Source organism: Lynx rufus, unplaced genomic scaffold (assembly GCF_022079265.1).
Source record: "Lynx rufus isolate CCGP_SWC_20201006 ecotype Redwood Valley unplaced genomic scaffold, mLynRuf1.p SCAF_7, whole genome shotgun sequence".
NCBI classification, from domain to species: domain Eukaryota; kingdom Metazoa; phylum Chordata; class Mammalia; order Carnivora; family Felidae; genus Lynx; species Lynx rufus.
In genome coordinates, this window is record NW_025814889.1 from 81,434,689 (window position 1) to 81,506,777 (window position 72,089).

A 72,089-nucleotide genomic window follows, 5' to 3' on the forward strand; every position below is an offset into this window, starting at 1 on the left:
CCTCCAAGTTTTCAAAGATAAACTGTGTATTTTTCTATAAGTTTAATAGTTTTGGTTTCATGTTTAGGTCTGTGAATCCACTTTAAGTCAATTAGGGTACATGACACAAGGTGGGATCCAGGAGCATTTTATTTGTTTTTTTTTTTTTATGGCTAGTTATTTCTGCACTATTTGTTGAAAAGAATTCTCTTTTTCCAGTGAATTTCTCTTTGCTAAAAATCAAAAAATCATACACATGCAGTCTTTCTGCATTCTCTTTTCTGCCTCACTGATATATTCTTATGCCAATACAACAGTTTTCTGATTGCTATATCTTAATATTAAATCTAAATCTAAAACCAGCTTAAGTCCTCTGATTTTCTTTTTTTTTTAATGTTACTGCTATTCTATATTCTTTGCGTTTTCATAAAAATAATAGAATCAGCTTTTCAACTTTTTACAAAATATGACTGGAATTTTAATTCCAATGGTATTAACTTTATAGCTCAATTTGGGGGAACTCAATAAGTTAATAATACATCTTAACAATTCATGAGTATAGTATATCTCTCTATTTAAGCTTTCTGGAATTTCAGCAGTGCAGATTTCAGTACAGAGGGCTTGTGGATGTTTTGGTAAGTTTATCCTAGGTTTTTAAATTTTTTAATGCTCTCCTAGATGGTGTTTTTAATGCTGTTATTCAATTGTCCATTGCTTATAGTGGAAATGCATGTTCTTATTAAGTTAAATTAGTATCTTGCAATCTTTGTGAACTTAGAAATTTCCTTTTTTTGTAGATGCCTTGAAATTTTAAAACATTTGTTTTTGAGATAAAATATATATAAAATAAAATTTACCAATTTTAACTGTATAATTTAATGGGTTATGGTAAAAGTATACATTCATGGGGCGCCTGGGTGGCTTGGTCGGTTAAGCGTCCAACTTCGCTCAGGTCATGATCTCACGGTCCGTGAGTTCGAGCCCTGCATCGGGCTCTGTGCTGACAGCTCAGAGCCTGGAGCCTGTTTCAGATTCTGTGTCTCCCTTTCTCTCTGCTCCTCCCCTGTTCATGCTCTGTCTCTCTCTGTCTCAAAAATAAATAAACGTTAAAAAAAATTAAAAAAAATATACATTCATGAAATCATCATTAAAATCATGATTTAGGGGTGCCTGGATGGCTCAGTCAGTAGAACATGTGACTCTTGATCTCAGAGTTGTGAGTTCAACTCCCATGTTGGGCCTAGGGTTTAATTAAAGAACTAAAATAAAGTTGTGATATAGACTATTTCCATAGTCCAAAAAATTTTTTCATACACCTTCACGTTCAACCCCTTACTCCATTATTAGCCTCTAAGAATCACTGATCAGCTCTGTCACTATATTTAATTTTCTAGAACTGCATACAAATGGAATTTACAGTATTTATCTTTTTGTGATAACATCTTTCTCTTGGCATAATGCTTTAGAGATTGATTTATGTGTTTATATCAACAGCTTGCTCTTTTCATTGCTAAGTAGTATTTTTATTACATAGATGTATTGCAATTTATCCATTACCTATTGAACCTGAATTTGGTTTACTTCCTTTTTTTAATGTTTATTTAGTTTTTGAGAAGGAGAGAGAGACAAAATGAGCAGGGGAGGGACAGAGAGAGAGGAAGACACAGAATCTGAGGTAGGCTTCAGGTTCTGAGCTGTCAGCACCAGCCTGACACGGGGCTCAAACTCACTAACTGTGAGATCACGACATGAGCCAAAGTCAGACATTCAACCGACTGAGCCTCCCAGGAGCCCCTATTTCCTTTTTTAAACTCTTATGGTAAGGCTGCTATTAACAATCATATACATAACTTTGTGATGATACATATTTTCATTTCCTTTAATAAAATAATTGGGGTGATTATTGATTTAGAAAGTGTATATTTGATTTTAATGATACTCCATACTGGTTACAAAGGAGCCGCACATTTTGCATTACTTACCAGCAATGTGTGAAAGTTCAACTTGCTCCAAATCCTGTCAACACTTGGTATTCTCAGTGTTTTTAACTTCAGTCATTCTCATGGGTATGTGTTGACTTAACTAGCATTACCCTGATAACTAGTCATATTAAGGCTCTTTTCATTTGATTAACATTCATAGAGCTTGTCTGGTAATGTTTCTGTTAAAGTTTTTGCCTATTTTTTTTTTGCCTTTAATTTTTGAGTTATAAGAGGTTTTTATATGTTGTAGATAACTTCTAATAGATAAATGTTTTTCAAATATTTTTTTTCCAATCCATAGCCTTCTCCTCCTATCTCCCAGGTTTTGGCAAACACCATTCTGTTACTTTCTATCTCTATGATTTTGACTACTTTAACTACTTCATATAAGTGGAATCATACAGATTTTGTCTTTTTGTTTGGTTCCTGGCTTATGTCACTTAAAAAATGCCTTCAAAGCAAATGTGTCTTGTAGCATATGTCAGAATTTCCTTCCTTTTTAAGGCTGAACAATATTCTGTTGTTTGTATATGTCATATTTTGCTTATCCATTCATAAATTGATGGGCACCTGGATTGCTTCCATGTTTTAGCTACTGTGAATTATGCTGCTACAAACGTGGGTGTACAAATATCACCTTGAGATCCTGCTTTTAATTATTTTGAGTATGTACCTAGAAGTGGAAGTGGTCGATCTGATGACAGTTCTATTTTTAATATTTTGAAGAATCCACTATGCAGATCTTCCTCAACTTATGATGGGGTTATATTATGATAAACCTATCATAAGTCAAAAATAACATAAGTCAGAAGTGCATTTAATGTATCTAATCTACTGAACATCATAGCTTAGCCCAGCCTACCTTAAATGTGCTCAGAACACTTACATTAGCCTACCGTTAGACAAAATCAGTGAACACAAAGCCTATTTCATAATAGTGTTGAATATATCATGTAGTTTATTGTATATTGTACCAAAAGTGAAAACAGGTGTTTTGGTTGTAGAGGTACAGAATTGATGTAATGGTATTGATTGGTATCCCTTTCATGTTACTATGGCTGACTGAGAGCTACAGCTCACTGCTGCTGCCCAGCATCTTGAGCGAATATCATACCACATCCCTCTAGCCCGGGAAAAGATCAAAATTCAAAGTACCGTTTCTACTGAATGCACATTGCTTTTGCACAGTTGTAAAGTAAAAAAATAGCAAGTTGAACCGTCATAAATTGGGGGCCATCTGTAGTGTTTTCTCCAGCTATACAGCCTTACATTCCCCCCAAAAGTGTACAAGGTTCCAATTTCTCCACATGCTCACCCATGCTTGCTTGCTTTCTTTCTTTCTTTTTATTTATTTATTTATTTATTTTTATAATTTTTAAATATTTATTTATCTTTGAGATAGAGAAAAAGAGTGTGAGTCAGGGAGGGGCAGAGAGAGAGGGAGACACAGAATCTGAGGCAGGCTCCAGGCTCCGAGCCGACAGCACAGAGCCCAACACGGGGCTCGAACCCACAAACCATTAGATCATGACCTGAGCCCGAGTTGAATGCTTAACTGACTGAGCCACCCAGGTGCCCCTCTTTTCTTTTTAAATAGTAGCCATCCTAATTGGTGTGAAGTGATATCTCATTGTAGATTTGATATGCATTTCCCTAATGATTAGTGATGGTGAGCATCTTTTCATGTGATTTTTTTTTTAATGTTTATTCATTTTTGAGAGACAGAGAGACACAGTGTGAGCAGGGGAGGAGCAGAGACAGGGGAGACACAGAATCCGAAGCAGGTTCCAGGCTCTGAGCTGTTAGCACAGAGCCTCATGTGGGGCTCAAACTCACAAACCAAGAGATCATGACCCAAGCCGAAGTCGGTCGCCCAACCAACTGAGCCACCCAGGCGCCCCACATGTGATTGTTATTTGTATATCATCTTTGCAGAAATGTCTATTAATTTCCTTGCCCAATTTTGAGTCTTATCTTTTTGCTTTTTGTTGTTGAATTTTAGGAATTCTCTATATATTCTGAGTACTAGTCACTTATCAAATATATGACTTGAAAGTATTTTCATCCATTCTGGGAATTGCATTTTTATTCTGTTGTCTTTTGAAGCAAAATTTTTTTTAATTTTCATTAAGCCTTTTTTGCCTGTATTTTCTTTTGTTCTCTATGCCATTGGTGTCCTATCAAACAAATATCAATAAATAATTGACAAATTCAATATAGCTTTAGCTTCATTTCAGTTATTTTTTCCCTAGTATCATTTAGTGTAAAATCATTCAGCTCAGATTTTTTTCGTTTTTTAATTTCACTTTGATTCATGTATTTTTTAAATGTTTATTTATTTATTTATTTATTTATTTATTTTGAGAGACAGAGGGAGAGAGAGCGTGAACAGGGAGGGGCAGAGAGGGAAAGAGAGAATCTCAAGCAGGCTCCATGCTGTCAGCACAGAGCCTGATGTGGGGCTCAAACTCTTGAACCATGATATCCTGAGCTGAATTTAAGAGTTGGATGTTTAACTAACTGAACCACCCAAGCACCCTGATTCATGTATTTTTTTAAGTTTCTTTTATTTATTTTGAAAGAGAAAGAGCACTCCAGAGAGTGAGTATGTACATGGGCAGGGGAGGGGGAAAAAGAGGGAGGACCAGAGGGAGAGGGAGAGAGAGAATCCCAAGCAGGTTCTGCACTGCCAGCACAGAGCCCCTTGCAGGGCTCCAAGTCGGGAATAGTGAGATCATGACCTGAGCCAAAATCAAGAGTCAGGTGCTCAACCAACTGAGTCACTTAGGTGCCTCTTTGATTCATATATTTTTAGATGTTATTTAGCTCTAGCTATTTGGAGATTTTTCTAGATGTATTATTATAATTATTATGGATTTCTAATTAAATTACTATTTTCCTATTGTGGATTAACTAAGAAATAAAAGCATGAAAATTTTTGAAGACTCAATAATGATAAATTGTGTTTGGCAAGTAGGATTGTGAAATTAAAATGAATAATTTAAAAAATCCACAAATCTCCTGTTTAGATGTTTGTTTTATTTTCTCTAAAATATGGTAGGCATCTGGTGTTTTGAATTGAATATATTTCAGCCTAGGGAATAGAACAGGAAATTGTGTATGCAGTAGTTTTCATGGAGTTTTTAATTCAGTCTTTAAAAAAGTCTGTGATATAAGGCTGAAATTCTTAAGGATTTTAAATGAGAAATACCTGAAAAGTAAAATGGTTAGCCAGCCCATGTGCACACTTCTTTTTGGTACCAATCACTACTAGAATCCAATTCTCCTAATTCCAAATTCTTATTTTTCCCACAATAATTTACCTATATTTAGATTAGAGATTAGATAAAAATAATTCATGATAACTAGAGTTTTTTCCTTTTAATTCTGAGATTTTTGTATAATTGATGGGGAAATTTTCTGATTAACTTTTTTTGATTCTTCTTTCTTTCTTTCTTTCTTTCCTCTTTTTTAAGGACTGTCTCATCTTAATTATGTGAGGGGACAAAAATCCCTTTAAGATACCCTTTTCACCTAGAGTGTTTAATGCACCTTCTGGGGTTTATAGTCAAAAGAAATTTACATTTTTTAGTTCATCAAACCCTGGAGACCAATCATAAGCTCATATAGCACTTCTTTATTGTTGCCATTAATCATATTTATCCTTGGAGAATATTTATATAAATTATTTTAAATTTAAGATGAAGTTATCCTCAGGGTAACATTTTGGAATCAGTTTACTCTGATGGTTTCCAAATACTGTGATTCCCACTGGATGCCTAAAATAATACTCCATTTTCACAGTTAAAGGTACCAGTTAGAGACATACCTATGAGAGAAAGAATCATACCTTTAAAAAGGTTAATAAGAAGATGGGACCCCACTGGTCTCAAGATACAATTGCCTCAAGATACAACTGGGGCGTGAGGTAGATAATTCCTCAAACTTCCTCAGACAAATTGATCTTGTTTTGGCATAATTAGCTATGGGTTACACCAGGGCAACCAGATGATTCCCACTGGTGGAGTGAAACTTTTGTATCCTGCTATGAATCATCTTAAATAAAGCTCATGTAAAACAACTCTTGATTTTAATCAGTCTCATTGGACCTTATTTAAAAGTGAATTTAGTCAAAGAACTAAATTAGAAAGAACCTTAGGAAATCCCTGAATAGATGATTACTAGGCAACTCAAGCTTGAAATAGTTTTAAGTGATACATTAAATGTTAAAAAATATAGAGTCAGAGACAACTGTTTCCCTTAAATTTTCATACTTGTCATACACACACAGACCCAGCACACACAATGCACTCACAACAATCTTTTAGGTAGATGCCCATATTAGTAGAGTAGTTCCTAAAGAGTCCACATGTTAAAAAAAAAAAAATATATATATATATATGCAAATACTATTTTCTGACTCTTTCCATGAGAAATTATATTTACCCTTGACCATATATTAAAAACAACAACAACAGTCTATTTGAAGTTACAATTTATAGCTTCCAGTTTAAACTCATTTTATGTTCCTAATATCTGGAAGTTAGTTTAGAATTTATTTATGTTTATTATTCCTTCAGTGGAAATAGTAATCTTATGTTATTCATCAGGTTTAAAAAACATAACCTAAAATAAGTGTGAAAAAAATAAAGCTCTTTTTCTAAAATGGTTTCCCTTATGTATAGACAAATTTGAACCACAGTTTCTCTTACTTCTAGTACACACATATAAAATGACATTTTACCCAATTTCTTGAAAGCTTAAGTATATTTTTTTCTTTTGAAATAACTATGGATCTGGGGCACCTGGGTGGCTCAGTTGATTAAGCGTCCGACTTCGCTCAGGTCATGATCTCACAGTTCGTGAGTTCGAGCCCCTTATTGGGCTCTGTGCTGACAGCTTGGAGCCTGGAGCCTGCTTCAGATTCTGTGTCTCCCTCTCTCTCTGCCCCTCCCCCACTCATACTGTCTCTCTCTGTCTCTCAAACATAAATAAACATTAAAAAATAATTTTTTAAATAACTCTGGATGGCAAGATATAATTAAACAATTTCTTTTGAGACGATGCAAAATTTTTACAGAAAGTTCAAAAAAGATATTTCCATTAGTCAAACATGTTACAATCTTTACCTCCCTCAATTAATATACTATTATTATTTGTAATCACTTCAAGCTTTTATATACATATATTATATATATATATATATAACCTTTATATAATATGTATATATTTTTCATATATATATTTTATACATATATATATATATAAACTCAGGGTTATTGTTTGATTGGTTAGACTGAGTAGTTGTTTTGAACTACATTAGAAACTATGTTGAGTATGATGCACTATTTTCACCTAGTCCTTTTAACCAGAGCAGTCACAAAACAGAATAATGAATCATCTCAACATTAATGCTCCTAATACTTGATATCAATTAAATATCAAAATCACATCACAAGTTGTAATAACAATTAAGTATATGCACAGGATTTGAGAAATGGCTACCAAAAATATTTTTATTCAAGTCTTCTCAAAGACATCTATTATACTCAGTCACCTTAAAAGAGTTTTTCTCCTGTACCCCATCAAGAGTTAGGGATAACACTGGAAGATAATTACAGGTAGAAATTCCCTGACTGTGATGACTAAAATGATAAATATGAAAGAAGAGAGTAAAATGGTGAGAATAATGAGTCTATAATTTACCCAAAACAATGCAAAGTGGACTGCCTTCAAAAATACAAAGTTCTCTGGGGTGCCTGGGTGGCTCAGTTGGTTGAGCGCCCGACTTCAGCTCAGGTCATGATCTCGTGGTCCGTGAGTTCGAGCCCCGCGTCGGGCTCTGTGCTGACAGCTCAGAGCCTGGAGCCTGCTTCAGATTCTGTGTCTCCCTCTCTCTCTGACCCTCCCCTGTTCATGCTCTATCTCTCTCTGTCTCAAAAATAAATAAAAAAACATTAAAAAATTTTTTTTAAAAATACAAAGTTCTCATTTAACAAAACTAGTTAAGTATATCCTAACTGGCTACTGACTTAGGAAGTAACAACATACTAACTATGTTAAATTTGGGCCAAAAATAAAACATTTTATACCTTCTGTTTGAGGCTAATCCCAGACACTAAATAATTAAGCTATAATTCAAATGTTTCTTTCATGCTTCCCAGACCTTTTGTTACTTAGAGATAGGGGTTTCTTATTCTAAGTAAGAGATGTAGTGTTCTAAAGCTTTCAAAATTTTAAAGCTTTCCTTAAAGTGGATAGGTATTCTTCTTATTATTTTTAGTTAAATAAGAATTTGATGATAGGTTCTCAGAAGATTATGGAATAGAAATTTTTCTTAAAGAAATGTTTGGTTTTACTTGCAACCATGCAATGTCTATTTTACAGCATTCATGCATACAAATAACCCTCCAAAAGATTGGAAACCATATTCTACCTAAAGATAGAGGATGGGGGTCAGGAAGAAGGAAGACAATGGAGATTTAAATTTTAGGCACCTGCTTTTAGTGTTTTTAATACTTTCAAATGGGGCGCCTGGGTGGCGCAGTCGGTTAAGCGTCCGACTTCAGCCAGGTCACCATCTCACGGTCCGTGAGTTCGAGCCCCGCGTCGGGCTCCGGGCTGATGGCTCAGAGCCTGGAGCCTGTTACCGATTCTGTGTCTCCCTCTCTCTCTGCCCCTCCCCCGTTCATGCTCTGTCTCTCTCTGTCCCAAAAATAAATAAACGTTGAAAAAAAAATAAAAAAAAAATACTTTCAAATGAGGAATGTGTTGTGCTTTCTTATGTCATAGATGTGCGTTAAGTAATTTAACCTAACAATATTCAAAGTCCTTTCTATATGCTTCCTAAATCAATTATCAATTAGAACACACTTGAATATTTTTGACAACTGAGAATTTCATATTTTTTTCAAGCAGTCCATTTCATTTTCAAAAAGCTATGCTTCTTAGAAAGATTTCCTTTATACTGAGCAGAAAGGTGCTTTCCTGTGACTACCTCTCATTGGTTTTAACTTTATGCTTTCCATATTTGAGAATAAATTAAGCCTCTTGTAAGAGTTCTTTAAACAGGTAATGATAATGACTTTATCTTGTATATATTCAGCTTCTCTAATGACTTCAGTTGAACCTTGTTGTGGCCAAACAGCAATTCTGTCCACCCCTATGAATTTGCTCTTTTACTTCATCTGGGTCTTTCAAATCTGGTAACATTTAAAATTGAATGATATTATCAATAATGTATTTATTTAAACTATTTAATGCTTTCTAGGTCCTCCCTGAAGGGTGGAGATATCATCTTTGGACTTCTTTATTGGAAATCATTGATGGCCATGACAGTAGTCATCTCTGCTCTCAAGCAGCTTGTAAGTTTTTGTGGAGAGAGATGCCAGGGAGTTATAAGTGCTTTACAGAATAATAGAGTTAAGTGACAAAAAATGAGTCGTATGTGACATGTTCTTCATTTGATGTATACATAAAACAGAGTGAAGGAGCAAGGGAAAGGAATGATCATATTTCTTTGGGCAGATTTTAAATAATTATAATAAATATAGTAGTTTTAATAAAATTGCATATGTCTTAAGAGCTAAAGTGTCACAAAGTGTCAGGTTTTTTTTAAGTGTAAAAATGTCCAGACATGACATACATTCAGACACAATCTGCCAAACAAATGGATGACTCCAAATTATTTGTTCCATAAGATTTGAATGATATTTATTGAACACATTTGCATCATTCCGGAATTACTCTTAAAGGCTATGTGCATGCTAGATTTGTTTGACTAATAGAATTATTAAAATATATTTTAATTCATGAAATTTGTGGGGGTGCCTGAGTGGCTCAGTCGGTTGAGCGTCCAACTTCGGTTCAGGTCATGATCTCAAGGTTCATGAGTTAGAGCCCCACGGCAGGCTCTGTGCTGACAGCTCAGAGCCTGGAGCCTGCTTTGGATTCTGTGTCTCCCTCTCTCTCTGCCCTCCCCCGCTCATGCTCTCTCTCTGTCTCTCAAAACTGAATAAACGTTAAAAAAATTTTAATTCATGAAATTTGTAGGGAAGACCATTGAACATTTTCACCATATAAAGTTATGTCAAGCTAGAATGTACAGCAATAGCTTATCTTTCCTAGAAAAGTAAAAAGAGTAAAAACGTAGCTAAGTCTAAGTCTCTAGAACATGAGTTAAAATGTTAAAATGGCTTTTGAATCATTGAGGATTTTTGAGTTACTGGCAGGGAATACCTCATCTTGAAATAATGTAAAAAATGATAAAAGAGAGAGAGGGCATTACTGTCTCATGCAATAGAAAATTGTAGCACATTATGAAAACTGGATTCACTAGCCTATGTTGTTCTGACTCAAGATTTATGCAGCTCTGAACAGTGTTTTCCTCTCATTGACATTACAACCAAATTATTCTCTTTCCTTGTGCTACAGTCCTCAGGAGCTCCAGAGTTATATATTCCCAAGTTCAAGTCCAATGGAAAAGATATCACTTTCTTGTTTGCTTAAGTAAAACCTTAAAAGTTAGTTTGGTTGGACCTCACTGGGTCATCAAACTTTGAACCACTCTCTTCTATGAGTGAGGCCTTGGCCACATGCCCACCTGTGTTATGTGGTGCTAACGTGTGGTTTGAGAATTGGTAAGATGTGTTTCTGAAACGACACAAGGCAAAGTGTCATTGGTTGCTAAGGAGATTAAAAATTCAAAAAATGTCTCTTACATGTTAGCACTAATAAAGGATGAAAGAACAGAAACATAATGAAATGTGTTTAGAATAGATTTCTTTCCTCCAACCACAGTTTTACAGTTTCAGGTATGCCCAACACCTGTTTTTTGTCTATCCATTTCCCATTGCTTTAAAATGGTGGATTCTTCTAATAGAGATGTTTCTTAATCTGTGCTCTCAGAATGACAAATGTCTCCATCTTCTAAAAAGTAAAGTTTGGGTTTAATATTTCTAGTATGCATCAGAGACTTTCTTACTAAAAGAGTTGGAAATTTTAAAAAGAGTATTGAAAAAGGAAGACTCTAAAAATAAAGTGAATAAGTTCTGTGTACATTTTATCTCATGAATTTACAGATCGGCACATTAATTATAAAGGAAATTATCAATTTAACATTAATAAGGTGTTCATTGTTTTTGATAAGTTCTCCTACTTGGGAAATAATGTGTGGATAGATCATTTTAGTCATTCCAATCCACTTAAGCCAGAATACAACATACATACTATGTGTAACTGACTTTCACATAAAGAAATAAGACATTTGTACTAGAATGCTCAAGTCTTTAGGAACACAGCTATGAAATGGTTGTACCTTTTTTCCAATCACTGTTTAACCTTGCTGTTTTGATTTCCCCCTTTGTATTCCTGAACTATTTCAGTCAGTTTCTATAACGTCCAGTTATCTTTTAGCGATTAACATTTAGTGCAATGGAATTTTAAATCTTTCATTTCATTTAATTAAAAACCAAGCCAGTGCCCAGCAGTTTGTAGACCTTGGGTTGGTAAGTCAGGGATGAGAAAGAGGAAAAGGGCAAATGTCTTTACAAACGTGAGGCCCAGGCAGTGATAGCATATAGTTAATTATGTAGTTAGTTATGTTGCTGATACGTACAAAGCTATTATGTTTCCGTTTTTTCAGTTCTTTGATTTCTTCCATCAGAGTTTTATAGTTTTCCTCATATAGATCTTACACATATTTTGTTAGATTTGTACCTAAGTTGTTTATTTTTTTCTCTACTCCATTCCTGTCAAACGCTGCCTTTAAAGATTCCTACAGCGAACCCCAAAATAACAATATTAACTGGATAAGAAATGATTCTCGCCTTTATGTTTACACAATCCCCCAAACTCCAGTGGATACAAGCAAAATATATCTGAAACGTTTTGTCATGTGAGGCTTCACTCAGATGCATAGGTGCTACATCCCAGCAAGCATCCAAATGGAGAACTACAGTCCAGTTTCACTTTTTAAGAGACAGGCTGTTTTCTGTAATTTGGTGGATTTACTGCTTTTGTTTGCCATGTAGTGTGAGAAGAAGTAGAAAAATCTCATGAACCTGGCTGTTTTACAAGTGTAACAGTTTCACTGCCTCACATTCTCCTCAGCCTTCCTTATACATGGGGAGGTGGTGGGGGGTGACTTCCTACTTTTTTTTTTTATATCCAAGTTAGTTAATGTATAGTGTAAAAATGGTTTCAGGAGTAGAATTTAGTGATTCATCACTTACATATAACACTCGGTTCTCATCCCAAAAAGTGCTCCTTAATGCCCATCACCCATTTAGCCCATGCCCCCACCCAACACCCTCAACAAGCTTTAGTTTGTTCTCTGTATTAAAGAGTCTCTTACAGTTTGCCTCCCTCTCTGTTTTTATCTTATTTTTCCTTCCTTTTTCCTATGTTCATCTGTTTTGTTCTTTAAATTCCACATATGAGTGAAATCATATGATAGTTGTCTTTCTCTGACTGGCTTATTTCGCTTAGCATAATACATTCTAGTTCCATCCATGTTGTTGCAAATAGCAAGATTTCATTCTTTTTGATTGCTGTGTACTATTCTATTGTATATATGTATACCATATCTTCTTTATCCATTTATCAGTCGATGGACATTTGGGCTCTTTCCATAATTTGGCTATTGTTGATAGCACTGCTATAAACATTGGAGTGCATGTGTCCTTTCAAGTCAGCATTTTTATATGCTTTGGATAAATTCCTAGTAGTAAAATTTCTGGGTCATAGGGGAGCTCTATTTTTAACTTTTTGAGGAAACTCCATACTGTTTTCAAGAGTGGCTGCACCAGTTTGCATTCCCACCAGCATTTCTCCATAACATTGCCTTGTTTCCTGAGTTGTTGATTTTAGCCATTCTGACAGGTGTGAGGTGGTATCTCATTGTGGTTTTGCTTTGTATTTCCCTGATGATGAGTGATGTTGAGCATCTTTTCATGTATCTGTTAGCCATCTGGATGTCTTCTTTGGAAAAGTGTATTTATGTCTTTTGCCCATTTCCTCGCTGGATTATTTGTATTTTGGGTGTTGAGTTTGATGAGTTCCTTATAGATTGTGGATACTAACCTTTTATCTGATATGCCATTTGAAAATATTTTCTCCCATTCCATCGGTTGCCTTTTAGTTATGTTGATTGTTTCCTTTGCTGTGCAGAAGTGGTTTTTTGTTGTTGTTTTTTTAATCTTGATGAGGTCCCAATAGTTCATTTTTGTTTTTGTTTCCCTTCCCTCCAGAGACAAGTCTAATAAGAAGTTCTGTGGCCAAGGTCAAAGGGGTTGTTGTCTGTTTTCTCCTGTAGTATTTTGATGATTTCCTGTCCTACATTTAGGTCTTTCTGCTTTTTTAATAAACCTAATTATTATTGATCCATTTGCAGTCTTATTTAGAATTTCAAGTGCCTCTTGTCTTCAGCTTTGTCCTCATCTGAAATTGTTAAGCAAATGGAAAAATCACCACTCCATGCCTATCGCATATTTAAAACAATAGTTACAGTGAATATAATATGAACTTTTTGCATGATTTAAAATTAATAAAAAATAGGGGCGCCTGGGTGGCGCAGTCGGTTAAGCGTCCGACTTCAGCCAGGTCATGATCTCGCGGTCCGTGAGTTCGAGCCCCGCGTCAGGCTCTGGGCTGATGGCTCGGAGCCTGGAGCCTGTTTCCGATTCTGTGTCTCCCTCTCTCTCTGCCCCTCCCCCGTTCATGCTCTGTCTCTCTCTGTCCCAAAAATAAATAAACGTTGAAAAAAAAAAATTTAAAAAAAAAAATAAAATTAATAAAAAATAATTTAAGTAGAGAGAGAGTGCAAAAGTGGGGGAGGGGGCAGAGGAAGAGAGAGAGAGAATCTTAAGCAGACACCACACTCAGCGTGGAGCCCAACTCGGGGCTCAATCCCATGATCCTGGGATCACGACCTGAGCCAAAATCAAAAGTCAGACACTCAACTCACTGAGCCACCCAGGCACACCTTTAAAAATGTTTAATATCTTAGAAACATAGAATGTTAAGTGTAATATCAGGTTTTATCATTTTGGAGGTCTGTAACGGTACTAACTAAAGATTTTTGGTACTTAAAATTAGTTTTGGCTTTGGAAGAATGTCAAATTGTCTTAACGTCAGGGGACTGAGTTCTGGGCAAGTCTCAGAAAAGTAAGCATGTACTGGAAAGCATCTCATTAGTGTCCATAACTTTCTATTACTTAAACTAAGGATGTATACACATCTTTTTCCTTTCATACTTTTTACAATAGGGTATTTTTTGAGGTTGCTTTTTTGGAACCTCTCCACAGTTTTCTAAACCAATAGTCAGCATTGATTTATCTTTTGTGGTATGTGTAGAAAATATTCTTTAAACTTTTGACTTGGGGGTAAACTGCTTTGAATTCAAGAAATAAAATGCCACACAAGTTTAGTAAAGAAATTTTTGTTGTGTCTTTTCCTGAAAATTAAGCGTTCTGATTTTGGGGAACTAGAGGTTGAGAAACTTTACTTCTGGTGTAAACATGGATTGATTTCTTAATACTTTGGTAATAAATAACAACAGCAAATCCTCTCTAAGTGTTTTTTCAGGGCAGTGAGTATTTGAAAAGAGCAAAACAATAAAAGGGATCAGACACTCTGTAATGACTGGCAGCTGTTGGACTTACGGTATGTTGGGAGGTGCATATGTGAGGTAAACATTATGTACCTCAGAGACAACTAAGAGATACCTTTGAAGAGGGCGAGGCTCTGCTATTACAGTGCCCATAAAGCCTTCAGTCATTCCTCTCTTCTGAAGTTTCTTTCACCTAATGTTACCACAGTATCCCATGTACAACCACAAACACTCTCAACAGGAGACAGCACACATTCATGTTATTCAGTCACAGGAGATAAAATATGTTTGTTCAGCTTCTACTTGTAGTGACAGTTAGTTTCTGAGTTTAAAATACCCAGATGTATCCTTTCCAGCTGTAATTCGATTGATAACCATGCAGGTTCTGATCACCACAACTCTAAAACTTAGGACCTGGGTGATAATTTGACTAGAATGATAATGTGGGCAAAACAATATACTGTGTATTCAATACAGGGGAAGACAAGATGATCGGGTGCGGGGAAGACAACCACAATTTAAAAGTAAGATAAACAGGAAACACTTTCCATAGCAGTGTCATATTTTTATCATTAGCCCCCCGCCCCCCCCCCACACATTATGTAATCTTTTTTCCCCCAAAATAGTGAATGTAAGGTAACTGAGAGGATGAGTGAATGATGACACAGGGATCAGTTTTATCACATCCTGCAATGTGAAATGAATCCTTGGTTATCAAATTTAGCTAATTCCCTTTCTGTCCCCTTCAAGTATTTTGTACTTGTCTTTTCTTGAGCATGGATGATAAGAGTACTGGAGATTTGCTATGAGAAGACAATATGGTTAAGTAATCACAACAGCCATTAAAACAAGAACACACCATTTCTCAGTACTTGAAAGCTGAAACTGTGTATTTATGTCCACAGGACTTAACTTACTTCACAATGCTATTTTAATTGATAGTGATAGCAACTATTACTATATGGTTCCTCAGTGTCAGGACACAAGCTAGGTGATTTTTAATAATGTTTTACCCATTTAATCACCACAACCTAGAAACCTAATCAAAAAGAAAATAATTTGTTTTTCTGTTATTACATTATCATAAGCATATTAATGATGAAAGACTCTAGGTACAAGTTCCAAGAACATATTCACACAGTAGTGTTTAAGTGTGACTATTTTTCAAAATTACCCATGAAACATTCCCATGATCCATTACTTAAGCTGAATATAATTAGTCATGTTTACTATTTCTTTCTCTATTTGCATCCACTTATGGACGCTATGAGTGAAAAACAAAAGATACAATGAGCTATTAAGTGTGTGTTCATCAGAACACCCACAATTATGAATATTTTATGTTTTATACAAGGTAATGTGACACCACGTGGTTTGCATTTAGGTTTAAATACCCCTATTATGTTAAAAAGAAAAAGAAAATCAACCTTTCTTGTGGGCTGAACAATGCTTCCAGGCCCCTTTTGTTTCTTACTACTACTGTTGCTTTGGATATGCAGGCTCACTGGCTAGGAGAACTTGAGTAACTCCTTATGTATCTTCCAATACAAAGCATCCCCTTTATACTAAACATTAATGAGATTTGGGGGTTTTGTCCATGGAATTTTGTTCAAATACACTTCATCTTTAATATGTTTATCATCCCTAATTATGAGTATGTTATATATCAGAAATGTGATGTATAGCTCTAGCACCGGCCTTTGAGGAACTACCATTCTACAAACAGAGCCAGAAAATACAACACAGAAATATAATTACTGAAATATAAAATTCTTATTTTATATTCATTCCAATTCACACATATACTTTACCTTCTTTACTATCACAAATACAAGTATCTCAAATGCTTCTGGAAAATAAATGGGTAGATTTCACTGACAGTCTTACCTCTTATATCCCTCCAACTTGCCATCTTAAGATCCAATGCCAGACACTTTCCAGATGTCACAAATCCAAATCACTGTTCTTGAGGGCATTTCCAGAAGTTTGCAACAGTTAGCAGCTAAGTATTACTGTCAGAGTTAATGCTCCCTAAGATCAACCTTCAATCAATGTGTATGATAGGTGTATATGTACACAGGCCTATATGTCAATACATTTTAGGATTGTGCTTTACACCATTTCCCTTGTAAGAATAAATTTTAGTGGCCTTTTATGGTACCTGGCATAATAACGGGCAATTGAGTGGCTGTCTTCCCTTGCCTGTATCATTTTCTCACTTCTGAGTCCTTCCAAACAAATTGCTTGCACTGGTATTAAGATTTGACTACAGGGTGAAAACACTAAGATAAAAATAAAATGTTAACTCTAATTTCTACAGAATATTACTGAACATTTAAATGATTTTGGTCACCTCACTTCTCCAAAGTTGCCATAAGAAACCAGCTTTTGTTTAAAAGTTATTTATTTTGGAAGTCCTGTTCTTGATTATTCAGGGTCAAAAATAATATAATTAATTAGCTAGGATAAATGGTCAGCTCCTAAAGGAAATTATATTCAAACATATACATTTAAATAAGGCTTACAGGGGCGCCTGGGTGGCGCAGTCGGTTAAGCGTCCGACTTCAGCCAGGTCACGATCTCGCGGTCCGTGAGTTCGAGCCCCGCGTCAGGCTCTGGGCTGATGGCTCAGAGCCTGGAGCCTGTTTCCGATTCTGTGTCTCCCTCTCTCTCTGCCCCTCCCCCTTTCATGCTCTGTCTCTCTCTGTCCCAAAAATAAATAAACGTTGAAAAAAAAATTAAAAAAAAAAATAAGGCTTACAATGGGAGTAACAAGAATGAATGTCACACAGGAAGAAGTTTTTCTAAAACTTGATTCATATGAAAAACCAAACACTAAGTGAATAAGAGCAAGGGAAGAATCTAGTTTTGAATAAAGAATCAGGGTTCCACTGGATTTACAAGTTAGACATTTTAAACACTTACCTTAAATACTTAGAGTTGTGTTATAGTGTATATCACTCAACAGTATTCATTAACAATTTATAATTTAAGATGCATGATTTTTAGGTATAGAGAGCTAAGTAATTAGGGAGTGTACTCCACTTAAGAACTTAAATCCTAACAGCCTATGTTTGACACTAAAAAGCTACTAATTGCTTCCTATTCATATTTAACATTCTCCACAATAATATTTCAGTTCCTCAGTAAAGTGGTGTAAAGGATACCAAGCTTAATCCTAGTACTTATGGAGAAGGAAAAAATGAATAGTGTCCAGGACACAGGAAATGCTTGTGAACAAAAGATAAATAATTTGAAGACCCTACTACACAGTTCCCTTTTGCTTAAACACATTGAAAAAATGTACAACATTCATAAGTGTTTCCTAGTTGGATGGTACAAATACTTTAAGGACAATGTATATTGGTGGATGCATCATAAAACCTTGGGTAACTAACTTATCTGTATATTAGTATATGTTTCATCCACTATGGCTGGGTTAGGCCATTTGTCTAAGAGGATTCCTCTGTGTTACCCTTTGAAAGGCTTCCTTTACTTCCTTGTTCCTCAAGGTATAGATAACAGGATTCAGAGCAGGGGTGACCACTGTGTACATGAGTGCAGTTGCTTGGTCTGTTTCTGGAGTGTGTACAGTCTTTGGTTGGATATAAGTGAACAAGGCAGTGCCGTAGAACAGAGAAACAACCAAGATATGAGATGAACAAGTGGAGAAAGCTCTGTGTCTGCCAGCTGCTGAAGGGATTCTCAAGATGGTTACAAGAATTCGCAGGTAGGAGCACAAGATGAGCAAACAGGGAGTCATGATGAAGATCATGGAGAGAACAAACATCACAATCCTATTGTGGGAGGTATCAACACAAGCCAGTTTCATTACAGGCATGAGGTCACAGAAAAAGTGCTGAATCGTTCCTGTTCCGCAGAAGGGAAGACTGAAGATCCAGGTGATCTGGGCTGACTCCACCACCACCCCAGTGGTCCAAGACGCTGTAGCCAATATCAAACACATGCGAGGGCTCATCAAGAGTGTATAACGCAGCGGGTAACAAATAGCTACAAAGCGATCATAAGCCATGGCTGCTAGCAGGGAGCATTCTGTCAGTCCCAAGATGGCAAATGTGTACATCTGAGCTGCACAACCACCCACGCTTATAGTCTTGGTCTCCATCAGCAGATGCACCAGCATCTGAGGCACCACACTGGTGATGTAGCACATCTCCAGGAAGGAGAGGTTAACCAGGAAGAAATACATGGGAGTGTGTAAGGAAGTGGAGACCCAGATCAGGGAGATGATGATGAGGTTTCCTCCCACAGTAAACAAGTAAATGAGTAAGAACACAACGAAGAGCACAGGCTGTAACTCTGCTAGAGAGGAAAAAGCCACAAATGTGAATTTGGTGCAGAGGGACTGATTTCCACTCATTGTAGGCTCAGAGCCAGACATCTGTGGAGACAACAGAGAGGACAGGTAATCCTGAAGGGAATCCAGACCACCATGGTTGCCTATCAAACCCCAGCAAAGGAGCTCTCGTAGGATCAATGGTCCTACATGAGAACCTAAACATTTGGATTTATTTTGATAAATATTTCTAAATAAATGCCCAATTAAAATAGATGCAGTTTTCTTCCTGATTTTGTTTTCTAGATCTTGTGGTGTTTTCACAAAAATTAAAAGAAAACAATGGCTTTAAATTATATAATCTAATTTTTGTTTTTATCTTATTGATATTCTAATCCTATACACAGGGTATATGTAAGCAATATGGGAAGATATTCTATTGAAAAAGTTACACAAAACTTAAGCGTAGAGAGTAAAATACAAAAGTGCTATATTTAGGTTCTGAATTCCACACTTTTCTTCAAGCCACAACTAAGGGTTTAGAAGGGAGTATATTTCCAGCCATGTATTTATTTGCATGCATGAATTTACTCATTTAGATTTGAAAAAAATAATCAAATGATTAGGCAGGTAAAATCCATGGAAACCAAAACTAACAGAATCTTCTTTCCACAACCTCAGCGTAATTTTACAGGAAATTATGAATAGGGGAACATACCTAGAACCATAAGGTGAATTTTCTTTTCCCTGTTGGTCTTCCAGACTTTCTACAATTCCAAACTGGTGGTGGAATAGGCAGTATTTTTATTCTGACTAAAGACCGAAGGGATTGTATTCACTGCACAGTTTAATTAGATTTCTCTCAAGAGGGATTTCTTCAGAAACAACAATGAACATTCGATGTAAATTTCGTTTTCATTTTTTGAACACATTTTCCAGAGAGAATCTATTACTGTTAGTTACATCAGTTAAGTTTCAATGTGTAAAATGAAAAGTTTCTAATGGATTTCCATTATGCAATTGAACTAATTATTGGATTTATGAATGTTTGCCATGGTAATCTTCTTTAAGCTCCTCAAATGGACAGTGACTGTTCAGGTCTTTGTGATATTGTAGGCACAGTGCAGGGACAAAGAAGCTCCATTAACACCACAGATGGCTTTCACTTAATTATCTATGTGGAAATTAACAACATAAATAAATAGACCTTAACAGGGCAGTTCCTAATTTTGAATGCTTCTAATTAAAATTATTTGTCAGAAACGTGAACAATGTGTTTTCTGCACTTCCTCAAGAAGTGGAAAAACTCATTCATTCTGAGAATTTTTATTTTCAAACATAACACATTTTAAAATTTTGTTTCTAGTTTTATGGAGATATAATTGGAAAATAAAATTTTACATATTTAAAGTTTACACATGACAATTACATATAATATACATATAATTGTGAAATAATTTTCACAATTAGGATAATGAACACCTAAATCACCATGCATTGTTATCATTTTGAGTGTAATGACAAAGCTTAGGATATGTTGTCTTAGCAAAGTTCAAGTATACAATGAAGTATTATTAACTAATACCATCATGCTATATACATTATATCCCCAAACTTACTCATCTTATAACTGAAAGCTTTTACCCTTTGATCAACATCTATCCATTTCTCCCACTCCCCAACTCATTCTACTCTCTGTTTCGAGTTCAATTTTTTTTTAGACTCCACATAACTGAGATCATATGGTATATGTCCTTCTGTTTCTGACTTATTTGACTTAGCCTAATGCCCTCCGAGTCCATCCATGTTGTCACAATTGGCAGTATTTCTTTATTTTTTTATGGCTAAATAATATCCCTCTTTGAAATTGGTCTTAATGATTTTTGGAGCACAGGCAAGAAAGGCAAAAATAAACAAGTGGGACTACATCAAATAAAAACGTTTCTGCACAGCAAGGGAAAGACAGTTAAGAGCATGAAACAGACTGAAGTTATTTATGGGTAAATAGAAATAAAAAAGTGAAAGAAACCAGTGGCAGCATTCTGGAAAACAGTGTGGAGGTTCCTCAAAAAATTAAAAAGAGATTTACCCTATGACCCAGCAATAGCACTGCTAGGAATTTACTCAAGGGATACAGGAGTACTGATGCATAGGGGCACTTGTACCCCAATGTTTATAGCAGCACTCTCAACAATAGCCAAATTATGGAAAGAGCCTAAATGTCCATCAACTGATGAATGGATAAAGAAATTGTGGTTTATATACACAATGGAGTACTACGTGGCAATGAGAAAGAATGAAATATGGCCCTTTGTAGCAACGTGGATGGAACTGGAGAGTGTTATGCTAAGTGAAATGAGCCATACAGACAAAGACAGATACCATATGGTTTCACTCTTATGTGGATCCTGAGAAACTTAACAGAAACCCATGGGGGAGGGGAAGGAAAAAAAAACAAGAGGTTAGAGTGGAAGAGAGCCAAAGCATGAGAGACTCTAAAAAACTGAAAGCAAACTGAGGGTTGATGGGGGGTGGGAGGGAGGGAAGGGTGGGTGATGGGTATTGAGGAGGGCACCTTTTGGGATGAGCACTGGCTGTTGTATGGAAATCAATTTGACAATAAACTTCATATATTGAAAAGAAAAAAAAAAAAGAAACCAGTGGCAGCAACATGTGGGAGAAGTTTGCTCATGAAGGGGAAGAGATAGACAGGGTGATACCTAGAGAAAAACAAAAGACAGGATAAGATTATTTATTATTGTTATTCATTATGTTTTTAAGATGGAGAACCATATGCCATATCTGGTGTGAAGGAACCATCTGAAAAAAAGCTCTCTAGTCCTTATTTTGGAAATAAAATGATATAACATATATTTTAATATTTGAATTAAATTACTAACTTAGAAAACTATGAACATCTCAGGGTAGAAAATTACAAACAGCCATTTATCATAATAAGATCTGTGCTTCTAGGACTTACAATGTTTGATTTGAGACAAAGAGTAACTTAGCATTTGCAACAGTATTTGGATAGTCTTTTAATAAGATTAATTAATTAAGTGACAATACCGTGAATTTTATCAAAGCTAATCAGTTATTAGTAAAGTGATAGCAACTATTACTATATGGTTCCTCAGTGTCAGGACATGAGCTAGGTGATTTTTAATAATGTTTTACCCATTTAATCACCACAACCTAGAAACATAATGAAAAATAAAATAATTTGTTTTTCTGTCATTACATTATGATGAACATATTAAAGATGAAGTGTATCTGAACAAAATTCCATGGACAAAAATCTCAAAATCTCATTCATGTTTAGTATAAAGGGGATTCTCTCTCTTTCTCTCTGTCTGTGGGATTGTGGGTGATCATCTCCCATGCTCAGATTTTTGGTCTCAGGCCGCAGTGTTTGGCAGAAATCAGTGATTTTTCAGAACATTGGAAGGTGCCCACAACTGGCACTAGTGTTTTTTTTTTTTTTTGTCACTTCAAAGCACCTATGGACAGTCCTTTGCTTTTCCATACAAGAGTAAGCTTAGCAATGATTTGCTTCATTCTAGGTCAGGCTGTCTGCAGATATAGACCCTTTCCTCTGCTGCCTTATTGCCAGTTACATTACATACAGTATATTAAAAGAGTTTATTAATACTGTACTGTAGTCAACATCCATGCGAACATATACAATGACCCCCATGCAGAAAAAATGTTGAAAAGAAAGATGGTAAGAAGAAGGAGGTTATTTTAGTGGAAATTAAGAAGGAAATCATTGAGAAGTACGAACAAGGTATGCGAGTGACCGAAATTGCAAGATTTTGTAAGAAGTTTACATTTGCATCTTGTCCGCAGAGAAGAAGGAGAAAAAGGTGGAGGAATCCTTCACTTCAAACGAGATTAGGGAGAAGGGTAAGATGTGAGAAACAGGGCAAAATTTTGTAGAAAGGAACCACATGAATAAGGCTGTAGTGCGAGCGATGAATCTGTTTAACAACAATGCAATGTCAAATTTCTGTGAAATCCTCAAAAGGAGGCAAAAACAAGTGTCATTGTCTGGGTTCCTTGTTAAAGTTGCACAAAAAGAAAAAGATTCCATTAAGTCAATAGAAAGCAGAGATTCCACTAGTGATAGTGAAAGTTGTTCTACACAAACTCTCTTGTCTCCCTCACACCAGCCATAAAGCTTTTTTTCAAAGGTAAGCACAGATTAATTTATTTTTCTTTACACTTTGTATTTTCTTTATTATGTTGCATTATATTGCAGTATTGCAATCATTTTTATATGAATATTTTTGGGTTGTGGAATGAATCATCTGAGTTTCCATTATTTCTTGGGGGGAAATTCATTTTGATATACGAGTGCTTTGGATTATAAGCACTTTTCCAGAAAAACTTGTGCTCGCAAACCAAGGTTTTACTGTACTAACATCTCTTCTATTATTACACAAAAAACAGTTTGTGAAAGACTTGATTGTGTGTTTTTGTGTTTGTTCTGTTGTAAATTGTCTGGTAGAATTTTCTGGTGAAGTCATCTGGGTCTATTTTGGGGGGAAATTCTTTTGACTACTGATTCATCTTTTGCAAAATTGTATGTCTAATCCAGTTATCCATTTTTTCTTGAGTCAGTTTTAGAAAACTATCTTTTTTTCCTCAGTGTTATCTTTATTTGACACTCATTCTTTTTTAATCTGGAATACCTGAATAGAGATACCTTTTATTTATTATTTATTACTTTTTTATTATTTGCTTTATTTTCTGAGTGTATCTTGCCAGAACATTGCCAAATTTTATCTTTTCAAAGATCAATGCTGGGTCCACTATTATTCTCCTCTGTACATAACATTTTGTTTCACTAATCTCTGATGTTTTCTTTGTTTTATTTCCTTCCATTTTCTTTTTTTTATTTATTTCATTTTTTATTAAAAAATTTTTTTAATGTTTATTTTTACTTTTAGGAAGAGAAAGAGAGACAGAGCATGAGAGAAGGAGGAGCACAGAGAGAGGGAGACACAGAATCCGAAGCAGGCTCCAGGGTCTGAGCTGTCAGCACAGAGCCTGACACGGGACTCAAACTCATGAACCAGGAGATCATGACCTGAGCCGAAGTCAGATGCTTAATTGACTGATCCACTGAGACGCCCCAAATTTATTTCATTTTTTTAAATGTTTTATTTATTTTGAGAAAGAGAGAGAGAAAGGGAGAAAGCAAGCACTAGCAGGGGAGGGGTAGGGAGAAAGGGAGAAAGAGAATCCCAAGAAGGCTCCATGTTCAGTGTGGAGTCTGATGCAAGGTTTGATCTCACGACCATGAGATCACGACCTGAGCCAAAAACAAGAATCGGAGGCTTAACAGACTCTTTATGAGTCACCCAGGCACACTTTCCTTCCATTTTCATTGGGTTTAACTTACTATTATTTTGAAAATTCTAGGGATGAATTGTTGTCATTATTTCTTGTTGTAATTAAAAGCAAACATATGAATTGCACTTTAATTAGGAATTTTATGAATTCCAGATAATGTTTTTGGCAAGTCAACATGGCAGGAAGATCAATGGCTCCTCAAAGATGTCCATGCCCTAAGCCCCCAAAGCTGTGAATATGTTAACTTGTATGGAAAAAAGGCATTTTGTAGATGTAAAAATACTAGAGACTTTAATATGGGGAGATTATTCTGAGAAATCTGAGTTGGCTCAATCTAATCACGTGAATTCTTAGAAATGACTCTTAGAATGCAACTCTTGATCTTGGGGTCCTGAGTTCAAAGCCCACGTTGGGAGGATTTTATTTAAGTTAAAAAAATGAAACGTGTAAACTATATTCATTACATTTTTTTAAAAGATACATCCCTCAGTTTAAAGCACACAAATAGATTTTACACATCTTAAGTGTTTACACACTTTTCACATTTACACACCACATTTGGTGTGAGTTTAATTTGTGTTCATCACCTTCTAAGAACTTGGATTCCTCAGGATTAATTCACATATTGAAATTCCAAAACTGAAATCTATGGACCAAATCCTAGACGAATGTAAGGACATACTTTATCTTTATTCAAGAGCCACTAGATAGCCTATCCTGCTGACATATCTTCATTCTTTACTCTTTCAAAATGAATTTCATGGTTATAAATGATACAGATTCACAAGAAGTTGCAAAGATAGTACAGGGTGGTCACGTGCACATTTTAGTTAAACATAAAGCAGGACATCAAACACACTAAGTTGACATTTTACAAAATGTGAATACACGTGAATGGCTCTATACCATTTTATTGCATGTGTAGATTCATGTAACCACTATTAGCGATTATGGTTGAGTTTTGTAAAAAGTTTTTGAAGGGGTGTGAAATATCTATGGAAGAAAAAAACAATAAACGTGTGAAGATAAAAGGTGAATTTTGTTAAATTAGAATTATAATGCAATCTTTTTGAGATGGGCATCCGTGTCTAGTGTACCTTTCAAACCTGCTGTTTAGCACAGTGCCTGTCACTTCGTAGGTGAAGAAAAAAATCTATGGAAAAGAATCACTGATGTTTTTTCAGGCAAATGCAAATGTGTAACAACTGGAAAATTATCAGCTAAAATAGTTATGATGAATGACTCACAAGGTGGCAGTAATATATACTCAGGGGATGTGTTGTACAAGCTGACTTTAGGAACTGGCCAGGAGCTAGACTACTGTAAAGTGGCAATTGGACACTTACACACTGAGCTTACACAGTGTATTTAGTAGGTAGTTGTCTCTATCTAGTGAATTGAAATAGCTTTAGAAATTCCAAAAATAAAATATTCCAAGTATTAAAAAAGAAAAATTACTCATTTTTTTATGGCATTAACTTAGACATTATAAGATACTACTTCCATGGAATGTTGTATGAAATTTGGTACTGTCTACAGTGTTCTCCTATTAAAACAAACCAACAGCCAAACTATTTAGGGTATAAGACTGCAATAAAATACGTGCCAATTATCAGCTTAACTTGAGGTGTTTAATCATTTGAAATGATTATTACTAGAAAAATATATGTTTAAGATAACATTTACAAATGAATTAAAATTTGAAATTTAAAAATCATGTAAGTTTCAAGGACGTACTACAAATCTCTTTTGTCAGTATTGGACCAAAATCTGTTCCATAAAAAATACAAAAATCTTACAGGGAAAATGAAAATCTCTGTTCCTTATACAGTCTTGGCATATTAATAGTTGTAATCCTGAGGGATTTGACCAGTGTGCCCAATAGACCCACCACAAAATATCTATTATTGAAAAATACATATTGAATTGCAGTCATTATGCCTTAAAAAATATAGGCAGTTTCATGAAAATTCTACATTCTCCACTATGAGATTTAAACAGGTGTGTAATTAATAGTAGTTCCTTCTAATGTCCCTTGGGTCATTTCCCCAAAGCCAGTCACACTTTTAAATATTACTACTAAAATATATCCACCACTTAGTGTCATTGCAGAGCAGGTTAGTGTGTCCAAGGTATTTGCTTAGTTCTGAAAATTTGAAGCAATAAACAAAATTATGTATCTTTAAAATTGTCATGAAACTTCTAATTAAAGAAGAAATACAAGGTTTTATTTGGTAAGATATATCCAGATATTCTTTATGGCTTATTTCTTCCCTCAATTAAAAAAAAACTCATTATTATCTGCATATCTGTGTATAATAAAAACATTTTAAGACAAGTAAATATAGGACTTTATGGAAAAAGGAATAAGCTTATAATTTATTAAAATAAAACAAAAAATAATGGGGTCCTTGTTCTGTCTAGAAAGCTATAGAATGGTAAAGAAATGAGTATGAAGGAAAAAATGAGAGTTGTGTACTTAAGGAAGGCTGTGGATTACAACCATGCAAAGTCTTTTCAATTCAGAGACTGGGTTCATTCATTTTCCAATTAAGTAACTACACTTTGTGTTGTACTGTTCCAGTAAGAGACATGTAATGATGATTTCAACTTTGTCTGGTGTTCCAAATACTGATGATGTAATTGCAAAGATCCATAATCAATTTTTTTAATGGGAAAATATATATTTGGGAGAAACCTGGCTAGAATGAAAGGTAAAGTCTGTTTCTTCAGAAATGTTGGAGGCTGACCAGCTTAGTAAGAAGTGAAAGAGCTCTTTGGACTCCTGAGATATAGCCAGCTAAGTTAGCGGACTTAAGTAAATGTCATTAAGTTATCAAAATGCTATGCAGCAAGTAAAATTTTATATTCTCTAGAGCATGTAGTAATCATGGCAACTCGGTCACAGTTTGCGAATTTTAAAAAAGATAATATAAATCTGTGGTATTGCTTGTAATCACTGCTGACAAATCTTTCCCAAAGAGGATATATGCAATGTAGTCAGTAGGGTTTTTAGGATTATAGCAGGAGTGAGAGGAACACTTGGAGACACATTCTATGATATTATCAACCCCTAATTTTCCAAAATTTTGAATTTAAATGTGCCCAGGCATGGTGAAAAATTTACAACACTAATTTTTAAGCAATCAAGAAAATGGTGATTTTCTTGGATAGCCTTATTCTTATTTTACATTAGAGACCACGGATGGTACACTGTAGAGCTTGATCACTCAAAGTTCAGCCATTCAACCTAGCATTGCTTTCTGTGGCATCAATATCAGAGTTCTGAGGGGCGGTAGTGGCTCGGGCATTTTAGGCATAACTAAAAATCATAATATAATAAATATAAATGAATAAATTTCAATAAAATAGGGATACTTTCATCAACTCTCATATTCTTATTTTTCTCCAAATAATGGAGTAATTTTAGTGCCACGACAAGTATGGAATTGTTGCAAAATGCTGGTGAGCATGAAAATACATGTGAAGCTTTTTATCAGTTTTGCTAAATGTACCAACAACAATGTTGTTCTTTCACTGATGATGAGAATGGTATTGAAGTATGTTTTGCAATAATGGTGAGAGGCTAATGGGCACAATTACCGTTACATCTGTCCCTGTGATTCTGGGACTTCTAGGGGAATGGAGAGTGTGGGAGCACCAACATTCCTTTCCTTATGCTACTGAGGAAGTTGGCTTCAGAACTTAGAGTAAGCAAAATAGACAAGTGAGAGAGTATCACAAGTACATATATTTGGGATGGAATTAAAGCAGAATTCTCGAATGAGCCACTTATTTCAGAATGGATCCAGAAGCTGTGAGTTTTCAGCTCCTTTCTTTCAGAAGGGAAATCTGTTTTAAACATTTTTACTATAGAAGGAAGTAGTTAAGTATTTTTCTGAATTAAATTAGAAAGTGTACTGTAAAATAGTAGATCCAATATTCACCTAACCCCACTATTAAAAAAAAACATTGTTCATCTCAGTCTCAACGTAGCATTATGAGTAATTATTTTTCCAATATGTTTCTGACATTACTAATGTCTGCTATGCTATTGCTGAGTAAAGCTTGTACAGAAAATATTTGTCTAATTCTACTTTTGGTCACAATACTTAATTCTCAATAAGGTATAGCAACTGAGTTCATAATAAATGAGTGAATACTTTTATGGCTAGATTTTTAGTGGATGCACAATAGTGACTAACTCTCACTTCTGACCGTGCAGTTTTGGAAATGATTGACAGTCTATTCAGAGTTTAGCTAAACTACCTCATGATGCTGCTGACTTGACATCTTTTTGGGGTAGCCAGATTGCCTGCAGGGCCCTTGAACTGATATTAACCTCCCCCCGGCCGCCGCTTGAATGCAAACCTTAGGTAACAGCCCAGAATCACAAGTAAATATAAGCTCCTGATATGATTCCCCAACCGCCTTTGTGATAAATCATAGATTCCCCTGTCTCCTGGGGCTCTTTCCTTAGCCCTTAGATAAAAACCCCAAGAAAGCATACCTAAGTCATGCTCTTTTTGGTCTAAATTGACCAAAATGGCCTTAGCCAGGGAACCCCAAAGTACCCCACTCTCAGATTCTAATACAAGTATGTGCCCCAGCTCCTGCTTCACTCTCTCTGCCTGCACTGTGCCTTGACTTCCCCATGTGGCACCTTGAGTGAGCTGTGTGCCTCCTCCAGGACCAGTGAGTAATAAATTTCTCTATTTTGCTTTCCCTGTGGTCTTTTGTTGAACCCTAGTTCAACATCCTACCCATCTCTACTTAATGATAACTGAATTTGGAAGGAGGACTTCTCCTTGTGAACAAGTCACAATTGTTCAGAAGGATTTTTAAGCCCAACACAAATAATAGGACCATACTTATGTCAGTAGTAGAAATAGGGGCCCAGGGAAGTCAAATTATGGTTCAAGAGACAATATTAAAAATCACATAAGTTAGTAGCCCCAGGAAGATCACAGAAAAACACCAAAATCAAACATGTAAGTTATGCTTATTTTTTACTATGTTTATCAATTGTTTTTCATATATACATACATGTGTGTGCACATGTAAACGTATATGTAAATGTATATGTACATAGAAGATGATGGTGTGGAGTACACACTCCATTCTTATAAACATGCAATCTATATCCTAAAAGATTCCAAAAGTCAAACTCACCCATAATTTCTCTTTTTGTTCCCTGGATTTATTTCATATTTTTAAAAATTAGTAGATGATTCTATTTTAAATATCATCTGCCTAAACTACTTCTACTTAATCCTGACAACGGCATACCTCTGATGAAGAACATGAGCTGCAGGCTGTCACTACTGACAAAAAAAAACAAAAAAAAAACACACAAAAAAACAAAAAAAAACTGCACCTACGTGATAAGCAATTAGTAAGAGTCATGCAAAATATTTCTTTGATCTTGCTTATATTTTATTGTAAACATTATTTCTGCATCAGAGGAATAGAACGATGAGATGCCTGAGCACAGTGATGCTTTTATGGATTTTATTGATATATTTGAGATTATACCTGTATTTAAACAATATCCTTTCGTGCACATATTTGATTCTTACAGAGAAACTAGTCTGAGACATGATTTGTGAAAATCACACCAGAGTCACTGAATTTCTTCTTCTCGGTTTTACAAATAACCCTGAGATGCAAGTTTCCCTCTTTATTTTGTTCCTGGTCATCTATACAGTCACTTTGTTGGGCAACTTCCTTATCGTCACAGTTACCAGTGTGGATCCTGCTCTTCAGACACCCATGTACTTCTTTCTCCGAAACCTATCACTTCTCGAAGTCTGTTTTACCTTGGTCATGGTGCCGAAGATGCTGGTCGATCTAGTGTCTCCAAGGAAAATCATCTCTTTTGTAGGCTGTGGTGCCCAGATGTACTTTTTCTTCTTCTTTGGCAGCTCTGAATGTTTTCTTCTGTCTATGATGGCTTATGATCGCTTTGTGGCCATCTGTAACCCTCTCCGTTATTCAGTCATAATGAATAGGTCCCTGTGCTTGTGGATGGCTGTCGGCTCTTGGATGTCTGGTGTTCCTGTCTCTATGCTACAAACAGTTTGGTTGATGGCCCTTCCTTTCTGTGGACCAAATACCATAGACCACTTTTTTTGTGATGGTCCTCCAGTGTTGAAACTAGTCACTCAGGATACAAGCATGTATGAAATGCAAGCACTTGCCTCCACACTACTGTTTATTATGTTTCCTTTTTCCCTCATTTTGGTCTCCTACATCCGCATTATCACAACTGTCCTCAGGATGCCATCTGCTACTGGTCGCCAGAAGGCATTCTCCACCTGTTCATCACACCTCATTGTGGTATCCCTTTTCTATGGAACCGCCAGCTTGACCTACCTACGGCCCAAATCCAGCCAGTCCCCTGAAAGCAAGAAGCTAGTGTCATTGTCATACACTGTCATCACTCCTATGTTAAATCCGATCATCTACAGCCTAAGGAACAATGAAGTGAAGGGGGCTGTCAAGAGGACAGTCACTCAAAAAGTCTTGCAGAAGTTAGATGTGTTTTGAATTCTATTGTCTAGAGTGGTTCTAAGCAAAGCAAGGGCAGCAGGACCCACTGACAAAAGCTTAAAAAGAATATAAGATTTGCTTTGATTTTGTCAGTATCACTTACTGTGATGGGTGGATCTCAGTGTATCAGTCTGAGTCTCAGCAAGAGATGGATGGTACTTTCAAATTGGAATCATTGAGAGAATATTAATGAGGGGGCTCTTAACAAATTGGGGAGATGGAGTTAGATAACTGTCACACAGCTGATAGGATGGAAATTCCATATCTCTTGCCCTGAAGGGACAAAGAGGAGTATTAACTGGAACGAGGATAATCCTACTACAATAAATAAAAGTCACTCAACAGGAATTCTGGTTTTTAGTAGAGGAAGGCAGCCATCCCAGTCTTATTCCATCCTGACTCTCAAATTTGCCGATTCCTGTTCTTCATCCAACCAAATCTGAGGGGCACCTGTGTGGCTCAGTTGGTTGAGGTCCAACTCTTGATCTGCTCAGGTCATAATCTTGCAGTTTATGAGTTGAAGCCCTACATCTAGCTCTGCACAGCTAGTGCATAGCCTGGTTGGGATTCTCTCTCTCTCTCTCTCTCTCTCTCTCTCTCTCTCTCTCTCCCCCTCCACCACTCTTGCTCTCTTGTTCTCTCAAAAGAAATAAATAAACTTAAAAAAAATCTGAGACAGAGGGCAAGAATGTCTATTGGTGCAGTATATAAAGGCCAGCCTTGTGGGGCACAAATCAGAATAGAAAATCATGAAGTGTAAATGAAAATATTCACCACAAACCTCTATACATTCTGCAGCTAATGTGATGCAAATATAATCATGTACTGTGTTTTACTAACTTTTTAAAATATGTATTAAAAGGTAGAGACTTCTAGTTGCCAAGAATTCATGTTTCAAATTGTTTATATGCGTAGCTGTTTTAAATGAAGTTATTTAATAAGATTATTTTAGTATTAACATTTGATGATGTGGGTCTGGACTTTTTTGATCGTTGGCTAAATCATCTATTCATTTTTACTAATTAACTTTTACTTATTAGAATTTAAACAAAAAATACTTGCTGGACACTATAGTAAAACCAAAAGAGTAGTGATAATAATAGACAACATGATCTATCAAGTCACTGTCTTTAATAAATGTCCATGCAACAACCCAACAGGTAGATCTTATTATACATTTAATTTTCTAAAAGATATATTGGAATCAGAAAATTTAAGACTCTTGACAAGGCAAAGAGTTGTTGAGAGGTAGCCACAAGAATTTAAATTCAGACCCTTCTGTGTCTGAAATTCAATATGGTAATGTGTTAAAAATCTCTAGTCACATTTTCATCCAGATAGAGCATGATTATAGATGGGATTTTTTTTTTAATTAACACCTTAAATGCCTTCAAACAACTAAGAAGACAAAATGTGACTGGGTCAAATGTAGTTTTGGAAACTGTAATATTTCCCAGAGCATAAAGATACATTGGCTTTGAATATGCAACTTATATCTAATAATATCTGTTACTCCAAGTCTTCATTAGCAATTAGCCTTTTTTTCAAAATTGTATAGACTTGTTTTTAAGCGGTAACCAACCTCCATCATTCTTGGTCAATTTCCAGAAAAAATTTAAATCATCACAAATATGCAACTTGAGATAATTATTTTAATTTAAATGAAATTCCCTGAGATTTGTAGCCATTGACTATATTGGGAGTTTAGGGTAAGAAATATCAGTTTCTTTAAATCTTTCTCCTTCAATGGCCTTTTAGTTTTTTAAGTTAAATGCATATATCCCAAAATTAATGTTACTAAGTTCAATGACCATCTGGTAAGACTGTTGCAACGTTTTTCTACTAGTTGTGTGTGACTCATGAGTAGATTGCGAGTTTTTAAAATCAGTTTAGTAGTGCATGTGTATGCATTTAATAAGCTAGCGTAATACAAACTAGAATAGAATAACACAACAATTTATGAAAACAGTCAATGGCAAGTAAATGCTATCTGAGTGATAGTACTGTTGTGAAAATAACAGAAAATATAGGATCAGATCTCACATGTTAAATGGTATGCTTTAGTTATGCATATATTATGTTTCGAATAAAATGTAAAATTGATTTCTTCTTGTAAGATGCCAGCCAAAATTTTCATAAGTCATTCATCTATTGCATATCTTATATAATTTATAATCCCTGGCTTCTTGAAAGGAATTTATAACACGATTACTATGTTTCATATAGTTTCATTAAAATTGATGTAAGTCATAAAGCCACAGACTGTTTGAGACATTTTTTTCTTCAGGCTTGTCATCCTCAATTTACAGCTTGGTTTTTTCTTTAGAGTTCCAAAAACCAATTAATAGAGTCATTATTATATCCAGAGAGATGATTGAAAGTATTGATTTGATAAGTAATTCACCACCCCCGCCAAAATGCTAAGATTTTCATCACTAATAGTATTCTAGAGTTTTCTTTGGAAAGATATTTTTATCATTGTCTTTATGGTGATATGATTGACTCTTTTAGTGATAGTGAAAAAACATTTTGTAAAGAGTGTTTCTTACGTTTATAATTCATTAGAGCACTTCTATATATATATGTCCCCTTACTGTCATTTATAAGCTTTTCCGGAAATATCTCCTCCAAATGTCTTTCAGTTTGAGTGTCAGAAGATGCCCTCAAAGACCAAACCTGGCACCCCTAAAATAGGAATTGGTTAGTTCAGGGGCACCTGTGGCTCAGTTGGTTAAGCAACCAGCCTAGGCTGGGGTCATGATCTCGTGGTTCGTGAGTTTGAGCCCTGGATCCGGCTCTGTGCTAACAGCTCAGAGCCTGGAGCCTGCTTGGGATTCTGTGTCTCCCTTTCTCTCTCTCTGCTCCCCCCACACACTCATTCTCTCTCTCTCTCTCTCTCTCTCTCTCTCTCTCTCTCAAAAGTAAATATTAAAAGACAAACAAATTTTAAAAAATTGGTTAGTTCAGTTTATGTATTATCCAATCCTGTCACATGTATGAGAACTGAGGGAAGAAGAATGAGCTATCAACGTGGTTGATATTTAAATATAGCTTAAAAATTCTATCTTGCTTTATTTCAATGACAATCAAGTCAAATTTGTGAATCCAATCCAGTGTATAGAATTGCTTTATTTATTTAACATGGAGGAAATAACACTGTCCCAAGGGAGTTTTAAATTTGGTTAGGAGACAAAACTTAAGAGCTTTAGTAAAAATACAATTATGTAATGAAGTCATAAAGCAAAATTCTCAATATACCAAAATCAATGCTACGAAATGCACATACATGCACATTTATAAACTCGTTTTATTAAATAATGTTGATAGTGAGTGCTGTGGATTTTCAGGTAGTAAAGAGAATAAAATGCACTCACAATGTTGATTCATTATAGAATGAAACCCACATATTTGGTAGTCAGATAATCACTATTTTGAATCAAGATCCAATACACAATAACTATTTATCCTCCATGAAACCTCATCTCTAGCACAGATTTGTGGCAAAGTCATGTCAGCTTTCATTGTGCTATTACAATTCGGTACATTCAGAAAGGCGGGAACAGTGATCATTCACTAACTGCTTAGCCTCTGGACTCCTCATTTTTTGAGTCTTAGGGAAGGAAGGCAGAAAACATTTCCCATGGAAGAAACCTGAAGGTCATGTATGTATTTTACCAGACTCCCTTACAGCCAGTTTGTGGGCATGTAAGCTAAGCTCAATTGATAAGATACTGAATTCTGATTTAACAATGCAAAGAAATGGAGACAGTGGGGATCCACCTGAAGCCAGTGGGTCCCAGTGTCCAGGGCCATGGAGACTGCAGTGACAGTGGCAGTTCCCAGTGTCCAGAGATTGATGCAGTATACTTCTCACTATCTTTTCAATATGTTTCCTGGGTAAATCATGAAAAGTCAGTTTGAGTTTTTTTGGATTCCGTTGTTTTTCTTTGATTTAATGAAGACGTCTAATGGATAGAAAACAAGTCAGGGAACAAGTGTCATCCGACAAAATTAATCTGTAAGTTCCTATCAAAATGGCTCGCCCAGAATGTTATGAAAGGAACATTCTAGATCCAGAAGAAAAAAATACATACACATATGTATATATGGAATATATTGATATGTAGAGACAAAAACTGCCCTTCATCATAAATAAGAAGTGAATAACTTTATCTATGTGTATTAAGGGCATCTGGACACAGTGCAAAAATAATTTTAAAATAAGCCTTTGGATGTGACCTTAAAAACTATTTTGATATTTTTAATTTTCAGGTTAGTTGGATATATTTTCTTTACCTAAAACAATTGACAGATTTATGAAGAAAAGTGTGACAGAAAAAGAAAGATAATTGTGTAATCAATTTTTAGTTGTTAATGTGAACAAAAACCATATGAATAAAGCAAAATCAAATATGTGTTGCTAATACTAGTTTTTAAAACCAAGATGCATACATATCAATGAATAGTTGACCAAGGAGTCAAGAATACTCAATGGAGAAAAGACAGTCACTTCAATAAATTATGTAGGAAAATTGGATATTCACACATAAATGAAAGAAGACCCTTGTCTGACACCACTCACAAAAATTAACTCAAATTCAAGTTTTAAGTGTAAGACATGAAACCATAAAACTCATAGATGAAAACAGGGAAAATACTTCTTGACATGGGTCCTAGCAATGACTTCTGGATAGAATGCTTCAAGCAAAAGCAACAAATAAAAAATGAACAAGTGGGCCTGTATCAAAATAGACAGCTTTTGCACAGCAAAAGAAACAATCAGCAAAATGAAAAAAAAAAAACTATAGAATAGGAGAAAATATTTGCAAATTATATACGTGGTAAGGGATTAGTAGCCAAAATATATAAAGAACTCATTCAATTCAGTAGCCTAAAACTCCAAATAATCCAACTTAAAAATGGGCAGAGGACCTGAATAGACATTTTTCCAAAGAAGATATTCACATGGCCAAGAAGTACATGAAAAGGTGCTAAAAGTCACTAATCATCAGGGAAATGCAAATTCAAATCACAATGAGATATCACCTTGGACTTGTTCGAGTGGCTATCATCAAAAAAGAGAAGAGATACCAAATACTGTAGAGGATGTGGATAAAAGGGAACCCTCGTGCACTGTTGTGGAAATGTAAATTGGAACGGCCACTATGGAACACAGTATGAAGTTTCCTCAAAAAAATTAAAAGGAGAACCACCATATGACCTAGCAATTCCACTTCTGGATACATAGCCAATGGAAATGAAATCACTATGTGAAAGAGATATATGCATTCCCATGTTCACTGCAGCATTACTTACAATAGCCAGGATGTGGAAACAATTGAAGGATCCATGACAAATGCATGGATAAAGAAACTGTGTGTGTATATGTGTGTGTGTGTGTGTGTGTGTGTGTGTGTACATGTATATGCAATGGAATGCTATGCGTCCATAAAAAAGAAGGAAGTCCTGCCATTTGTGATAACATGGATGGACCTTGAGAACATTACGCTAAGTAAAATATGTCAGGCAGGTAAAGACAAACGCTGTCTGAAATCACTTATATTTGAAATCTAACAAATGCTCAGAGAAAAAGAGATGATGTTTGTTGTTAGCAGAGGCAGGGGGTAGGGGTTGGAAATAGGCAAAGGGGATCAAAAGGTGTAAACTTCCAGTGATAAGATAAATAAGCACTGGAGATGCAATGTACAGCAACTAGACTGCAGTTCATTCCGCAGTATGGACAATTTGAGAGTTGCTAAGCAGGTAGAGCCTAAACTGTCTCATCATGAGGACAAAAAATTGTAACTGTATGAGGTGATTCATGTTAACCGAATCTGTTGTGGTAATCATTGTGTCATATATGTATGTCAAGACATTATTCTGTATACCTTAAACTTATATGGTGGTATATGTCAATTATATCTCGATAAAATGGGGAAAGGTAAAACTAGTGAAAGTTGAAAATAGAAATAAAAGCCTAGATGTCATTGCTGATTCTTTCATTAACTATCTTGTTGACCTTGGTCAAGACAGAAACTCTTTGAAACTCACTTTATCATCTATAAAGGAGCAAGTTCTAAAATCGTGTGAAATAAAAAATTTGACAACAATAAAGAGTAATGTATGGCTTATAAACTGCAAAGTGGTGGGAGATAGGGTAAAAACGTTCATGGATCAATTTGCAAAAGGAACTTCACTTTAAGTTGAAAAAGAAGCATGCCTTGTGTTTGACCAGGTACCATAGGGAAGGCCAAAAGGAAAGTGAGGGAAGCTTTTCTAATGCTAGTTGACTTTTTCTCTATTTCTTATATACTCTTCTATAGATTGGGCTTTTCTATATTTTATGACTTTATAAGCTTATGATTTTAATGGTAATCAGGATACTTGATATCTCTTCAGCATATTCCACACAATATATATCATCACTGTTGTGAAACGAATTGTGACCCCCACAGAGGTAAGTTGAAGTCCTAAAAGTGGGTATGTGTGAATGTGACTTTATTTGGAATAGGGCATTTACACGTGTAATCAGGTGAAGATAGAGTTATACTAGATTGGAGTGGGCCCTAAATCCAATGACTGTTGTCACTATTTAAGGAGAGATTAAGAGACGCAAAGATCCACAGATCCACAGGACCAACAGCCATGTAAAGATGGAGACAGAAGCTGGAGAGATCTCGCCAGGGGTACCGAGGACTGTTGGCCACCACCAGAAGCTAGAAGAAACACATGTTCCTCAGAGCCAGCACATCTGGCCTCCTGAATTGTGAAAGAATACATTTCTGTTGTTTTAAGCTACCGGGTTTGTAATTTGTTATGGCAGCCCTGGGAGACCAATATGGTCAAAACGGCTTTTAAAGTGATTAGGATAATGAAGCTCAGAGCAGAAAAAAAAAAAAAAAAGAAAAAAAAACACAAAAGAAAGTGATTAGGTGATTCTTCATGAGCTGGTGTGGTGGATGGATAGGAAAATGGCCATGTCTTTTGCTATGTGACTCCACAGCTCCACTCAGCAGGAAAATGTCTGCTTCTCATCCTTTGAATCTAGCCTAGACCTGTGACTTGCTTTTGCAAAGAGATATGACAGAAGGAATGTTGTGACAACTCAGAGTGTCAGTGTCAAGAGGCCAAGCATGCATTCCTCTCTCTTTCTCTCTCTCTCTCTCTCTCTCTCTTGCACCCGCACAATTCTCATGAGAGCAAACCAAGGCTAGTCTGCTGGGACAGACATCTATTGAAGTAGAACTGATTCATCTCTACCGAGGCCATCCTAGGCTAGCGTAGAGCCAATTGATTCCCCAGTAAGTGGGAGAACCCAGTCCATATCAGCAGAACTGCCTAGCTGAACCAGAGACTCATGAACAGTAATAATGCTTGTTGTTTTCAGACACTAAATTTCAGGGAGCTTTGTTATGTAGAAATGGCAAAGTGATAAAAGATTCATGACTGATTCCAGACAATCCCTTGACTCTAAATTTTTCCCAGTATAAAGCACGGTGCAGAGAAGTTGTAAATGTTAACCATGTATTGTATCCAGTTTCTCCTACTTACCTTTCTATTTACCCACGTGATTTATTGAAATCTCTCTGCATTCATTTGTGTGTCTCTCCATTCTCAATATTCCAATATTGTTTTCTATCCTCTTCTTGGAATCTTTTGCCTGGCTTAGATTTCCATTTGTCTTTTGGATCTCATCACCACATTGATCTCAGCATGAACTCTAGCTGCAGTTAGAACATACTGCCCCTAGATACCACAGCTCTCAGTATAGTCCCTATAAATTATCTGTTAGAACATAAAGCACCCATTTGCTCACTGAGGTGTATAATGAAACATTGATTAAGCATAGCTATAAATAACATAGGCTATATGCTATATTTAACATCTACAGAAAAAATGGTAACGCCACGATGTTGGGTATTTGTGGAAAACATGCAAAGGGAACAGAATATCTGAATACCTTTATGCTTATAATGCTTAATTGGAGAACTTAGAGTTGGCAGTTGGTAAAAATAGGCCCTTTCTTTCTTCTTCTTTGGAATAACACTCACACAGCTGCAAAACTGATAAATTCTTTCCCAGCAAACTGATCTTCTATGTGAGAGTGTAGGGTGGGTTGCAAGGCAAGGATTAAAAGGGGTATGAGACAATTTTAGGGTTATCTTGACTGTGGTGAAGTCTTCATAGGTTTATGACAGATCTCAAAATTTATCAAACTGTATACTTTAAACATGTGAAATTTATTACAAATCAATTATGTCTCAATAAAATGGAGTATGTAATTTAGACACTTAATTTGGCTTAAATAAATCCTCAACAAATATTTACTCAGCAAAGGTACCATGCTATTTCATTCCTGCAGGGAATACATATCTATATATCTATATAGATATTGGCACGCGCAGACGCGCGCGCTCACACAGACACACACACAGACACCCCAATATATCATAAAATGGTTGTTGTCAAAAACTTGCTTAAGCATATAGAGAAGTTAGTACATATTTCTCATATAAGGCATTACAAGGAATATGAGCATTGAAGCAGAGTTTTATACAGCAAAGTATTTCAATGAAAGACATATTTGAGAAATGGTTGGCAGCACCCATATGGCTTACATTCAAAGAAAGGGCAAAGAGAATATAAAAAGATGAGTGATCATTAAAGCATTGGAGGGATTCAGTAGTTACTTCACAAGGCTAGATTAAGTGCAAAAGAAGTTGCACGAAGAGGTAATATATCAAAGGATGAAAGCATTGTATTTATGCGTATATGAGTCAAAGAGAGGTTTCAGAGTGAAATTGGCCTGCTTTCCTGAGAAAATATTGGCATCATTAACATTACTATGTGTGTGACAGTGTGGTGTCAGGCAAGCAATTAGTGGCTACCTGGAAGAAGTTCACATTGCATACAATATTGTTTTTATTCATTTACTTTGAGAGGGAGAGAGAGAGAGAAAGGGAGAGAGAGGAAGGGACAGAGATGGAGAGAAAGAGAATCCCAATCAGGTTCCTCACTGTCATCACAGAGCCCGATGAAGAGCTCAAACTCACGAACTGTGAGATCATGACCTGAGCCAAAATCAAAAGTCGGATGCTTAAACCACTGAACCACGCAGCCACCCTTACAACTTTTTTTCTTATTTCCATTTTGCACATAAAAGGCTTTTATTGATTAAAATCATTTTGAGGCATGGGTATATTTAGCATATATACATGTTCTATCAATCTACCTATCTACATATCTTTAATTTTCTGTTATCTTTATACACACACACACACACACACACATATATGTGTGTGTATGTAAACTGAATGTATATTATAAAATTTTTATTTTGTACATTTATTTTATACAGTGCTTATTTTATACATCTGATTTTTTAATTATGTAAAAAAATGTCTAATGTTTATTTCTTTTTGACAGAGAATGAGAAAGAGAGGGGTGGGTGGAGGAGCAGATAGAGAGGGAGACACAGAATCCAAAGCAGACTCCAGGCTCCAAGCTGTCAGAACAGAGCCCTACACCGGGCTCGAACTCACGAGCTGCGAGATCATGACCTCAACTGAAGTCAGACACTTAACTGACTAGCCACCCAGGCGCCCCATCTGATTTTTTTTAACATAAGTTTGGTTGGACATTTTTCTCATCAATAAATTGACTTTATACTGAAGGTTTGCACATGTGAATTGGAGATTAGAAGAACCGTCTGCATAATTTTTGACTGGAATTCTATACAATTTTTAATTTTTTTAAAGATTTAAAAAAAATTTTTTTTATTTATTTTGAGAGAGAGAGAGAGAGAGAGAGCATGAGCGAAGGAGGGGCAGAGACCGAGAGAGAGAGAGAGAGAGAGAGAGAGAGAGAGGGAGGGAGAGAATCCCAAGCAGGCCCCACACTGTCAGCACAAACCCCCACCGGGGGCTTGATCTCACAAACTGTGAGATCATGACCTGAACAGAAATCAAGAGTCAGATCCTTAGCTGACTGAGCCACGCAGGCACCCCTATATAACTTTAAAACATAAGATCAACTTAGGAAAAGAATTATAAAGGTGACATTTTATTTAATTGTGTAATCTTGGGGTCCCTGGATGGCTCAGTGGGTTAAGCATCGGACTTCAGTTCAGGTAATGATCTGGCAGTCATGAGTTCGAGCCCCATATTGGGCTCTGTGGGGACAGCTCAGAGCCTGGAGCCTGCTTTGGATTCTGTGTCTACCTCTCTCTCTCTGCCCCTCCCCCACTCACACTCTATCTCTCTCTCTCAGAAAAAAAAAAGAATAAATAAAAACATTAAAAAATGTTAATTGTGCAATCTTAACATTCCATTTTTTTGTGTGCTTTCTTTGCCTGAAAAAATTGTTAACTATTTGGTCTGTGATATTTGCATGTGTATCCTCATCATTTAATCAGAAATATTAATCATGATTAGCTTTCAGGAAGAACTACAAATTTCCTTTAATGTTATCCCTTGAGTGGGATATGTTATAGTGAAATCTATTTCCTTAACTGAACACTTAGGAGGGCCTTTCAGATCAGTTTATTTGAAATATTTAATATAAATCAAATATTTATATGAAGTCTGTTAACACTTTTGATGTGTCAATCATATCTTTTTCTGTATGAAGTATCTTTGGAGAAAAGGAATTGTTGTTTCAAAGACATTGTATCCCTTATAATAGATGAAGGCAAATGATATGTTGGGATAGCTCAAGCCTATGGAAAATTGCTATTACATAAGGTTCCAGTAAAAACCAAGATTCAATTAATACATATCTCTAGGATTCCAAATACGTGCTAGTCATTTTCATAAGTCCCAGAGATTCAGCACTAAATAAAGTCCTTCAGTTAGTTGAGCTTACGGTTTAGTGAGGATAGAAGACAATAAACACATAGGAAATAAATAATAGAATTTAAGAGTGGTGTGAGGAACAACAAAAAATCTACTGGGCATAAAATATCAAGCCAGTTAAGGTGTTAGACAGTGATTGAGTAGTGGGCATCTTGGATAGTATAATCAGGGAAGCTTCCCCTGAGGCATGCCCCAATTCTGACAGCTCAGGGACATGAGGGTGCTAGTCAGGTAATGTCTGGAGAAAGAACATCACAGAAAGATGCAACAGCCACTGCAAAGGCTTTGAGTTGACCATGGGCCTGGATGACAAAGGAATAGCAAGCTATCCATTCACACAGACCAAAATGAGTAAGAAAAAGAGGGAGATAAATTCTAAGAGCAAGGGAATGGCAAGGAAGACTTGGCAGGGGATTTCAATCTGCTTACACACTTGTTTCTTCTTTTTACCTGCTAATTTGACAGATCTTTGTTGGGACAAAAAGCCAGGCATTCCTCAGCATTCTGAAGCAATCAAATTCTGGTGACCCAGGGACCATTTCCCATGGGTCCTAAGCCTTTATATTCTCTGATTTAGCCATGGAAGGAGCTGATTTGAAACTAAGGCAGAAGTGATTCACCTGTTTGAGGTAGGAGAGGGTTGGTGATGGCTGCATTTAACTAGACACGTACAGTCTATTGATTTGCTGTCTACCTTTCATTTTGCTTGTTGATACAACTGCATATACATTCTTTTTAAGCAATAATTTGATTGATTTAAACAGATACAGCTAAAAAAATTAAAATATGACAGTTTTGGGGGCGCCTGGGTGGCTCAGTCAGTTGGGCGACCGACTTTGGCTCAGGTCATGATCTCACAGTTTGTGAGTTCCAGCCCTGAGTCGTCGGGCTCTGTGCTGACAGCTCAGAGCCTGGAGCCTGCTTCGGATTCTCTGTCTCCCTCTCTCTCTGCCCTTCCCCCACTCATGCTCTGTCTCTCTCTGTCTCAGAAATAAACATTAAAAAAATTTAAATATGACAGGTTAGCATATACACATACATTCAGCAGAATATGTTACACCATACTCACAGAATTAGAGCTTAAAGGAAATCAAATCACACTTTCTTCTGTTTTTCCACTAAGCCCTCTCCTACTTCCCATGGACTCAAGTTTCTGAACTTTCCTCCTAAATGCTTCATAAACTAGCAAACAGGTCCACCACAGAAGGAGACAGAGGCTAAACATGACACTTACATACAATTAATTGTAGAAATGATTTTACTTCGGAGAAGACATTCATAACTAAATTTATCTCAAAATTTTAGGGAAAGCTCTTCCACATCTTTTCAACTACAAATAAACCTCTTAAAAAAAATCACTGTACCAGCAGTAAGTCTTTGAGTAAATATATATATTTTTGCCAGATAAATCTTGTTTGGGTCAAGTATTTATTACTTGATCATATATACATATGACTATGTATATACCACATATGGTATATATACAATTTTTCTGTAACTAGCATGAATCTTTATTATAAAGGAGTATCATCTTTTATTTTGCTGACAGAAATGTTTGATATAAATTTTTCTTTTTATATACAAATTCTCATTGTGTTCATCTTTTATTTGATAGATGATGAGGCCACTTCCTAATAATTAAATGGTTTCACACTCATTTTTGAACACTCACTCATTAATCCAATGAAGTGTTTCTATTATGTGGGAATAATGGACAAAGTTTTCACTTTGTCAAAAAACTGATACTTACACAATGGAAATTTCAGAATATTAATGTTCCTTAGCAAATACAATTGCTTGAATACTGTTAGAAAATAAGTCTTAATTAATACTTAGGATCTAAAACGGGAAGCTTAACATCCATGTCTCCAAATTTTCTGACACATTAGCTATTTTCATGTAGACACAGAAAATCATTACCAATCGTTCAAATCCCCAAGATTTATTTCAACTAGTTTGGCAATATTACAGTCTAATGAGCTATGTTGCCATGGTAGAATAGGTGTGCCCTAATATTCTCTGCATATAAAATATTTTTGCAAAACTCATTATTTGTGTGCACATTTTTAATTACCTATATTCACTTATTTGTACCCATTAGAAAGTAATCAACATAATTCATGAAGCCATAGAAAGCCATTATTTCAACTAACACTGAAATTTATATTATTGGTGTATTAATCTAGTTATCAATAACAACTGAATTTTCAATAACACCTATAAGTGTGTAGCATATTATAACTTTTAAATTTGTTAATATGGAAGTATTTAACACAAAAGACAATTATCTACAAAAGTGCAAACCGATTAAAGTTGTGTTAGGAACACTAAAATTTTCCCATAATATTCTAGACAATCAGCTTTCCCAAGTTGGCAAAACTCTTCTTTTGTCCGTATTAAATACTTCTGGAATTTTTACCTTGATAGAAATATATAATGTGTGGCTATTACTAACTCATTACATGTCGTAATATAAAAATTATCAACCTATGTAAAACAGTTGTTAAAATGAAAATAATTTCATAATTTTTTGAGTAGAGAAAAGAATTCTTAGTAATATTTCTTTGTGTCTGATGATGAAAAATACTAAAAGATAATTCTGAGGAGCTATATGCATAAGCTTCGGTGGAATTTTTATATGTAGAGTAACTATAGCATTTAAGAAAATAGGGCTATGAATCTAAAGAAGTCAAAAAACTGATGAATCACTGAATTCTCCTGAAACCAATATACTGCACTGTATGCTAACTAAATCAAATTTAAATTAAAAAAAATTAAAATCATGAATGTAAGTAATTTTATAGAAAAGGAGCTAATAAACCTTAGATTCTCTTATTACTTCAAAAAAATTTACGTTAAAGTTTTTACCAAATCTGTATAATTTTCTCATCTCTGTATAAAAGATATGGGAGAAATAAGAGCCTATTCTTTGAGCAATAGATTTGTGTTAAAGTCGTACAGACAAAGTGTACGTACTTGATATAAGTGGAAAATAATTGGGCTTTATGACCAAGTGTTATTTTGGTAAATTTTAATACAGAAGGGGAAGAAAGAGTTATTATTGATTGCAATTGTTAAAGTTGTATGAAGAGTTGAATTTGAACGGATAATTAAGGAACTGTAATATGCTGAAAACTCACACAATTCTCACAATTAGTGAGATTATTTTTTTTTATGTATATGAAATTTATTGACAAATTGGTTTCCATACAACACCCAGTGCTCATCCCAAAAGGTGCCCTCCTCAATACCCATCACCCACCCTCCCCTCCCTCCCACCCCCCATCAACCCTCAGTTTGTTCTCAGTTTTTAACAGTCTCTTATGCTTTGGCTCTCTCCCACTCTAACCTCTTTTTTTTTTTTCCCTTCCCCTCCCCCATGGGTTCCTGTTAAGTTTCTCAGGATCCACATAAGAGTGAAACCATATGGTATCTGTCTTTCTCTGTATGGCTTATTTCACTTAGCAATGGAATACTATGTGGCAATGAGAAAAAATGAAATATGGCCTTTTGTAGCAACATGGATGGAACTGGAGAGTGTGATGCTAAGTGAGATTATTTTAATTTAATGCTTCCCCAAGTACTGACTAGTCCATATATCTATATTAAATTGTGATAGCATTAAACACCTTTATTTAACATTTATTTAATTTCAAGACAGAGAGAGACAGAGTGCGAGCGGGGGAGGGGCAGAGAGAGAGGGAGACACAGAATCCTAAGCAGGCTCAAAGCTCCAAGCTGTCAGCACAGAGCCTCATGCAGGGCTCAAACCCATGAACTGTGAGATCATGACCCGAGCCAAAGTCAGATGCTTAACCCACTGAGCCACCCAGGCGCCCCTATGTGACAGCATTGTATTAGATCTTTGCCGTGACCCAGGAACTATAAGTTATATGAATTGCAAACACTTTATTAAGAATTAAGAGAAGAGTCAATCCAGGCTTAGAGCTTCAGCAGATACAGAGAATTATTATTCAAAATGACAAAACAGAAATAAATAAAAAATACAGAACGGCAAAATGAAGGAAACAGCCAAGTTCAATTTTATTCCTATAGTTCATACCTTCATTTGTATTTACTTTGTTGGCTAATAAGCTGAGAGTTAAAAGGCTAATTTAAGAAATTTATTTAATTCAAATAACCCTACTCTAAATTTGTTTTAGATTTGTCTATATATATGTGACAGACAGCATCTAATAAGTTAGTGAGGAAAATCAAAATAGATTCAGAAGGCAAATATAAATGAAAATGAATTGAAAAGTGATGAGAAATGAATATGAATACAATTTAGGAGAACTAATTGAGTATGAGCCTAAGAAGGAGGAACTTTGTTAATTGTGAAGTAAAATAAGAAAACGTGTTAACATTTCCTTAAAAGGTCACTTTTAAAACGAGGGCTAGAGAAGGGTTCAGAGTTTCAAGGTTTCCCTCCATTTTTTTTACCTGGATTTTATGTTTCAATAAAAATCTGGAACCTTTCATTTTATTCCAATCTTTGTCATTATTAGAGTTTTCTCTCTTAATTTGCGTGAAGCTAGTGATGGGCAACCAGACATCAGTGATAGAGTTCATTCTTCTTGGACTGACAGCTGACACTGAGCTTCAGGCTGTGCTTTTCCTTTTTCTGCTGCTAACTTACGTCTTAAGCATCATGGGAAACTTGACCATCATCATTCTGACCACGCTGGATTATCGCCTCCAGACTCCTATGTATTTCTTCCTCCGGAATTTTTCCATTCTGGAAATATCTTTTACCTCTGTCTTTGTTCCCAAAATGCTAGTCAATATTGGAACTGGAGACAGGACTATCTCCTTTGCTGCTTGTTTCACTCAGTATTTTTTTGCCATCCTTCTGGGAGCAACCGAGTTTTATCTTTTAGCTGCCATGTCCTTTGACCGCTACGTTGCCATTTGCAAACCCCTACACTATACAACTGTAATGAGCAGGAGACTCTGCATTCAACTTGTCTTGTGTTCCTGGTTCTCTGGGTTTTTGGTTGTCATTGGGCCTCATATAATGACTCTCCAGCTGCCTTTCTGTGCATCCAACATCATCAATCATTACTGCTGTGACTATACTGTACTGTTGCATCTAGCTTGTTCAGACACACATTTCATAGAAGTGATGGAGTTCATGTTGGCTGCAGTCACCCTCATCTTCACCTTGGTGCTAGTGATCCTTTCCTACACGTACATTATCAGGACAATTCTGAGAATCCCCTCTGTTCAACAGAGAAAAAAAGCTTTTTCTACATGTTCCTCTCATATGATTGTGGTCTCACTATCTTATGGAAGTTGTATCTTTATGTACATAAATCCTTCTGTTAAGGATGCAGAAACTTTTAATAAGGGCGTGGCTGTTTTAAATACATCAGTTGCCCCTCTGTTGAACCCTTTCATCTATACCCTCAGGAATAAGCAAGTGAAAATAGCCTTCAAAGATATGGTCAGCAAAGTAACAGCTTTTTCAAGAAAATAAAGCTGAGGCTTATAATAATAATAAATACTAAATAACGAATCAATGTTTGTAGATGTATATTCTTGTATATTACAGTGTTTTCTATAATATGCCATCAGTAGTCCTACCTGAACACGAAAACAGTAAAGCTATCTATTTAATGAAGCCTATTTTAACATGACTTTATTTCTTAAAAGTTTTAAAGGCCTGTGAGTGTATATATGTGTGTGTATCTTCTAATGCTTTCATGCTGTTTTTCCTTATTTGTACCTCATTTTTAAGGAAAGGATTTGGGAGAAAGTTAGAATTGGGAGGATGAATTCTAATTGTTAGTTTTTTACAACTGAACTTTTCTTATCCTCTCCCACATGGTGTCCCATCTCTATACTTGGAAATTGAATCATTAAATATACACCCAGAAGAAATCTACTTTAGTTTGTGAATAATAGCTTCAATAATATATCGGTTAATTAACATAAAGTTGGTTATTTCGTAATGATACTATTCAGATTTAAGTTTAGTGTTTCCACAATAATCACTTACTGAAACACTAGGCTACTCAATGTTTGGGGTAAGAAAGATAGATGTGAAGAAGAGAAAATCAATATCTACTTATTTTCAAACTGATAGGAAAATAGCAATGGTTTATACACACATTAAATGCTGAGTGAATCCACAAAAGAGGGAAAGGGATGATTCAAATTTCAGTTACTTAGCAATATATCATTATAGCAAATTCATACAAATTAATGTTGTGCCTACTCATTGTTCTGGTTCCGTTTCACAGGAATATGAAATAAAATTATATGGACAGCATATATGATGTTAACAATTTTATAAGCTGAAATCATCTTCTTTCTAAGTTGATGCTAAACTTTAAATTTTATAATCTGATGTCCTCAGGCAGGGTGTCCATCACAAGCCAATATTTTCTAAACATTTCTTCTCCATATTAATTTTTTTCAGAAAGCCTGGGCCAGACCCATAGTACGGGTAATTTTAAAATTTAAAGAAGCTATGCATGTTTCTTTCAATGTACTGATGAAGAAAACGGGGCCCTAGAGGTATCAACAAAATACTTTTTATTAAAGCATATTGTTAAATTTGTACTCTTGAATCTTGACTCATCCATCTAATAATGGAGAACTACTAAGTAGCAGAGATACTAAGAGTGCCCTGGGACACCAAGGGGGAGAAAGACGATTGAAAATGTAGCACCTGTTAGTTTCGTCTGAAAAATCACCTAAATTCCTGACATGTAGTTGTTGGCAAGTGAGGAAGTTTGAAACTTAGCTATTCAGATTGACGAGTAACTGACTCGTTAGTTCACTCAAGAATTTGTTGTTTCTACATCATCAGTAGTACATCAATCATAGTCATCCAAAACATGATCTCGTGTTATGGTGGTTGCTCAATTTCAAAAGACAGATCAAACAATGCTATGTGGGGGAACACTTTTTTGACAGAGGTAATTACTTTTAAAATACATAAAATTCTGTTACCCCCATTTAATTAAAATATAAAAGTAAATCAGCCAACCAAACAACCACAAATCTAGGAACATTATGCTGAAGTTGCTGAACATGTGCAGAAGATAGAAAAACAAACAAACAAACAAACAAAACGGCAGTCAATTAGGAAACAGGGTGGGGGAGTCCTAGGACATCTAGAGGAATACTAAGAGGGAATCATTATTGAGTCTCTTAGTTCAATTAGAATCCAAGTTGAGTTCAGGCTGGGTTGCAGGTTTTGTTGCTATTCTGTTTTGTTTTGTTTTGTTTTGTTTTGTTTTGCTTTGCTTTGTTTTGTTTCCTTATTTTGTTTAATTTTACAATTTTATGGAGTTATAATTCATGCACGATAAAGTGGGACCAATAAAGTTTGTAACTTGAGGTTTGACACATGTATACATTTGTGAAACCATTACCTAAATCAAGATAATGAACTTCAAACGTTTCTTTAGGCACTCTGGCAATACACGTCTGCAGTCTTCGAAATGTTTCCACTTGGCTAGGCTGAACTATTGCCCTCGGATTTCCCTTTCCTGTTTATTTCCTGTTTTAGTGGACCACCAGAGAGATTATTTGGGATATTTGGAGAACGGAGTGAAGCAGAAGGCATTCTGTGGCTCACAGAGGTTGTTGTTTAACTGCTGGTTTATTTTGTTGTAGGACACAGCTGCCATGCTTGCGATCTTTCCATTGTCACCTGGATTGCTTTTCATCTTCTCCAACACCAGATCTGGGTATCTCTGTTTAGCTCCATGGCAAAGCGCCCAAGCTTTTTGTAGGATACCAGTAAATGTGAGCTGAGAGGCAACAAGAGCTAACACAGGTTTCAGTTCCTTCTCATGTGATTCTGCCCGTGCACAGACTTTACATCCTTCACAAAAATGAACTTAACATGGATTGTGGACCTATGTATACAAGGCAAATCTCTAAAACTCTGAAAGAAATAGCACAGAGAAAACCTAGATGACTCTGAGTTTAGCAATGATCTTTTTTTAAAAAATGTTTAATGTTTATATTTGAGAGAGAGAGAGAGAGAGAGAGAAAGAGAGAAAGACATTGCATGAGCAGGGGAGGGGAAGAGAGAGACAGAGACAGAATCTGAAGCTGGCTCCAGGCCCTGAGCTGTCAGCACAGAGCTGAATGCAGTGCTCATACCCACAAACCGTGAGAGCATGACCTGAGCCCAAGTTGGAAGCTCAACCAACTGAGCCCCTCAGATGCCCTGGCAAAGATCTTTTAGATACCGCATGGAAGGCACGATCCATGAAAGGGATAATGGATAAGTTGGACTTCATTAAAATTAAAAACTCTTGCTCTGCAAAAGACAATGTCAAGAAAATGAGAAGAAAAGCCACATACTGGCAGTCAATTTTGCGAAAACACCTCTAAAATAAATTAAATCAAATGTACAAAAACTCTTCAAATTCAACAGTATGAAAATGAACAACAAGATTAAAAAATGGGCCAAAGATCTTGATAGATGTCTCAATAAAGATGATATACAGATGGCAAACAAGCACACAAAAAGTGATCCATATCACATATCTTTAGGAAAATGTATATCACAACAACGAGGAGAAACAACTGCACATGTATTAAAATGGCCAACTCTGGAACACTGAAATCAACAAAGCCTGAAGTTGATGTAGAGTGACAAGAACTCTCATTTATTGTTGGTAGAATGCAAAATGGTACAGCATTTTTAGGAGAAAGTTTGGTGTTTTTCTACCATATTAAACACACTCTTACCGTAGCAATCACCCATCTCAGTATTTACCCAAAGGAGATGGAAACATGTCCACGAAAAAACCTGTACACAGATCTTTATAGCAGCTTTATTTTACCTGCCCAAACTTGGAAGCAGCTAAGATACCCTTTATTTGGTAAATGGATAAACTATGATGCATCTAGGAAATAGAAATTTAGTCAGTGCTAAAAAGAAATGAGCTTTGAAGCCATGAAAAGACATGGAGGAACCTAAATGCGTGTCACTAAGTGAAAAAACCCAATTTGAAAAGTCTGCATATGTTATGTTTCCAACTAAATGACATTCTGGAAAAGGGAAAACTATGATGACGGCAGATCAGTGGTTTTCATGGATGATGGGTGAGGAGTGATGAATAGGCAGGGCACAGAGGATTTTATCTATACATCTAAATACGTTATCTGTATTTACATATCATCCATTTATATCATTTACCTATCTATATACCTATCTATCTCCCAAATGTTATACATTTGTCCAAACATATAAGATGTACTACACCAAGAATGAACCATAAGGCAAACTGTGTAGACTTTGGGTAACTATGATGTGTCAATGTAGGTTCATCAATTGTAACAAACCTACCACTCTCCTGGGGGATATTGTAAATGGGGGAGACTATGCATATTTGAAGCCCACTGGTATATGGGAAATCTCTGTACCTTTCTTTCAATTTTGTTGTACACCTAAAACTGCTCTAAAATTAACACCTTAAAACAATTGTCCCTTTCTGGAACAAATTTCTAGAAATATTTGGCCAATGGTATTTGCATGAACACTAAATAAAAACTTAATAGACAAAAAATATGGGGAGTAAATTTTTCTTACTGTTCCTTTTCTGTTGCTTTCTACCTGAGGTCAAGGCCCTAAGGGCCAAGTGGTACACAGTGGGGTAGAGAAAACATTTAGTATATAGAATAATTAAATAAACTCAAATAAACAAACAGAAGACAGAAACCTAGACAAATTGCCAAGACGGAGTAATTCATGCCAAAAGAAAGAAGAAGAAAAGGTCATGGCCAGGTTTCTAATTGAAACAATTATAAGTAATATGCCTGATATACAATTTAAAAGCAACAATTATGGGGTGCCTGTGTGGCTATGTCAGTTGGGTAGCCGACTTTGGCTCAGGTCATGATCTTGCAGTCCAGGAGTTTGAGCCCCCAGTCGGGCTCTGTGCTGACAGCTCAGAGTCCCAGAAGAAGAAGAAGAAGAAGAAGAAGAAGAAGAAGAAGAAGGAACGAACGAAGAAGAAAGAAGAAGAAGGAAGAAGAAGAAAGAAGAAGGAAGAAGAAGGAAGAAGAAGAAGGAAGAAGAAGGAGGAGGAGGAGGAGAGGAAGAAGAAGAAAGGAGAAGAAGAAGAAGAGAGAGAAAGGGGCAGAAGTTTATTTGAGGAACTTATAGCTGAAAATTTCCCTAATCTGGGAAGAGAACAGACTTCCAGATACAGAAAGCACATCTCTCAACAAAATCAGTAAAAGCAGGTCAACACTAAGAAATATTGTAGTTAAATTTGCAAAATATAGAGATAAAGAAAAATCCTAAAAGTAGCTAGACACAGATTCCTAACTTACAAGGGAAGACAAATAAGGTTGGCAGCAGATGTCTCCACAGAAATTTGGTAGGCAGAAGAGAGTGGAATGATATATACAATGTGTTGAATGGGAAAAACTGCTCCAAGAATAATACTCTATTGAGCAAGGCTATTATTCAGAATAGGAGAGATAAAGAGTTTCCCAGACAAACAAAAACTAAAGCAGTTCATGATCACTAAACTGGCCTTGCAAGAAATATTAAAGGGGACTTTTTGAGTAGAAAAAACACTGGAAAGGAACAGAGGAAATATCCAGAAACAACGACAAAACTAGCAATAAAATGGCACTAAATTCATATCTACCAATTATTACTCTGAGTGTATATGGATTCAATGTACAATCAAAAGACATAGGATGTCAGAATGGATAAAGTAAGACCTATCTATATGCTGCCTACAAGAGACTCATTTTAGACCTAAAGACACCTGCAGAGGAGAAAGCAGGAAAAGACCTCTCTGACCTCAGTCGTAGCAATTTCTTACTTGACACATCCCCAAAGGCAAGGGAATTAAAAGCAAAAATGGACTACTGGAACCTTATGAAGATAAAAAGCTTCTGCACAGCAAAGGAAACAATCAACAAAACTAAAAGGCAACCAACGGAATGGGAAAAGATATTTGCAAATGACATATCGGACCAAAGGCTAGTATCCAAATCTATAAAGAGCTCACCAAACTCCACACCCGAAAAACAAATAACCCAGTGAAGAAATGGGCAGAAAACATGAATAGACACTTCTCTAAAGAAGACATCCGGATGGCCAACAGGCACATGAAAAGATGCTCAACGCCACTCCTCATCAGGGAAATGCAAATCAAAACCACACTCAGATATCACCTCACGCCAGTCAGAGTGGCCAAAATGAACAAATCAGGAGACTATAGATGCTGGAGAGGATGTGGAGAAATGGGAACCCTCTTGCACTGTTGGTGGGAATGCAAATTGGTGCAGCCACTCTGGAAAACAGAGTGGAGGTTCCTCAAAAAATTAAAAATAGACCTACCCTATGACCCAGCAATAGCACTGCTAGGAATTTACCCAAGGGATACAGGAGTACTGATGCATAGGGGCACTTGTACCCCAATGTTTATAGCAGCACTCTCAACAATAGCCAAATTATGGAAAGAGCCTAAATGTCCATCAACTGATGAATGGATAAAGAAATTGTGGTTTATATACACAATGGAGTACTACATGGCAATGAGAAAGAATGAAATATGGCCCTTTGTAGCAACATGGATGGAACTGGAGAGTGTTATGCTAAGTGAAATAAGCCATACAGAGAAAGACAGATACCATATGTTTTCACTCTTATGTGGATCCTGAGAAACTTAACAGAAACCCATGGGGGAGGGGAAGGAAAAAAGAAAAAGAGGTTAGAGTGGAAGAGAGCCAAAGCATAAGAGACTCTTAAAAACTGAGAACAAACTGAGAGTTGATTGGGGGTGGGAGGGAGGGGAGGGTGGGCGATGGGTACTGAGGAGGGCACCTTTTGGGATGAGCACTGGGTGTTGTATGGAAACCAATTTGACAATAAACTTCATATATTGGAGAAAAAAAGAAAGTGAGGGAATGGAGGAACATTTACCATGAAAATGTATGCAAAATAAAAGCCTGAGTAGCCATACTTGTATCAGAGAAACTACATTTTAAACCAAAAACTGTAACAAGAGATGAAGAAGGACACTGTATCAAAATAAAGGGATCTATCTAACAAGGTCTAACAATTGTAAATATTTATTCCCCCAACTTGGGTGAACACAAATATATAAAACATTTCACAACAAACATAAAGCATAATAATACAATACAATACAATACAATACAATACAATACAATACAATATAATACAATAGTAGTTGGGGACTTCAACACCCCTTACCTCAAAGGCCAGATCATCTGAGCAGAAAATCAACAAGAAAACAATGGTTTTGAATAACACACTGGACCAGATATTCTTAACAGATGTTTTCAGAACATTTTATCCTAAATAGCAGAATACACATTCTTTTTTGAGTACACATGGGACATTCTCCAGAACAGATCATTTACCAGGTCACAAATTAGTCCTCAATAAGTACAAAATGCGTATTTTCCAACCACAACATTATGAAACATGAAGTCAATACAAGAAAATATTTAGAAATACCACAAATACATGGAGATTAAAGAACATCCCACTAAGGAATGAGTGGGTCAACTAGGAAATTAAAGAAGAAATAATAACATACATGCAAACAAGTAAAAATGAAAACATGATGGTCCAAAACCTTTGGGATGTGCAAAAGTGCTCATACAAGTGAGGTACATAGCAATACAAGCCTACTCAAGAAGCAAGAAAAATCTCAAATAAGCAACCTAATCTTACACATAAAGGAACTAGAAAAAAGACCACAAATGAAACCTAAAACCAACAGAAGAAGGGAAATAATAGTGATTAGAGCAGAAATAAATTATATAGAAGAAAACAAAGAAGAAAAGAAAGAAACAAAAACAGCAGTAAAACAGATCAATGAAATCAGGAGCTGCTTCTTTGAAAAAATTTTAAAAATTGACAAACTCCTAGCCAGAATTATCAAAAAGAAAGTACAAAAGACCCAAATAAATAAAATCACAAATGAGAGAGGAGAAATAAGATAAGCACAGATATACAAATAGTTTTAAGAGAATATTATGAAAAAAATACATGCCATCAAATTGGGCAATCTGCAAGAAATGGATAAATTCCTAGAGACATATTAACTAACAAAAATGAAACAGGAAGAAAAAGAAAACTTGAAAAGACTGATAACCAGTAAAGAAATTAAGTCAGTAATCAAAAATCTCTCAACAAACAAGTCTAGGACCAGATGGTTTTCCAGGAGAATTCTACCAAACATTTAAAGAAGAGTTAATATCTATTCTTCTCAAATGCTCTCAAAATAGAAATGGAAGGAAAACTACCAAACTACGGGGTTAGTATTACCTTGATTCCAAAACCAGACAAAGACTCCACTAAAAAAGAGAACTGCAGGCCAATATCCCTGATGAACATGAATGCAACATTCTCAACAATATACTAGCAAATTGAATCCAAAAGTACATTAAAGTAATCATTCACATGATCAAGTGGGGTTTATTCCTGAGTTGCAAGGGTGTTCTATATTCACAAATCAATCAACATAATACACCACATTAATACAAGAAAGGATAAGTACCACATGATCCTCTCAATAGATGCAGAAAAAGAATTTGACAAAATACAGCATCCATTCTTTATATAAAAAAAAAAAACCCTAAACAAAGTAGGGATAGATGAAAAATACCTTAACATCATAAAGACCATGTATGCAAGTCCCACATCTAATATCATCTTCAATAAGCAAAAACTGAGAGCTTTTCCTCTATGGTCAGGAGCAAGACAGGATGTCTACTCTCACCACTGTTATTTACCAGATTACTGTTACTCCTAGCCTCAGCACTCATACAACAAAAAGAAATAAAAGACAGCAAGGAAGAAGTAAACTTTCACTATTTGCAGACAACAAGGTAGCCAATGTAGAAAATCAAAAAAAAACGCACTAAAATTTCTAGAACTAATACATGAATTCAGCAAAGTTGCAGGATATTAAATCAAACTACAGAAATCTGTTGCATTTGTATACACCAATAACGAAGCAGAAGAAAATCAAGAATCAATCCCATTTAGAATTGCACCAAAACCATAAGATACCTAGAAATAAATCCAATCAAAATGTTTCAGATCTGTACCCTGAGAAGTGTAGAACACTTATGAAGGAAATTGAAGACAACACAAAGAAATGGAAACACTTTCTATGCTCATGAATTGGAAAAACAAACATTGTTAAAATGTCTGTAGTACCCAAAGCAATCTACACATTCAATGCAATCCCTACCAAAATACCACTAGTATTTTCCACAGAGCTAGAAAAAACAATCCTAAACTTTGTATGGAACCACAGAAGACCCCAAATAGCCAAAACAATCTTGAAAAAGAAAAGTAAAGCTGGAGGCATCACAATTCTGGACTTCAAGCTATATTACAAAGCTTTAGTCATCAAAACAGCCTGGTACTGGCACAAAAACAGATACATAGTGGGATGCCTGTGTGGTTAAGTTGGTTAAGCATCTGACTTCAGCTCAGGTCATGATTTCATGCCTCATGAGTTCGAGCCCCACATCAGGCTCTGTGCTGAGAGCTCAGAGCCTGGAGCCTGCTTCAGATTCTGTATCTCCGTCTCTCTCTGCCCCTTCCTCACTCGTGTTCTGTCTCTTTCTCAAAAATAAATAAATATTTTTAAAAATTAAAAAAAAGAGAGAGGTACCTAGTTCAATGGAACAGAATAGAAAATTCAGAAATGGACCCAAAACTATAGGGTCAACTCATCTTCAACAAAGCAGGAAGAAATACCCAATGGAAAAAAGACAGTCTCTTCAACAAATAGTGTTGGAAAAACTTGACAGCAATATTCAGAAGAATGAGACTGGAATACTTTCTTACACCATACACAAAAATACATTCAAAATGGATGAAGGACCTAAATGTGCATCAGGAAACCATCAAAATCCTCGAGGGGAATACAGGCAGCAACCCCTTGGCCTCAGATGCAGCAGCAACTTCTTACTAGACATGTCTCCTGAGGCAAAGGAAACAAATACAAACATGAACTATTCATACTTCATCAAGATAAAAACTTCTGCACAGTGAAAGAAGCAGTCAACAAAACTAAAAGGCAGCCTATGGTACGGGAAATGATATTTACAAAGGTCATATCAGATAAAGGGTTAGTATCCAAAATCTATAAAGAACCTATCAAACTCAACACCCAAAAAACAAACAGTCCAGCTAAGAAATGGACAGAAGACAAGTATAGACATTTTCCAAAGAAGACATCCAGATGGCCAAAGCATGCATGAAAACATCACTCATTAGGGAATACAAATGAAAATGACGTTGAGTTACCTCCTTGTACCTGTCATCATGGCTAAAATTAACAACACAGGAAACAACAGATGTTGGTGAGAATGTGGAGAAAGGGGAGCCCTCTTACACTGTTGATTGGAATACAAACTAAACCACTTGGAAAATTATAGGATTTCTTCAAAAATTTAAAAATAGAACTATCTTATGACTCAGGAATTGCACACTAGGTATTTACTCAAAGGATACAAAAATACTGATTCAAAAGGGTACATGCACCCTGATGTTTATAGCAGAATTATCATCATTAACCAAATTCTAGAAATAGTCCAAATGCCCATCAACTGATGAAAGGATAAAGAAGATGTGGTATACATATATATGATGGAATATTACTCAGCCATCAAAAGGAATGAAATCTTGGGGCACCTGGGTGGCTCAGTTGGTTAAGCATCCAACTCTTTCAGCTTGGGTCAAGTTCTCATAGTTTGTGGGTTTGAGCCCCACATCAGGCTCTGCGCTGATGGTACAGAGCCTGCTTGGGATTCTTTGTCTCCCTCTCTCTCTGTCCCTCTCCCGCTTGCTGTCTCTCTCTCTCTCTCTCTCAAAATAAATAAATAAATAAACATTTAAAATAAAAAAGAATGGAATCTTGCCATTTGCAAGGACATGGATGAAGCTAGAGTATATTATGCTAAGCAATATAAGTCAGTCTGAGAAAGACAAATACCATATGATTTCACTCATATGTGGAATTTTAGAAACAAAACAGATAAGCATAGGGAAGAAAAAAAAAGAGAGGCAAACCATAATACAGACTCTATAGCCAACAAACTGAGGGTTGCAGCAGTGTGGGGGGGATGGGCAGAGGTATGAGCACAGGGTGTGGTATGTGATAAATCAGTACACGTGAAACTAATGTTACACTGTATGTTAGCTAACTTGAATTTATATAAAAACTTGGAAGAAAAATAAAAGAAAATCAACCTTTCTAGTGGGCTGCACAATACTTTATTGTTCCTTTTGTTTCTTACTGCTACTGGTTTTTGGACATGCAGGCTCATTGTCTGCAAGGACTTCAGAAACTCCTTTATGTATCTTCCAATACAAAACATCATCTTTATAATAAACATAAATGAGATTTTGAGATTTTATCTATGGAATTCTGGTCAAAATATCCTCGTTTCTAATATGTTAATCATAATGCAAAAACAGAAGAACAAATTATTTTGTTTTATTATGTTTACAGGTTGTGGTGATTAAATGGGTAAAACATTATTAAAAATCACCTCACTCATGTCCTGACACAGAGAAGCCACACAATAATAGTCGTTATGAAATTTATTCATTATTGATAAGCTTTGATAAATTTTAATGAAGTCCAACTTATCCATTATCCCTTTCATGGATCGTGCCTTCCATGCGGTATCTAAAAGATCTTTGCCAGGGCATCTGAGGGGCTCAGTTGGTTGAGCTTCCAACTTGGGCTCAGGTCATGCTCTCACGGTTTGTGGGTATGAGCACTGCATTCAGCTCTGTGCTGACAGCTCAGGGCCTGGAGCCAGCTTCAGATTCTGTCTCTGTCTCTCTCTTCCCCTCCCCTGCTCATGCAATGTCTTTCTCTCTTTCTCTCTCTCTCTCTCTCTCTCTCAAATATAAACATTAAACATTTTTTAAAAAAAGATCATTGCTAAACTCAGAGTCATCTAGGTTTTCTCTGTGCTATTTCTTTCAGAGTTTTAGAGATTTGCCTTGTATACATAGGTCCACAATCCATGTTAAGTTCATTTTTGTGAAGGATGTAAAGTCTGTGCACGGGCAGAATCACATGAGAAGGAACTGAAACCTGTGTTAGCTCTTGTTGCCTCTCAGCTCACATTTACTGGTATCCTACAAAAAGCTTGGGCGCTTTGCCATGGAGCTAAACAGAGATACCCAGATCTGGTGTTGGAGAAGATGAAAAGCAATCCAGGTGACAATGGAAAGATCGCAAGCATGGCAGCTGTGTCCTACAACAAAATAAACCAGCAGTTAAACAACAACCTCTGTGAGCCACAGAATGCCTTCTGCTTCACTCCGTTCTCCAAATATCCCAAATAATCTCTCTGGTGGTCCACTAAAACAGGAAATAAACAGGAAAGGGAAATCCGAGGGCAATAGTTCAGCCTAGCCAAGTGGAAACATTTCGAAGACTGCAGACGTGTATTGCCAGAGTGCCTAAAGAAACGTTTGAAGTTCATTATCTTGATTTAGGTAATGGTTTCACAAATGTATACATGTGTCAAACCTCAAGTTACAAACTTTATTGGTCCCACTTTATCGTGCATGAATTATAACTCCATAAAATTGTAAAATTAAACAAAATAAGGAAACAAAACAAAGCAAAACAAAACAAAACAAAACAGAATAGCAACAAAACCTGCAACCCAGCCTGAACTCAACTTGGATTCTAATTGAACTAAGAGACTCAATAATGATTCCCTCTTAGTATTCCTCTAGATGTCCTAGGACTCCCCCACCCTGTTTCCTAATTGACTGCCGTTTTGTTTGTTTGTTTGTTTGTTTTTCTATCTTCTGCACATGTTCAGCAACTTCAGCATAATGTTCCTAGATTTGTGGTTGTTTGGTTGGCTGATTTACTTTTATATTTTAATTAAATGGGGGTAACAGAATTTTATGTATTTTAAAAGTAATTACCTCTGTCAAAAAAGTGTTCCCCCACATAGCATTGTTTGATCTGTCTTTTGAAATTGAGCAACCACCATAACACGAGATCATGTTTTGGATGACTATGATTGATGTACTACTGATGATGTAGAAACAACAAATTCTTGAGTGAACTAACGAGTCAGTTACTCGTCAATCTGAATAGCTAAGTTTCAAACTTCCTCACTTGCCAACAACTACATGTCAGGAATTTAGGTGATTTTTCAGACGAAACTAACAGGTGCTACATTTTCAATCGTCTTTCTCCCCCTTGGTGTCCCAGGGCACTCTTAGTATCTCTGCTACTTAGTAGATTCGCCATTATTAGATGGATGAGTCAAGATTCAAGAGTACAAATTTAACAATATGCTTTAATAAAAAGTATTTTGTTGATACCTCTAGGGCCCCGTTTTCTTCATCAGTACATTGAAAGAAACATGCATAGCTTCTTTAAATTTTAAAATTACCCGTAGGGGCGCCTGGGTGGCGCAGTCGGTTAAGCGTCCGACTTCAGCCAGGTCACGATCTCGCGGTCCGTGAGTTCGAGCCCCGCGTCGGGCTCTGGGCTGATGGCTCAGAGCCTGGAGCCTGTTTCCGATTCTGTGTCTCCCTCTCTCTCTGCCCCTCCCCCCTTCATGCTCTGTCTCTCTCTGTCCCAAAAATAAATAAACGTTGAAAAAAAAAAAATTTTAAAATTACCCGTACTATGGGTCTGGCCCAGGCTTTCTGAAAAAAATTAATATGGATAAGAAATGTTTAGAAAATATCGGCTTGTGATGGACACCCTGCCTGAGGACATCAGATTATAAAATTTAAAGTTTAGCATCAACTTAGAAAGAAGATGATTTCAGCTTATAAAATTGTTAACATCATATATGCTGTCCATATAATTTTATTTCATATTCCTGTGAAACGGAACCAGAACAATGAGTAGGCACAACATTAATTTGTATGAATTTGCTATAATGATATATTGCTAAGTAACTGAAATTTGAATCATCCCTTTCCCTCTTTTGTGGATTCACTCAGCGTTTAATGTGTGTATAAACCATTGCTATTTTCCTATCAGTTTGAAAATAAGTAGATATTGATTTTCTCTTCTTCACATCTATCTTTCTTACCCCAAACATTGAGTAGCCTAGTGTTTCAGTAAGTGATTATTGTGGAAACACTAAACTTAAATCTGAATAGTATCATTACGAAATAACCAACTTTATGTTAATTAACTGATATATTATTGAAGCTATTATTCACAAACTAAAGTAGATTTCTTCTGGGTGTATATTTAATGATTCAATTTCCAAGTATAGAGATGGGACACCATGTGGGAGAGGATAAGAAAAGTTCAGTTGTAAAAAACTAACAATTAGAATTCATCCTCCCAATTCTAACTTTCTCCCAAATCCTTTCCTTAAAAATGAGGTACAAATAAGGAAAAATAGCATGAAAGCATTAGAAGATACACACACATATATACACTCACAGGCCTTTAAAACTTTTAAGAAATAAAGTCATGTTAAAATAGGCTTCATTAAATAGATAGTTTTACTGTTTTGGTGTTCAGGTAGGACTACTGATGGCATATTATAGAAAACACTGTAATATACAAGAATATACATCTACAAACATTGATTCGTTATTTAGTATTTATTATTATTATAAGCCTCAGCTTTATTTTCTTGAAAAAGCTGTTACTTTGCTGACCATATCTTTGAAGGCTATTTTCACTTGCTTATTCCTGAGGGTATAGATGAAAGGGTTCAACAGAGGGGCAACTGATGTATTTAAAACAGCCACGCCCTTATTAAAAGTTTCTGCATCCTTAACAGAAGGATTTATGTACATAAAGATACAACTTCCATAAGATAGTGAGACCACAATCATATGAGAGAAACATGTAGAAAAAGCTTTTTTTCTCTGTTGAACAGAGGGGATTCTCAGAATTGTCCTGATAATGTATGTGTAGGAAAGGATCACTAGCACCAAGGTGAAGATGAGGGTAACTGCAGCCAAGATGAACTCCATCACTTCTATGAAATGTGTGTCTGAACAAGCTAGATGCAACAGTACAGTATAGTCACAGTAGTAATGATTGATGATGTTGGATGCACAGAAAGGCAGCTGGAGAGTCATTATATGAGGCCCAATGACAACCAAAAACCCAGAGAACCAGGAACACAAGACAAGTTGAATGCAGAGTCTCCTGCTCATTACAGTTGTATAGTGTAGGGGTTTGCAAATGGCAACGTAGCGGTCAAAGGACATGGCAGCTAAAAGATAAAACTCGGTTGCTCCCAGAAGGATGGCAAAAAAATACTGAGTGAAACAAGCAGCAAAGGAGATAGTCCTGTCTCCAGTTCCAATATTGACTAGCATTTTGGGAACAAAGACAGAGGTAAAAGATATTTCCAGAATGGAAAAATTCCGGAGGAAGAAATACATAGGAGTCTGGAGGCGATAATCCAGCGTGGTCAGAATGATGATGGTCAAGTTTCCCATGATGCTTAAGACGTAAGTTAGCAGCAGAAAAAGGAAAAGCACAGCCTGAAGCTCAGTGTCAGCTGTCAGTCCAAGAAGAATGAACTCTATCACTGATGTCTGGTTGCCCATCACTAGCTTCACGCAAATTAAGAGAGAAAACTCTAATAATGACAAAGATTGGAATAAAATGAAAGGTTCCAGATTTTTATTGAAACATAAAATCCAGGTAAAAAAAATGGAGGGAAACCTTGAAACTCTGAATCCTTCTCTAGCCCTCGTTTTAAAACTGACCTATCTTTTAAGGAAATGTTAACACGTTTTCTTATTTTACTTCACAATTAACAAAGTTCTCCTTCTTAGGCTCATACTCAATTAGTTCTCCTAAATTGTATTCATATTTATTTCTCATCACTTTTCAATTCATTTTCATTTATATTTGCCTTCTGAATCTTTTTGATTTTCCTCACTAACTTATCAGATGCTGTCTGTCACATATATATAGACAAATCTAAAACAAATTTAGAATAGGGTTATTTGAATTAAATAAATTTCTTAAATTAGCCTTTTAACTCTCAGCTTATTAGCCAACAAAGTAAATACAAATGAAGGTATGAACTATAGGAATAAAATTGAACTTGGCTGTTTCCTTCATTTTGCCGTTCTGTATTTTTTCTTATTTATTTCTGTTTTGTCATTTTGAATAATAATTCTCTGTATCTGCTGAAGCTCTAAGCCTGGATTGACTCTTCTCTTAATTCTTAATAAAGTGTTTGCAATTCATATAACTTATAGTTCCTGGGTCACGGCAAAGATCTAATACAATGCTGTCACATAGGGGCGCCTGGGTGGCTCAGTGGGTTAAGCATCTGACTTTGGCTCGGGTCATGATCTCACAGTTCATGGGTTTGAGCCCTGCATGAGGCTCTGTGCTGACAGCTTGGAGCTTTGAGCCTGCTTAGGGTTCTGTGTCTCCCTCTCTCTCTGCCCCTCCCCCGCTCGCACTCTGTCTCTCTCTGTCTTGAAATTAAATAAATGTTAAATAAAGGTGTTTAATGCTATCACAATTTAATATAGATATATGGACTAGTCAGTACTTGGGGAAGCATTAAATTAAAATAATCTCACTAATTGTGAGAATTGTGTGAGTTTTTAGCATATTACAGTTCCTTAATTATCCGTTCAAATTCAACTCTTCATACAACTTTAACAATTGCAATCAATAATAACTCTTTCTTCCCCTTCTGTATTAAAATTTACCAAAATAACACTTGGTCATAAAGCCCAATTATTTTCCACTTATATCAAGTACGTACACTTTGTCTGTACGACTTTAACACAAATCTATTGCTCAAAGAATAGGCTCTTATTTCTCCCATATCTTTTATACAGAGATGAGAAAATTATACAGATTTGGTAAAAACTTTAACGTAAATTTTTTTGAAGTAATAAGAGAATCTAAGGTTTATTAGCTCCTTTTCTATAAAATTACTTACATTCATGATTTTTAATTTTTTTTAATTTAACTTTGATTTAATTAGCATATAGTGCAATATATTGGTTTCAGGAGGAGAATTCAGTGATTCATCAGTTTTTTGACTTCTTTAGATTCATAGCCCTATTTTCTTAAATGCTATAGTTACTATACATATAAAAATTCCACCAAAGCTTATGCATATAGCTCCTCAGAATTATCTTTTAGTATTTTTCATCATCAGACACAAAGAAATATTACTAAGAATTCTTTTCTCTACCCAAAAATTATGAAATTATTTTCATTTTAACAACTGTTTTACATAGGTTGATAATTTTTATATTACGCCATGTAATGAGTTAGTAATAGCCACACATTATATATTTCTATCAAGGTAAAAATTCCAGAAGTATTTAATACGGACAAAAGAAGAGTTTTGCCAACTTGGGAAGGCTGATTGTCTAGAATTATATGGGAAAATTTTAGTGTTCCTAACACAACTTTAATCGGTTTGCACTTTTGTAGATAATTGTCTTTTGTGTTAAATACTTCCATATTAACAAATTTAAAAGTTATAATATGCTACACACTTATAGGTGTTATTGAAAATTCAGTTGTTATTGATAACTAGATTAATACACCAATAATATAAATTTCAGTGTTAGTTGAAATAATGGCTTTCTATGGCTTCATGAATTATGTTGATTACTTTCTAATGGGTACAAATAAGTGAATATAGGTAAATAAAAATGTGCACAAATAATGAGTTTTGCAAAAATATTTTATATGCAGAGAATATTAGGGCACACCTATTCTACCATGGCAACATAGCTCATTAGACTATAATATTGCCAAACTAGCTGAAATAAATCTTGGGGATTTGAACAATTGGTAATGATTTTCTGTGTCTACATGAAAATAGCTAATGTGTCAGAAAATTTGGAGACATGGATGTTAAGCTTCCCGTTTTAGATCCTAACTATTAATTAAGACTTATTTTCTAACAGTATTCAAGCAATTGTATTTGCTAAGGAACATTAATATTCTGAAATTTCCATTGTGTAAGTATCAGTTTTTTGACAAAGTGAAAACTTTGTCCATTATTCCCACATAATAGAAACACTTCATTGGATTAATGAGTGAGTGTTCAAAAATGAGTGTGAAACCATTTAATTATTAGGAAGTGGCCTCATCATCTATCAAATAAAAGATGAACACAATGAGAATTTGTATATAAAAAGAAAAATTTATATCAAACATTTCTGTCAGCAAAATAAAAGATGATACTCCTTTATAATAAAGATTCATGCTAGTTACAGAAAAATTGTATATATACCATATGTGGTATATACATAGTCATATGTATATATGATCAAATAATAAATACTTGACCCAAACAAGATTTATCTGGCAAAAATATATATATTTACTCAAAGACTTACTGCTGGTACAGTGATTTTTTTAAGAGGTTTGTTTGTAGTTGAAAAGATGTGGAAGAGCTTTCCCTAAAATTTTGAGATAAATTTAGTTATGAATGTCTTCTCCGAAGTAAAATCATTTCTACAATTAATTGTATGTAAGTGTCATGTTTAGCCTCTGTCTCCTTCTGTGGTGGACCTGTTTGCTAGTTTATGAAGCATTTAGGAGGAAAGTTCAGAAACTTGAGTCCATGGGAAGTAGGAGAGGGCTTAGGGGAAAAACAGAAGAAAGTGTGATTTGATTTCCTTTAAGCTCTAATTCTGTGAGTATGGTGTAACATTTTCTGCTGAATGTATGTGTATATGCTAACCTGTCATATTTAAATTTTTTTAATGTTTATTTATTTCTGAGACAGAGAGAGACAGATCATGAGTGGGGGAAGGGCAGAGAGAGAGGGAGACAGAGAATCCGAAGCAGGCTCCAGGCTCTGAGCTGTCAGCACAGAGCCCGACGACTCAGGGCTGGAACTCACAAACTGTGAGATCATGACCTGAGCCAAAGTTGGTCGCCCAACTGACTGAGCCACCCAGGCGCCCCCCAAACTGTCATATTTTAATTTTTTTAGCTGTATCTGTTTAAATCAATCAAAATAGGGGTGCCTGGGTGGCGCAGTCGGTTAAGCGGCCGACTTCAGCTCAGGTCATGAACTCACGGTCCGTGAGTTCGAAGGCTCTGTGCTGACAGCTCAGAACCTGGAGCCCGTTTCAGATTCTGTGTCTCCCTCTCTCTCTGACCCTCCCCTGCTCATGCTCTATCTCTCTCTGTCTCAAAAATAAACGTTAAAAAATTAAAAAAAAATAAATCAAAATATTGCTTAAAAAGAATGTATATGCAGTTGTATCAACAAGCAAAATGAAAGGTAGACAGCAATCAATAGACTGTACGTGTCTAGTTAAATGCAGCCATCACCAACCCTCTCCTACCTCAAACAGGTGAATCACTTCTGCCTTAGTTTCAAATCAGCTCCTTCCATGGCTAAATCAGAGAATATAAAGGCTTAGGACCCACTGGGAAATGGTCCCTGGGTCACCAGAATTTGATTGCTTCAGAATGCTGAGGAATGCCTGGCTTTTTGTCCCAACAAAGATCTGTCAAATTAGCAGGTAAAAAGAAGAAACAAGTGTGTAAGCAGATTGAAATCCCCTGCCAAGTCTTCCTTGCCATTCCCTTGCTCTTAGAATTTATCTCTCTCTTTTTCTTACTCATTTCGATCTGTGTGAATGGATAGCTTGCTATTCCTTTGTCATCCAGGCCCATGGTCAACTCAAAGCCTTTGCAGTGGCTGTTGCATCTTTCTGTGATGTTCTTTCTCCAGACATTACCTGACTAGCACCCTCATGTCCCTGAGCTGTCAGAATTGGGGCATGCCTCAGGGGAAGCTTCCCTGATTATACTATCCAAGATGCCCACTACTCAATCACTGTCTAACACCTTAACTGGCTTGATATTTTATGCCCAGTAGATTTTTTGTTGTTCCTCACACCACTCTTAAATTCTATTATTTATTTCCTATGTGTTTATTGTCTTCTATCCTCACTAAACCGTAAGCTCAACTAACTGAAGGACTTTATTTAGTGCTGAATCTCTGGGACTTATGAAAATGACTAGCACGTATTTGGAATCCTAGAGATATGTATTAATTGAATCTTGGTTTTTACTGGAACCTTATGTAATAGCAATTTTCCATAGGCTTGAGCTATCCCAACATATCATTTGCCTTCATCTATTATAAGGGATACAATGTCTTTGAAACAACAATTCCTTTTCTCCAAAGATACTTCATACAGAAAAAGATATGATTGACACATCAAAAGTGTTAACAGACTTCATATAAATATTTGATTTATATTAAATATTTCAAATAAACTGATCTGAAAGGCCCTCCTAAGTGTTCAGTTAAGGAAATAGATTTCACTATAACATATCCCACTCAAGGGATAACATTAAAGGAAATTTGTAGTTCTTCCTGAAAGCTAATCATGATTAATATTTCTGATTAAATGATGAGGATACACATGCAAATATCACAGACCAAATAGTTAACAATTTTTTCAGGCAAAGAAAGCACACAAAAAAATGGAATGTTAAGATTGCACAATTAACATTTTTTAATGTTTTTATTTATTCTTTTTTTTTTCTGAGAGAGAGAGATAGAGTGTGAGTGGGGGAGGGGCAGAGAGAGAGAGGTAGACACAGAATCCAAAGCAGGCTCCAGGCTCTGAGCTGTCCCCACAGAGCCCAATATGGGGCTCGAACTCATGACTGCCAGATCATTACCTGAACTGAAGTCCGATGCTTAACCCACTGAGCCATCCAGGGACCCCAAGATTACACAATTAAATAAAATGTCACCTTTATAATTCTTTTCCTAAGTTGATCTTATGTTTTAAAGTTATATAGGGGTGCCTGCGTGGCTCAGTCAGCTAAGGATCTGACTCTTGATTTCTGTTCAGGTCATGATCTCACAGTTTGTGAGATCAAGCCCCCGGTGGGGGTTTGTGCTGACAGTGTGGGGCCTGCTTGGGATTCTCTCCCTCCCTCTCTCTCTCTCTCTCTCTCTCTCTCTCTCTCGGTCTCTGCCCCTCCTTCGCTCATGCTCTCTCTCTCTCTCTCTCTCTCAAAATAAATAAAAAAAATTTTTTTTAAATCTTTAAAAAAATTAAAAATTGTATAGAATTCCAGTCAAAAATTATGCAGACGGTTCTTCTAATCTCCAATTCACATGTGCAAACCTTCAGTATAAAGTCATATTATTGATGAGAAAAATGTCCAACCAAACTTATGTTAAAAAAAATCAGATGGGCGCCTGGGTGGCTAGTCAGTTAAGCGTCCAACTTCAGTTCAGGTCATGATCTCGCAGTTCGTGAGTTCGAGCCCAGTGTAGGGCTCTGTTCTGACAGCTTGGAGCCTGGAGCCTGCTTTGGATTCTGTGTCTTCCTCTCTATCTGCTCCTCCAACCACCCCTCTCTCTCTCATTCTCTCTCAAAAAGAAATAAACATTAAACATTTTTTTTACATAATTAAAAAATCAGATATATAAAATAAGCACTGTATAAAATAAATGCAGAAAATAAAAATTTTATAATACACATTCAGTTTACACACACACACACACACACACACACACACATATAAAGGTAACAGAAAATTAAAGATATGTAGATAGGTAGATTGATAGAACATGTATATATGCTAAATATACCCATGCCTCAAAATGATTTTAATCAATAAAAGCCTTTTATGTGCAAAATGGAAATAAGAAAAAAAGTTGTAGGGGTGGCTGCGTGGTTCAGTGGTTTAAGCATCCGACTTTTGATTTTGGCTCAGGTCATGATCTCACAGTTCGTGAGTTTGAGCTCTTCATCGGGCTCTGTGATGACAGTGAGGAACCTGATTGGGATTCTCTTTCTCTCCATCTCTGTCCCTTCCTCTCTCTCCCTTTCTCTCTCTCTCTCCCTCTCAAAGTAAATGAATAAAAACAATATTGTATGCAATGTGAACTTCTTCCAGGTAGCCACTAATTGCTTGCCTGACACCACACTGTCACACACATAGTAATGTTAATGATGCCAATATTTTCTCAGGAAAGCAGGCCAATTTCACTCTGAAACCTCTCTTTGACTCATATACGCATAAATACAATGCTTTCATCCTTTGATATATTACCTCTTCGTGCAACTTCTTTAGCACTTAATCTAGCCTTGTGAAGTAACTACTGAATCCCTCCAATGCTTTAATGATCACTCATCTTTTTATATTCTCTTTGCCCTTTCTTTGAATGTAAGCCATATGGGTGCTGCCAACCATTTCTCAAATATGTCTTTCATTGAAATACTTTGCTGTATAAAACTCTGCTTCAAGGCTCATATTCCTTGTAATGCCTTATATGAGAAATATGTACTAACTTCTCTATATGCTTAAGCAAGTTTTTGACAACAACCATTTTATGATATATTGGGGTGTCTGTGTGTGTGTCTGTGTGAGCGCGCGTGCACAGGCGCGTGCCAATATCTATATAGGCATATAGATATGTATTCCCTGCAGGAAGGAAATAGCATGATACCTTTGCTGAGTAAATATTTGTTGAGGATTTATTTAAGCCAAATTAAGTGTCTAAATTACATACTCCATTTTATTGAGACATAATTGATTTGTAATAAATTTCACATGTTTAAAGTATACAGTTTGATAAATTTTGAGATCTGTCATAAACCTATGAAGACTTCACCACAGTCAAGATAACCCTAAAATTGTCTCATACCCCTTTTAATCCTTGCCTTGCAACCCACCCTACACTCTCACATAGAGGATCAGTTTGCTGGGAAAGAATTTATCAGTTTTGCAGCTGTGTGAGTATTATTCCAAAGAAGAAGAAAGGGCCTATTTTTACCAACTGCCAACTCTAAATTCTCCAATTAAGCATTATAAGCATAAATGTATTCAGATATTCTGTTTCCTTTGCATGTTTTCCACAAATACCCAACATCGTGGCGTTACCATTTTTTCTGTAGATGTTAAATATAGCCTATGTTATTTATAGCTATGCTTAATCAATTTTTCATTATACACCTCAGTGAGTAAATGGGTGCTTTATGTTCTAACAGATAATTTATAGGGACTATACTGAGAGCTGTGGTATCTAGGGGCAGTATGTTCTAACTGCAGCTAGAGTTCATGCTGAGATCAATGTGGTGATGAGATCCAAAAGACAAATGGAAATCTAAGCCAGGCAAAAGATTCCAAGAAGAGGATAGAAAACAATATTGGAATATTGAGAATGGAGAGACACACAAATGAATGCAGAGAGATTTCAATAAATCACGTGGGTAAATAGAAAGGTAAGTAGGAGAAACTGGATACAATACATGGTTAACATTTACAACTTCTCTGCACCGTGCTTTATACTGGGAAAAATTTAGAGTCAAGGGATTGTCTGGAATCAGTCATGAATCTTTTATCACTTTGCCATTTCTACATAACAAAGCTCCCTGAAATTTAGTGTCTGAAAACAACAAGCATTATTACTGTTCATGAGTCTCTGGTTCAGCTAGGCAGTTCTGCTGATATGGACTGGGTTCTCCCACTTCCTGGGGAATCAATTGGCTCTAAGCTAGTCTAGGATGGCCTCGGTAGAGATGAATCAGTTCTACTTCAATAGATGTCTGTCCCAGCAGACTAGCCTTGGTTTGCTCTCATGAGAATTGTGCGGGTGCAAGAGAGAGAGAGAGAGAGAGAGAGAGAGAGAGGAATGCATGCTTGGCTTCTTGACACTGACACTCTGAGTTGTCACAACATTCCTTCTGTCACATCTCTTTGCAAAAGCAAGTCACAGGTCTAGGCTAGATTCAAAGGATGAGAAGCAGACATTTTCCTGCTGAGTGGAGCTGTGGAGTCACATAGCAAAAGACATGGCCATTTTCTTATCCATCCACCACACCAGCTCATGAAGAATCACCTAATCACTTTCTTTTTGTTTTCTTTTTTTTTTTTTTTTTTTTTTCTGCTCTGAGCTTCATTATCCTAATCACTTTAAAAGCCGTTTTGACCATATTGGTCTCCCAGGGCTGCCATAACAAATTACAACCCGGTGGCTTAAAACAACAGAAATGTATTCTTTCACAATTCAGGAGGCCAGATGTGCTGGCTCTGAGGAACATGTGTTTCTTCTAGCTTCTGGTGGTGGCCAACAGTCCTCGGTACCCCTGGCGAGATCTCTCCAGCTTCTGTCTCCATCTTTACATGGCTGTTGGTCCTGTGGATCTGTGGATCTTTGCGTCTCTTAATCTCTCCTTAAATAGTGACAATAGTCATTGGATTTAGGGCCCACTCCAATCTAGTATAACTCTATCTTCACCTGATTACACGTGTAAATGCCCTATTCCAAATAAAGTCACATTCACACATACCCACTTTTAGGACTTCAACTTACCTCTGTGGGGGTCACAATTCGTTTCTCAACAGTGATGATATATATTGTGTGGAATATGCTGAAGAGATATCAAGTATCCTGATTACCATTAAAAACAAGCCTATAAATTCATAAAATATAGAAAAGCCCAATCTATAGACAAGTATATAAGAAATGGAGAAAAAGTCAACTAGCATTAGAAAAGCTTCCCTCACTTTCTTTTTGGCCTTCCCTATGGTACCTGGTCAAACACAAGGCATGCTTCTTTTTCAACTTAAAGTGAAGTTCCTTTTGCAAATTGATCCATGAACGTTTTTACCCTATCTCCGACCACTTTGCCGTTTATAAGCCATACATTACTCTTTATTGTTGTCAAATTTTTTATTTCACACGATTTTAGAACTTGCTCCTTTATAGATGATAAAGTGAGTTTCAAAGAGTTTCTGTCTTGACCAAGGTCAACAAGATAGTTAATGAAAGAATCAGCAATGACATCTAGGCTTTTATTTCTATTTTCAACTTTCACTAGTTTTGCCTTTCCCCATTTTATCGAGATATAATTGACATATACCACCATATAAGTTTAAGGTATACAGAATAATGTCTTGACATACACATATGACACAATGATTACCACAACAGATTCAGTTAACATGAATAACCTCATACAGTTACAATTTTTTGTCCTCATGATGAGACAGTTTAGGCTCTACCTGCTTAGCAACTCTCAAATTGTCCATACTGCAGAATGAACTGCAGTCTAGTTGCTGTACATTGCATCTCCAGTGCTTATTTATCTTATCACTGGAAGTTTACACCTTTTGATCCCCTTTGCCTATTTCCAACCCCTACCCCCTGCCTCTGCTAACAACAAACATCATCTCTTTTTCTCTGAGCATTTGTTAGATTTCAAATATAAGTGATTTCAGACAGCGTTTGTCTTTACCTACCTGACATATTTTACTTAGCGTAATGTTCTCAAGGTCCATCCATGTTATCACAAATGGCAGGACTTCCTTCTTTTTTATGGATGCATAGCATTCCATTGCACATACATGTACATACACACACACACACACACACACACATACATATACACACACAGTTTCTTTATCCATGCATTTGTCATGGATCCTTCAATTGTTTCCACATCCTGGCTATTG

At 36.0% G+C, this 72,089-nt stretch overlaps 4 protein-coding genes across 4 annotated transcripts; 2 read left to right on the plus strand and 2 right to left on the minus strand.

Annotated features, from left to right (window-relative positions):
* Positions 1-18,010: 18,010 nt before the first annotated feature.
* Positions 18,011-18,952, minus strand: LOC124501923 (olfactory receptor 10C1-like). Its single transcript, XM_047066371.1, has one exon. It carries the CDS (start codon positions 18,950-18,952, stop codon positions 18,011-18,013), a length of 942 nt encoding a protein of 313 aa, XP_046922327.1.
* A 10,872-nt stretch (positions 18,953-29,824) lies between these two features.
* Positions 29,825-30,775, plus strand: LOC124502710 (olfactory receptor 10A7). Its single transcript, XM_047067435.1, has one exon. It carries the CDS (start codon positions 29,825-29,827, stop codon positions 30,773-30,775), a length of 951 nt encoding a protein of 316 aa, XP_046923391.1.
* A 15,396-nt stretch (positions 30,776-46,171) lies between these two features.
* LOC124502314 (olfactory receptor 6C4-like) lies at positions 46,172-47,110 on the plus strand. The gene has a single exon (XM_047066913.1). It carries the CDS (start codon positions 46,172-46,174, stop codon positions 47,108-47,110), a length of 939 nt encoding a protein of 312 aa, XP_046922869.1.
* A 14,148-nt stretch (positions 47,111-61,258) lies between these two features.
* LOC124502427 (olfactory receptor 6C4-like) lies at positions 61,259-62,197 on the minus strand. The gene has a single exon (XM_047067070.1). It carries the CDS (start codon positions 62,195-62,197, stop codon positions 61,259-61,261), a length of 939 nt encoding a protein of 312 aa, XP_046923026.1.
* Between the last annotated feature and the right edge of the window lie 9,892 nt (positions 62,198-72,089).

Excerpts from the sequence above, each read along its gene's own strand:
- LOC124502314 (XM_047066913.1), top strand. The coding sequence starts at position 46,172 with ATGGGCAACCAGACATCAGTGATAGAGTTCATTCTTCTTGGACTGACA.
- LOC124501923 (XM_047066371.1), bottom strand. The coding sequence starts at position 18,952 with ATGAGTGGAAATCAGTCCCTCTGCACCAAATTCACATTTGTGGCTTTT.
- LOC124502427 (XM_047067070.1), bottom strand. The coding sequence starts at position 62,197 with ATGGGCAACCAGACATCAGTGATAGAGTTCATTCTTCTTGGACTGACA.
- LOC124502710 (XM_047067435.1), top strand. The coding sequence starts at position 29,825 with ATGATTTGTGAAAATCACACCAGAGTCACTGAATTTCTTCTTCTCGGT.